Genomic DNA, 60,948 nt, shown 5'->3' with positions numbered 1-60,948 from the left:
GGTTCAGGATTGGAGAGGTCAGGTGTGGCTGTGGTCTGGGAGTGAGTGGGTGGGCATGTCTCTAGGATGATGGCAAGACTTGGGGATGTGAGGAAAGCCAGCCAGAGCCTCTGTCGGTCCTCACCATGAGCCTCAGGATGTGTAGGACTGCCTGCAGGGAGCACAGAGTGCATGGGATGGGGCGGGGGGGGGGGGTGAGCTGCCACCACTGGCCACTCTTCCTTGTCCTTTTCCTCCAGCAGTCCTCTGGGATTGATCCCTGGCTGGTGCTGGTACTTCCCTGGCAGTTGGTCCCAGGCTACCCTGGTGGGCAGTGCCAAGGCAGAGCTGAGGAGACAGGGTGTAGGAAGGGGAAGCCCCCTTGGTTTCTGTCTCACAGCCGTGACCCATAGGGAAACCCCGCAGGTCCCAAAAGGAAAGTGGCAACAGTGGGCCTCAGGGAAGACCAAGAAACCCCCATTTTCTCCCTCAAGATGGGAAATCCAGGGCGGGGCTGGGGGGGGGGGGCGCTGTGCTGGAAGGAAGATCTGTGGTTGATGCAACCCAGCCTTGACAGATGTCCACAGAGCAGAAACTATTCTGGAACCTGGCTGAGGCCTGGTCCTGACCTCACACAACCCAACCTGGCCACAGGCTGAGCCCTAACCTGCTCATCAACTGAGCTCTTATCCCAGCCCACACCGGAACCCTGACCTGAGTCACAAGCTTTCAGAACCTTGGCCACAGACCAAGCTCTGGGCCCTCTCTGGACTGAGCCCAACCCTAGTTCATCAAGTAGAACCCAGGCCATTAATAGCTCTGACCCCAAACACAGAGCCAGGATGCTGGTCCCAGACAAAGCTCTGAGTCCAACCCTAGACCATGATCTGATCCCAAGAACAGAGTGAGCTCTAATTCAAGATCTGACTCAGCTCTTGGCCCTGAATGAAACTTCTCATCCAGCCCCGACCCAGGCTATAGACTGAGCCCTGACTCTGTCCAGACTGAGACCCCTTTGCCCCACACAAAGCCCCATCCCAGATACCCAATGAGCCCCAAGTTCCCTTGGATTCCCTTCCTCAGCCATCTGGTAAACCAGAAGAGAGTAAGACCCCAAGGCCCCTCTGATGGGCAGTCTCCTTACCTGGCCATTCATCTTTTGAAGGACAGTAGGCTGGTGATGGCACTAGAACGATAATGACAGAGCAGAGAAACAGAAGGGGATTCAAGTCTCTGGGACCTACCAGCAAACAGAGCAGGTGGCTCACCTGAGAGTGGAGAAGTGAGGGAAAGACTGGACCTGGAGCTCAGCAGGGTCAGCAGCTTGGATTGACTGAACCCCAGCTTCCCGCCATCCCCCACCACACCCCCTCTGGGAAGGGAAATTACATTTCCCCATTTTAGCAAGGAGTGGTGAGGAGGGAAGAGTGAGTTAAAGCAAAGCTGAAAGTACAAGCAGCACGGAAAGTGAAACTGGGCACAGCCCCCAGTATAAGACTCCCCCGGCCCGGAGATGGCTGGCCAAAGAGGCTGGGCCCTGCCATGGGCCAGAAGGCAGGCGACCTTGGCTGGCGTGAGTTTGAGGCCAGGGCTGGGGGACAGGGGTGGGAGGCTTGGCTGAGATTGGGCAGAGGATGGGAGAGTTTGACTGGTGTGGATGGGGGTGAAGGGCTGAGGGGCTACTAGTATTTGGCAGGGACTAAGGATAGGAAGGAGGGTCCTAGCCGGCTTGGCTCAGTGGATAGAGCGTCAGCCTGCAGACTGAAGGGTCCCAGGTTTGATTCTGGCTAAGGGCACATGCCTGGGTTGCGGGCTCGATCCCCAGTTGGGGATGTGCAAGAGGCCGCTGATCAATGATTCTTTCTCATCATTGATGTTTCTATCTTTCTCTCTTTCTCCCTTCCTCTCTGAAATCAATAAAGAAATATATATATATATTAAAAAAAAAAAAAAAAGAATAGGAATGAGGCCGGCGTAAATGGAAAAGAGGAGGTGGACAGTCAGGTGGTGGTTCAGCCGGGACTGGATAGAGGGAGGAGGAGACAGTTTGGTTGGCATGGATGGAGAGTTGGACAGGCAGGTTGACCAGAACCAAGACCTGGCAGATAAATGAAGAGTTGGGTTGGAGTGAATGAGCAAAGGCCAGGCAGCTTGGCTGGGCATTGGATCCGGCTAGACTCACAGGGGTCTTCAAACTACGGCCCCCGGGCCACATGCGGCCCGCAGAGGAGTCTGATCCAGCCAGCCAGGTTTTTTGGGCAGTGAGAGCAGCCGAGGTGTTACAGTAGGAATTAGTAGTTCATATAGTCCGGCCCTCCAGCTCTCTGAGGGACCGTGATCTGGCCCCCACTTTAAAAAGTTTGAGGTACCCTGGAAGAACAGCAGGAAGAGTTGCCATGAGTCAGGGGCTGTGGCCAAGGAGTCAGCAGCCTAACTTGGTCAAGGGTCTGTAGTTCAAACCCTGGGAGGAGTCTGCAGTTGGAGACTGAAGGATCCAGAGGCTGGGACCAGAGCAGACAGCAGGGTCAGAGTAGGGACCAAGGACTAAAGGATGGGAACAGAACCTTCAAGGACCAGGACTAAAGACCCAGGACTGTCTGCCAAGGGAAGGGACTGGGGGCTCCAGAGCTCAGGCAGGAAGTGGAGGGTCAGTAAGAAATGACATAATATCCACCAGTCTGGGCACCCCTCTCCCTCAACACAGACCTGGGAAGAACCCACTCTGCCCAAAGTCTCCAGGAGATCAGAGTGGGCCCCAAGTCAGGGAGCCTGGAAATTAGAGAGCCAGGCACTGCCCATCCACTCTGGGGGAAGTGGATGTACCCAGAAACTCCCCAGGGTCTTTATGGAGAGGACATTTCGAGGAGCAAAGCCCAGGGTGAGAGATCAAGAACAGACAGGGAAGAGGCAGGGAGAGGGGGGTGAGCAGGAACAGACTTAGGGACTCTTTTGGTTTGTGTTTCGAGGAGAATTGTGTAACCCAGTGATTGCTAGGTTTCCTCTCCCTGAGGGAGAAACCGCTAAACACTACTCTCTTCCCAGAGCTCCGGCCCCATCTTGCCTCTTCCTTTTGCTCAGGAAACACAGGACAGGAAGCACTTTCAGAAATCAGCTAGTCCGACTCCCCCGTTTTACAGACGGGAGCCTGAGGCACAGAAATAAGAAGTCACTTGCTCAAGGGAAGAATCCAAATGAGAAACAGGCTCTGCCTCCCATTCCAGGCCTTCTCCCTCTCCCAGCACCCCTGTTCCTCCCTCACTGCAGAGTGACCCACTCGCCTTGGTCGCGACTGGATCAGTCTGCCCTCTGACTCCCTGAGATAGAGCCTCCAGCAGTGCCAGCCCCTCGGGGCCCGAGGTGGGGCCATCAGAGCCACCTGGCCAAGCCTGAGGAATCCTTGGCAGAACAGTGTGTGCCTGCCCCAGGGGAGGTGGTGCCTGCTCTCAGATCCCGGGGGGAGCTCACAGGGTCTGCATTTGGACAGACCCAGAGTGCAGTCCTGATTCCCTCACCTTCTGACTCTGTACCTTGGCAAGTCCCCGTCTCTGAGCCTCCCTTTCCTCGTATGCTAAATGGGAAGAATGGCTCCCAGACTGCCACACTGAGTTGTGCAGTTAGTTCACTTGGCCAAGGGAGTGAGTGGGGGCTGTGAGAGGCTGTGTCTGCCTGGGGTAGAGGGCACTTGCCTTTCAGTCACTCTGATGTGCCATATGGTGTCTTCAGTAGCTTCCATCTCACTAGTGGTTTTGAGGGGTCAGTGGGATGATGCACAGGCCCATAGCACAGGCTTAGAAAAGGCTCCTTCTCTTGAGTTCTCCCTTCGCTCAAGTTCTCCTCAAGCCCTCCCCTCATTTTGCCCACCCTCTCCCCATCTCTCCAGGGCTTGGCCTTTTGCTGCTCTCCTTGCTCCTGGCTCGAGCTGGTGTCTGGGGATTTCCAAGGCCCCCAGGGAGACTCCCCCTGAGCCTAGAGGGGGAGTTCAAGGTCAGCCTGCATCTTGCCCGGAAGCTGCTGTCCGAAGTTCAGGCCCACACCCACCGCTTTGTGAGTTTCCCTAACGCAACTGGCTCTGGGGATGGGCAGATCCTCACTCCCATCTGGCCCCCACTAACACACCTTGCCCTACAGGCTGAAGCTCACCTGCCAGGAGTGAACCTGGACCTCCTGCCCCTGGGACAGCAGCTCCCCAATGTTTCCCTGACCTTCCAGGCCTGGTGCAGCCTCTCTGTGAGTGGGGGAGGTTGTGGGAGATGGGGTGGAGGGAGTGAGCTGGCAATAAAGCTGGGCTGTGTGGGTAGAAATGAAGTCAGGGATTGAATTGAAGATAGATTTGGGGATAAATTGAAAGATAGAATCTGGATGAGGTTGAGTATGTCATTGGCTATAAAGATGAAGCTAAGTAAAGAAATGGAGTTAGCCAAAACCGGTTTGACACAGTGGATAGAACGTCAGCCTGAGGACTGAAGGGTCCAGGGTTCGATTCCAGTCAAGGGCATATACCTTGGTTGCTGGCACATCCCCAGTACGGGGTGTGCAGAAGGCAGCTGATCAATGTTTCTCTCACATCGATGTTTCTAACTCTCTACCTCTCTCCCTCTCTGTAAAAAAAATCAAAAAAAAAATTTTTTTAAAGAAATGGAGTTAAAAAGAGTGTACGAGTGAAGCTGGGCATGGAAAGAGGTGGGGTGGGAATGGAATGAGATTAGCGATAGAAATTAGTATGGAGGAGGGATGAGAATGGGGAGAGGTTGGAAGAAGGTTGGGGATGAGAAGGGGTGTGGATTACTGGTGTGGCTGGGAATGAAATGTAGTTGGAGATGGAATAGAGAGAATGAGTCTGGACATATGGTTGAGGAATCTAATTGCGAATAGGAATGGGAGTAAGGATAGGAAAGAGGTTGTAGACAGACTGAAAACAACTGAGGAGCTGGAGATAGGATGGGATGGTGAAGAAAGGAATAAAATGGGTGTATGGATAAAGCGTGATAAGATAATGGAGATGGGGTTGTTGTGAGATATGAGTTCGTGCATGCAACTAAAAGTGAGGTTGGGAAAGGAGAGAGGATAGAGGTCAAAGACAGCGGAGACTAGAATGGTGATGAGTGAAGGGAAGGGAAGGAGTGGAGGAGATGAAGTTGAGGATGAGAACAGATATTCGGGTGGAGTTTGGGTTGGGACCCAGAGAGACATGAGGTTGGGTTTGACGTGGGTCATTCTTGCCCTGTGGACCTTTTCTGACTGAAGGGTCTCTGCTTCCACAGGGATCAGAGCGACTGTTCTTCCTCTCCATGACACTTCGCCCCTTTCAAGCCCTGTTGGGAGGGCTGGGGACCCAGGGGAGCTGGGCCAGCTCAGAGAGGATACAGCTGTGGGCCATGAGGCTGGATCTCCGAGATCTGCAGAGGCATCTTCGCTTCCAGGTAGAGAACCCGCCCGCCCTCCGTGACACCCAGAGACCAAAACTGAGTGTCATTGGCTCCCTTTTAAAAATACCCCTATGCCCACAGGTGGAGTAAGATCCTCCAAGTGTGTATGTGTGAAGGATGTGTGTGTGTGTGTGTGTGTGTGTGTGTGTAGCTGCACCAGGTGCTGGCTCTACCTGAATCTCTTGGGGTCTTGGTCTTAAACGAGAAAGCAGCTCTGAAGCACCCAGCACAGCATCCCGCACCAGCAGGACCAACCATAAAGCTGGTTCCCTTCTCCCTGTCATCCTCTGACATCATCAGGTCCTGCTGTGCATTTCACAGGGAAATAAGAATTTTACCTTTATTAAAAGGAGAATCGAAAACGCAAGCAGCAGAAAGACCAGCTATATCACCTTTCTGCCCATTTCTGATCCTAAGATGCCCCTTAAGAGAGGAATTTCCAGAACCCCAAGTGCCCAGAGCAATCCTGGATGAGTGAGCCAGCTCCCTCCTTGAGCACCAGTTTGCTCTGTAACTTCCATTTTCTTGAAGCAAAAAAATCCAGACAGGATACATGAGGTGATGACATAATGGAAGATCTGAAGTAGGGGCTGTCCAGGGAAATCATGACTATGGTTTCTGACGTCATGGGGCACCACTAGGCACGGATTCACTCAGCATCTCAGCTGGACCATATCCTGACCGTGGGCCTCTCCTCACAGGTGCTGGCTGCAGGATTCAACCTCCCCAAGGAGGAGAACGAGGAGGGAAAGGGGCTGCTCCCGGGGGCCCTGAACGGCCCCTCGCAGACGTCAGCCCGGATGTCCTGGCCGCAGCTCCTCTACACCTACCGGTTGCTGCACTCCTTGGAGCTGGTCTTGTCGCGGGCCGTGCGGGACTTACTGCTGCTCTCCCAGGCCAAGAACCCAGGCCAGGCCTTGGGGTGCCCACCGCTGGCCGGCTCCCAGCCCTGATGGAGTGATTTCTCAGCCCCTTCCCTCACCGGTTAGGACTTTACGACGCGTCTGGGCCAACAGGACAGCCACCAGCTCCCTGCCTTACACAAGGCAGGACGCCACTGCCCTCTCCCCAGACCCTACCCGATAACTTAAGGCCCCTCCAGTCCTTGCTGGGTATTTATTTCATGGATATTTATTTATTGCTCAGGGAAACGATGGTTTATTTATTGTATCAGGACCTGCTGGCTGTCCTCGGCTAGGCCGCCATTCTGGGTGCCTAATAAAGCACTCTCACCCTCTCTCTGCCTCCGCTTCTTTTCAGAGAAGGGGTGTCTGATAGCCAAAGGGGGCACAGAGTGGGCTCGGCAGCCTCTGGTCACCCTGGACCCCTTTCTGCTCCTACATGTCGGGGTTCCTGGCCCACCTTTCTCCACTCTGGCTTGCTCAGCTGGTGGTTGCCACAGTAACCAGCAGAGTTTTGAGGCTGAGTTCCCATGTTGGAACTATAAGGTGGCTGGTCCGCTTACATCAAACCTTTGATTGTAAATGGAGCTCCATAGGCCCTCCCAGCCCCTTTCCTCCCCGCTGCCTTCCAGCCCAGAGGTTTGCCTGCCTCCCACAGCTCTCCACGGCCTTGGGGAGCAGCTTGGGGAGTGGGGGCAATCGGAGAGGGAAGGCTGTGGGAGACTGTCTCTGTCCCCACTCAGGCCTCCAGACAGCTGGGAGGTAGTCAGGACAGGCTGTGAGCGGTGGTCCCGTGGGGCAGGCAGTCCACCAGCTGCATTGGCGAGTCAGATTCCTTAAGTTCATGATTCTCCAAGATGTCTGGTTCAGTCTGCACCGTGGATGAAACGGCAAGAAACTGGGGCCCAGAGGGTGGACAGGGTGCATCCAAGTGGCTGAGTTCAGCCGACCCCTCCGCCTCTCGCTCAGGGCCTGGCTCCCGGGTCGCAGTGCCATCACTGGGGCTTGGGCCGGCCCAGTCTGGCCTGCAGTTCCTGCATCATGCCGGGGTGTGCAAAGCCAAACCTGGAGACAGAAGACAGGCCGGGAGCTGGTCTCCAGTGTCCGGACCTCCTGCCCAGCCCAGCCCAGCCCAGTCACTTCACCCAGCGCTTACCCTTGTCCCAGGGGCCTCCTCCTCGCTGGCACCGGGGTCCCTTCAGGCCTAGGGAGGCTTAGCTCTGGGGGTTCCGCTGGGTGGAGGGGTCTCTGCTCAGGTGCTGGCAGATCTTCCTCCGGTGGCGGCGGGGGGCTGGCAGGCTCCTGCTGCTGCTCCGGGGTGGGGATGCGCCGGAAAGAGGGCCTGGAGCGGCGCTGTGAGGAGCTGCGGGACAGGAGCACGCGGCTCCGTGGGACAGAGACATCCAGGCGAGACACGGGGAGGAGGGCCTGCAGGGAGGGAGCACTGGGTAGTACGGGGCTGGCTTCCAGACTCTGGTCCGTTTGGCTCTGGACCCTTCCTGGAGCCCTTACCTCACTCCAGCTGCCGTGCACATCCCCTCCGGCAGCCTCTTCGCATGGCCCAGGGCCCCGGTTTGCTGGCTGGTCCTCCTGGCCCTGGACGTCCTGCAGGTCTTCTGCATCCAGCTCTTTGGCCTCTGCCCTCTGGTGTCCACTCCCCTCCACGTCCTCCGTGTCACAGGGCATCTGTGCCTCTCCCTCAGGGCCCTGGTCCCCACGCTGCCCCTCGCTGCCTCGCCCCTGCCGCCTCGCCTCCCATGCCCCAGCCTCTGTTTCTGACAGCATCTGCCCTTCTGGGAACCCGTTGGCCTCCACTATGACCGGGGCCCCCTCTGCCCTCACCACCTGGGAGCCTGAGGTGAAGCCACCCACCCCACAGCTTCCTTCGGCCGCTACGGATTCCCCAGCCTCCGCCCACTCCCCCCCTGGCTCATGCTCCCCAGCCTCAAAAGCCTCCACTTGGCCACCTCTGCCAGTAACCTCCTCCTCTGAGGAGCCATGCAGGCCAAGTTCCTGCCCGCCTCTGCTCTCTCCCTCTGCAGCCTCCATCACCTCTGCACCTCTGCCAGCTTCCTCGCTTCCTTCTGAGTCCCAGCCCCTTCCAAATGCCCCATCCCACTCTTCCCCTGCCCCTCCTTCAGGCCCTTCCACAGTCCCAGCGGCCCTTCCATCCGCAGCTGCCTTCTGAGCCACAGAGCCAGCAGCCGAGGAGCAGGCCTCTGTGTCCTCACTGTCCCAGGAGCTCGGCGCTGCCTCCTCCAGCCTCCAGCCTCCCCTGGGTGCTCCCTCTGCCTCCCAGGGCCCTGCGGCCCCCACCTCCTCGTCATTGGTTTCTCTGGCTTCTGACTCTCCCAAGGACCAGCCTGTCCCTAACTCTGCCCTGTGCCTTCCGCCCAGCTCCTGGCTGTCCAGTCCATGCCCTGCTTCCTTCCACTCTCCGCCTGCCTCCAGGGCCCGTGGCAGTGCAGATTCCTGGCCTCCTGCAGCCTCCCCCTCCTCCTCTTCCATACCTACGTTTTCCTCCTGCGAATTCCCTCTCTGCACATCCCTTTTTCTCCGGCTTTCCCCGGCTTCTGCATCAGGCCTTCCAGAGCCCGCGGGCCTGGGACTGGCCTCCAGGCTCCTTCCTGCCTCCTCTTTGCTCTGGGATGGGATGCCCCAGAGCTCTTCCTCCACCTGCTGTCCTTCCCCGGGTGGTCCCTCTGGGGTGTGGGGGCCTCCTATCTGCTCAACATCCCAAACGTCAGTGACCTTGTGCTCTGGGCCACCACCCTCTACCCCAAATTCTTCTCTACCCACCTGAACTCCCTCCTCACTCCTCTCCCTCAACTCCTTTTCAGGTGTGGCCTTTGGGGTTGCCTCCCAGTCAGCATCGCCTTCAGCCTTGTTTGTGCCTTTGTCCGGGGAGAGCTCAGCCTGTGGGGCCCAGCGGCTCTCTTTCTCCTCCTCGGCCTCCTGTGCCCGCACCGCTTCCTCCGGGCCGGCTTGAGCAGCCGTGATCTCTGAGTCTTGCCTTCCCTTGGCCTCTTTCCCATCCTGATCTGCCTGACCCTCCGAGCCCTCCCCCGTCCCCCACTCCGACCCCTGGCCTTCCGCGCTCTCCTTCCCTGCTGTCTGGACCTTGGCCATTTCTCCCATTCCTTCAGCTCCCAGGGCCTGAGTCTGTTCCAGGGACAGGCTCACCTCAGCCTCTCTATTTCCACCCACCTCCTCCTCCTGGGCTCCCCTGGAGGCCTCTTCTAGGGCCCAGACTCTCCCTGTACATTCCAAGCCCCTGTCTCCTGGGGCTTCCCCATTTTCTGTCTCCCTCACTCCTGGGAAGTCAGCCACCTCCGTGTCTGAGGCTGTCCAGGCCTCCTCACCTCCTGAGGCTGTCCAGGCCTCCTCCCCTCCTGAGGCTGTCCAGGCCTCCTCACCTCCTGAGGCTGTCCAGGCCTCCTCCCCACCTGAGGCTGCCCAGGTCTCCTCCCTTCCTGAGGTTGTCCCAGCCTTCTCCTCATCTGAGGCTGTCTCAGCCTCCCCACCTGAGATTATCCAGGCCTCCTCCCCACCTGAGGCTGTCCAGGCCTCCTCCCTTCCTGAGGTTGTCCTGACCTCCTCTCTGCCCAAGGTTGCCCCATCCTCAGATGCTGCCTCTGGGTCCTGAGTCCCCTGTGCCTCTGTGCTTTGGCCATCCCGCTCCACGGCCACCACCTCTTCTTCCCTCCCGGTCTCTTTGGCCCCAGCTCCCTGAATCTCCTCTGCAACTGCCTTGACTGCCTGTTCTGACTCCCTGCCATCCCCTGCCGCCCTGTGCCCATGGGCACCAGCCTTTCCCTCAGGCTCCATACGCCCGGTCCACTCTGACTCCACCCCTCTGACCCCCCCTGGCTCTCTTGCCCTAACCTCTTCCTCCTCCTCCTCCTCCTCCTCCTGTTCCCAGGTTCTGGGTATCTCTTCTCTGTTCACTTCCTGCTCATTGCACTCCTGACTCTCCTGGGCTGGGCCAGTCTCAGACCCTGCGTCAGACTTCTTTCTGGCCTCCAAGAGGGCACTTGGCTCCTGGCACCTGGAGGCCTTGGCTGCCTCCCACGCCCCAGTATCCTGCCTATCTCCTTGAGACCCATGGGAGCTGCCTTCTCCCCAACTCCAGGTCTGTTCTGTAGCTGAGCTTCCCTCCTGGTGTCTTCTAGCCTCTCCAGGCCCTCTCGGTCCTCCGCCCCCCTTGCTTTGGCTGCCTCCCACACCCTCCAGAGCCTCCGGGGCTTCCTCCTCTACGCTTCTTCCTCGCCTTCCTGGAGCCACCTCCCCCCGTTCCTCAGCTGCCCATGCCTCCCTCCTCTCTACAGTGGGGACCTCATCTCCCAAAAGGTAGGAGACAAAGGTGCTGAAGGATTCCTAGAAGAATGGGGAGAGGGGGAGACAAGGGCATTAAGGGAAGGTCCAGCTCTCTCTTGGGGGCCCTGGGCCAGGGGAACTTAGAATAGGAGGAGGGGTTCTGGGTCTGGGAGAAGGACAACAGGATCGGCAGAAGGAATAGGAAAGGGCCTAGATGGGGGTATGTGGATAGGTTTGTGGGGGTGGGAGAATTGAAATCCAGAAAAGATTGGGTTAGAGGCTGCCTTATCGTAGGGAAGAAACCTCAAGTCTGAGAGACTCAAAGGGAGGAGGGAAGGCGAGGTCCCAGAGAGCAGGGGGTAAGTCCCTGGCATCTCTTTGCCCCTCTCACCAGTGTCCCCCTCAAGGCCTGGTGCAGCCCAGGGAGATGCAGCCGGAGGAAATCCATCCTGTCTGTCTCTGTGTGTCCAGAAAGCTGACAATGACCGTCCCCACCCACCAAGACAAGCCAGTCTTCCCCAGGACCCAAGCACTTCCTCTTCCCCCGTTTCCCCCTGACGTATCCTTACCCCAGGCCCTACCCACCTTCCACAATGCCCACAACAGCTTCCAGCCCAGGCTGGGAAATAGGTGTGCACCCCACAGGGAACTCGGGTGCATATTTGGAGCTAAAGGGCAAAGGAGGAAGCCAGAAAGGGGGAAAAATGGGAGCAGAGGACCTCAGAATTGGGGGTGGGGGAGGGTGCGTGTGGCAACTGCAGCTCAAGTGACTCAGGTCTTGTATTTACACCTCAGCCATTTCCGTCTCCCCACAAGCCACAGCCACTTTGTGAGAGGAAGCTGGGGTTTGTGGTTCCTGTTTCGCTTGGGGACAAGGAGTGGGAGTATGGGGGCTGATAAGAGCTATGCTTCTCATTTCAGGGTCATTAATGCTTCCCCAAGGGGAAGAAGGGGCTGGAATGGCCGCTTCAGTGCTGTTCCCTAATCTGTAGTCACTCTTGTGAAACAAAACTTGGCTAGGTTTTGTCCTGTGGTTGTGTCTGCCTCCCACCCTCCTGTGAGTTCCTTGAGGGCAGAGGCCGTGTAAGACACACTGACGAGTTTCTGGAGCCCTGCATGGGTACAGAAGCCCATTTTTCATTGGTTGAGTGACCTGGGAAGACCAAAAGGAGCATATTTCTAACAGCAGTCTGACAGCCTGGTTGTGAGAAAGAGCTGGCACAGGCTATTGGAAGCCCACAGGAGATACTATTGTAGCAGGGGAAGTAGGTGATGAAGGAATAGCAGAATGCTTCTTGACCACCTAAGAAAGGTGAGAGAATCCACTCCTTATGTGGGACTCTGTGGAGTGACATTGACCAACACCTCTTCCTCTAATCCGCTTCTGGAGCCCCACTTCCTCCGTTTCTAGTAGATAAAGGCGATGAGGTCACAGAGCCAGAACTCTGGGCTTTAGAACTATCTGGTCTCAGTTCCCTAGGTGCAGGCAGGAATCCGCAGCAGCCTGCTCAGCCAGCACCGGCCTCTGGTGCTCTCCTACGGTCACCTTTCTAACTTGGTATGATCATCAGGAACTTTCCTTTTGTTGTTGTTGTTGTTGTTTTCTCATCTGTAAAACCAGGGGTTGGACGTCTGTGACATTCTTTGGTTCTAGAATGATTTGGTAAAAGAACCTCCTAACGGCTTGGATACTGCCAATAATCATTCATGAAATCCTCTTAGGCGGGTGTTCCCTTTGCATTCCGCCTCTAAAGCAATGTCAGGACCGCGGAAAGAAATTAAGAAGGGCCTGAAGCTGTCCGTCTTTGCTCCCAGCCAGAAACAGTCGCGACTGGCCTGAGCAGCCAGGTGGCCATATTTGTTTTTGGCAAACGAGGGCGGCGGGCGCTGAAGCCGCTTCCCGCCATGATTAGTGTTGGCACCACGCCCGCCGCGGCTCGGGGCGCTATCAGGCTCACGTCGGGTCCCACCCACCCCAGGTTTAAGCCAGCGGTTCCGGGGTTCTCCTGGCCTCTCTGGGCGCCACGCCCCGAAGCTGGCAAGGCCTGAGGCGAAGCCAGAGAGGAAACCCGGAAGTGGGGGAGGCCCTCCGAGCACGTGATGGAGGAACCCGCTGGTGCTGTCACGTGACTAGCCGACCAGCGTCTCCTAGGTGCGGAATGTTCAGCTGCTCTTAAAGGTACAGGCTACCGAGACCCCCGCTTTCGAGGGGCGGGGGCGGGGGCAGAGTCCGGCGGGTGGGGCGTGGGGGACCGGGAGGTGGGTCCCCGGCTTCGCGGAGTGGATGGCGGGGGGCGCGAGCGCAGCCGAGAAGCGCAGCTGGGACCAGCAGTGGGGCGTCGACCCCTCCCACCTGTCACAGACACTCGTCGCCCCGTTCCATCGGAGCCCACTCCGAACGTTCGCCGACTGCGGGCCCCGGGGGAGCCGGACCCTGATGCCATGGGAGGCTCTGCGGGCTCGCTGCGACGCCTTTCCGATTCCGAGGGTGAGTAGGAGGGGCCCCCTCCCTGGAGGGGCTGCCTCTGGCCCGGGGCCACCTGGCAGGCGGCTCCGGAGCAGGCGCCATCCGGGAGGACGCCCGGGGGGGTCCCCGGACCCCTGAGAGGGCTGGGGTCAGGCCTTCTTCTCGCCCTCCCAGGAGAGTTGATCTCCCAGGAATCTCAGGAACCGCGGCCCCCTCAGGACCGGCAGGGCGCCCATTGGAAGAACGTGGTTGGCTTCTGGTGAGTGGCCTGCAGAGTGCCACAGAAGTGGAATGGGTGGAAGGAGGGAGGCCACCGGAGGGAGAGGGAAGTAAAGAGCTGGAAAAGGAGCTGAGTCCACCAATATTTACTGAACCACCTGGTTTGGCCTGAGGCGATGTGTAACTTTCCCAAATTTAATCACCTTCACGTTTTGGCCAGATCCTCATACCACCTGTGGGATTACTTACATGTTTTTATTCCAAACAATTAAGCCTTTAAATCCATAAATATACATGGGGGGAGGGGGTCTCAGCCTTATCTGGGGATGTTTTTCCCATTGGTTTATAGAGAGAGCGGAAGGGAGGGAGAAGGGAGAGAGAGAGAAAAGCATGGAGCTGAGAGAGACACACGACTTGGTTGCCTCCCGCACTCACCCCTACTGGGCCTGGGCTTCCCTCTGTGGGCCGACATCTAACCACTGAGCAAAACCGGCCAGGGCAATATATGTGTTTTTTTAAAGAAAACTTTAAATCACTACACTATAGAAGGCTAACATTTCCCTAATGCTCACTTAAATAAGTACATCAATACTTTTTAAATATATTTTTATTGATTTTGGGAGAGAGTGGAAGGGAGAGGAAGAGAGAGAGAGAGAAACATCATCAATCGACTGCCTCCTGCATGCCCCCTACTGGGGATTGAGCCTGCAACCCAGGCATGAGCCCTGACCAGGAATCAAACCTGTGACCTCTTGTTTCATGGATCAACACTCAACCACTAGGTCAGAAGGGCTGAGCACTTTTTAAAAGATCATCCATCACCCTAACCAGTTTGGCTCAGTGGATAGAGCGTCCGCCTGTGGACTCAAGGGTCCCAGGTTTGATTCTGGTCAAGGGCATGTACCTTGGTTTCGGGCACATCCCCAGTATGGAGTGTGCAGGAAGCAGCTGATCGATGTTTCTCTATCCCTCTCCCTTCCTCTCTGTAAAAAAATCAATAAAATATATATATTTTTAAGAAGATCATCCATCCACCTCCTAAAATTACTTTAAGTACTGAAGAATACTCCTAGCACCAACTTAAACATGGAGGACTTGGGTGGCAGATTGGGTTGGAAGTGGCTTCCCATGTAATCCAGTCACATGCCTCTCTGAGTCTCAGTTTCTCAGCAGTGACATGGGAAGAGCAATAGTCCCCTTTCATGGGCTTGTGAAAAGGACACATGAACTCTCTGGCGCTGTACCCCGTTCCATCCCCATCACTGAGAGCTCCTCTGGGAGGTGAACGTATGCAAACAAGATCCTTCACGGATCACAGGGGCTTTGGTATTATCTTGTTTTGGCCCTTCTGCAACTCCGCCAGGTGGAAGGGAATTGTGTACCCCCACTTGACACATGGGTAGGCTGAAACCGTTCAAATAGGAAGCAGCAAACTTGGGGCCTGTATATAGTTCTTTGGTTTCAAGCCCCACAAACTTTCTACTGACCCCCAGCGCATCCGAGACAGGCTCTGTGGGTGAGAACTGCCCCAGGAACCGGTGGGAGCTCAGAGGAACAGTCATCAAGGATGACTCTCTCCTCTTCCTAAGAGGAGTCTGGGAGATTAGATGTGAACCCAAGTCTGTGATCCCAAAGCGGATAGATGCTAGGGCTTCGGTTAGATTGCAAGTCTGAAAGGAGGTGAAGATCTATCCTAATATGTCAGTTATATCCCAGTAAATTGGGGGTGCTCGCCGAAACCGGTTTGGCTCAATGGATAGAGCGTCGGCTTGGGGACTGAAGGGACCCGGGTTCGATTCCGGTCAAGGGCATGTACCTTGGTTGCGGGCATATCCCAGTGGGGGGTGTGCAAGAGGCAGCTGATCGATGACTCTCTCTCATCGATGTTTCTAGCTCTCTATCTCTCTCCCTTCCTCTCTGTACAAAATCAATAAAATATATTTTAAAAAAAAAAAATCGGGGGTGCTCTGTCCTACTCACTCCAGGATCTTGGGCCTTTGCAACAACTTTTCTTACGTGGTGATGCTCAGCGCTGCTCATGACATCCTCAGCCACCAGAAGGAGTCTGGAAACCAAAGCCATGTAAGTGACCTTCACATGGTGGGAAGAGATGAGGGACTCACCCTGGGGCAGAAGCTCCCTGGAAACACTCATACAAGGGTAGCTCAAGGGGTGGGGCCAGGGGCTGAAGTTCCCAGCCTCCCCTATCTCAGAGCAGGAAGGGTCTTTAGGAATCAGTTGGTGCCAGGTGTACAAACTCAGGTGTTGGCCGGGTAGGACCATGGTCCATGGCAGATTCTTAACCCTCACACTGTTAACATTTGGGCTGGATCATTCTTGGTCGTAGGCCTGTCCTGTGCGTTGTGTGATCTTCAGCAGCGTCCCTGGCCTCGTTGCCAGATGCCAATAGCACCCTCTGCCCCCCAGTTGTGACAATCAGGAGTGTCTCCGGACGCTGCCAAATGCTCCCGTGGGATGTGATCACCTCTGGTTAAGGACCTCTTATCTGTGAGCATCTCGAGGGCACATGCCCAAGGGGGGAAGCTGCCAACAAGCAGGTCCAACAAGGAAGCTGGCTCAAGATCAGATTTTGTGGAAACCCACATTCTTTCATGAAAGGTTCTGAACGTGTCACCCAAATAAAGTCTGTTTACGGGGCCACCTTTGGCCAGGGGGTCCTTCTATGGAAACCTCCTCCTCCCCATTGTGCACCCAGAGAAGCTGAGGTCCAGGAGGCCAGAGCCGACTCAAGGCCATCCTTCAGGTCAGAGCAGAGCGGAGCCTAGAGCCAGGCCCTGTTTGTCTACCCTCTTGCCTCCCGGAGTGAAACACTTCCTTCTTTCCCATCAGGTAGGCCCAGGCTCCCACAATAAATCGTCTCGCTTTGACTGCAACCCTGTCTCCACAGCTGTGAGTACCCATCTGGTCCTCCCCTGACCCCCCAGCCCCACCCCCTCAGCATCCAGCTGGGACTGTCCTAATTATGACCATTAAGACTGCCATTCCCTGAGCCCTTTCTGTGTGTAGCTAATATTGGCTCGTTGCATCCACATAGCAGTACTGTGAGCTAGGGGCACTGTAACCATCCCCCATTCTCCAGATGAGCAAACTGGAGTCAGAGAAAGTGAATGCCTTGACCCCACAGCTAAGGAGTGGCAGAGCTGGGACTTGGACCCAAATCTAAATTCAGAGCCTGTCGCAGGTCTCCTTGGCCCCTTGGTTCAGAGACCTGTCCCGGGGAAGGTCTGGGTCTCACTCTGTCCTCCTGTCCCAGGCGGTGCTCCTGGCAGACATCCTCCCCACACTCGTCATCAAACTGCTGGCTCCCTTCGGCCTTCATCTGCTGCCCTACAGGTGGGGGCAGGGGACCGGAGGAGGGGCGGCTGGACCCTGTGAGGAGCTTGGAGGGCAAAGGCGGTGAGAGCGAAGCTGACCTTGCCCTTCCCGCCCCTCTCCCTCAGCCCCCGGGTTCTCTGCAGTGGGTTTTGTGCGGCTGGAAGCTTCATCCTGATCGCGTTTTCCCGCTCGGTGGCGGTCAGCCTGTGTGGTGAGCATGAGGTTTTGTATCGGGTGGGGGGCTCAGAGGAACTGCAACAGAGCATTTTTGGGAGCAGTCACCCCAACTCCGCAAAGGAAAGAGATTCTTTTCGTAACCCTCAGAAGCTGCTAGGACTGCGAAGTAGAGCACGGGAGATGAGGTCAGTTTGGAGGCGTAAGTGGTGGGGGACATGGGAGGAAATGGATGGATTAGATGGAGATGGAGATGGGCAGAGGAACCAAGGCTCCATCACAGGCGGAGGAGGCATCCAGGATGAGTTTTTACTCCTGGTTTGATAACGGTGGGTGGTAGTACCATTCATTCCCTGTGAGAGGGACTCAGAGGAGGCTATGGTTCTGCTTCAGATCCGGAGCCCCGCCCATCCGGGGATCTGTTTCTAGCCCCTCTGAGCTGATGCAGAGGAGGCCATGGTCAGACACCTCCAGGGCCTGGGGTAGGGGAACGGCTAAGTATGGCCACTGTCATGCTTGTTCTCCCTCCAGGTGTGGTCTTGGCTAGCATCTCATCAGGCCTGGGGGAGGTCACCTTCCTCGCACTCACCGCCTTCTACCCCAGGTAAGCAGGCGGGGAGCGGGGAGCGGGCAGAGGAGGTCCCCTGCTGGCTTTGGTTCTTCTTAGTGCCTCAGTTTCTCCTTCTCAGGGCTGTGATCTCCTGGTGGTCCTCAGGTACCGGGGGAGCAGGGCTACTGGGGGCATTGTCCTACCTGGGCCTCACCCAGGCTGGCCTCTCCCCCCAGCACACCCTGCTGTCCATGCTGGGCATCCCCGTCTTGCTGCTGGCCAGGTAAGCTGTGCGGGCCGGGAGAGAGAGGGGTTTGAGGAGACAAAACTCGATCGGGATCCCAATCCTCAGATCCCTTTAGCCTTATTATGAGGGATGTAGGTTCTAGACTCTGACGGGCCTGGATGTGAGTCTGGAGCCACCACATCTTAGCTGTGTGGGATGGGACAAGTTGCTTTACCTCTCTGACCTTCGGTGTTCCCCCATCTCAGTGGTCGGCAAACTGCGGCTAGCGAGCCACATGCGGCTCTTTGGGCCCTTGAGTGTGGCTCTTCCACAAAATATCACCGCCTGGGCAAGTCTACTTTGAAGAAGTGGCATTAGAAGAAGATTAAGCTTAAAAAATTTGGCTCTCAAAAGAAATTTCAATCGTCGTACTGTTGATAGTTGGCTCTGTTGACCAATGAGTTTGCCGACCACTGCCCTATCCCAAATGGTGGTCATTCTCCTTGCTTCCCTGCAAGGCGATGTGTGTGAAGCATCAAGGACAGTGTGGTTCCCAAGGTGACTTGAGGGTGGACTTGATTAATTTTATGTGTATTTGGGGAAAATTTTAACCAATAAAGCCTGTGATTTCACAGATTATTGCTTAGGACAAGGCCATGTAGAAAAGAGAATGCTTTGAAGGAAAGCATTAAGTAAAATATTATACACAGGAGGAGTGTGGATATGACAAACAGCATGGAGACAGAACAGAATTGAAGTGTGGGAGGTTCTGGCTTAGCACAGAATGAACACATGATAGGCGGTAGCTAGAGCAGGCATTAGGACAACATGTCAAGCAAACAGCTGACTGGAGGAGTGTGAGCCAGGCCCGGACGGAGCAGCGAAGAGACAAGTTTCAGCTTCAGGGAAGAAAGCGTTTTCTTCAGTTGGGGCTCTCTGGCACAGGATGGGGTGGGGAGCCCCTCCCGCTGACTGCTGACCGAGGCTCTTGGCCTTCTCTCCTCTCACCTGCTCCCAGCTATTTCTTTGTGCTCACATCGCCCGAGCCCCAGGACCCTGGAGGGGAAGAAGAGGCAGAGAGGGCAGCTCGGCAGCCCCTGATAAGCAGCGAAGACCCCGAGGCCCCCGAGCGGAAGCCAGGTTGGAGACACAGGAGGTCCTCAGATTTAGCCTTCCTCCCCACAGTGCACCGTGGGAAGGGGACGGGGATGCGTGAGAGCCGATCACAGTCGGCTAGTCAGGATATGCTCCTTGGGTACTGACTCTGAGCCAGACCCTCCAGTCATGGGGGTGGGTGGTGAGTACGATAAGGAAATGAGGCCGGCTCGTAAACAGCTGAATCAGAAATGTGCTTTTCACATATTGGGAAGTGCTGGGAGGACATAAAGCAGTGATGCGCTAGAAAATGACAACTGGGGGAAATGGAGAGTTCTGCTTAGACAAGGTGGTCCGTGAAGGACTCTCTGGGGAGGTGTCATTGGGCTAAAATTTGATTGACAAGGCATCAGCCCCGTGGACAGGCTCCAGGCGGAGGGAGCAGCAAGTGCTGTGGGAACGAGCCTGGATGTTCAAGAAGCAGAAAGAAGGGGCCAGTGTGGCTGGGGTGGAGATGGACAGCCACCCAACTGTGCAGGAGCCGGGGAGAGGGCTTGTCTCTAACCATGGTGAAACGCACATAACACAAAGTTCCCAGCTTAACCGTTGTAACTGTACAATTCCGTGCTGGCGGGTTGATTCTCCCAGCAGCACCCCTTGGCGGAGTCCGTATGCCAACCTCACGTGCCCTTCTCTCCCTGCTCCTCTGCAGACTCCAGCTCAGGCCTCTCCCTTCGTGAGAAGTGGACTGTGTTCAAGGTATGCACGGGGGCTGGGGCCTGTCCCCGCCTGTGGCCAGTGCCCGTCTCCCAGCCGACCACGTACGTTGTGTCTTCTGGCTCCTCCAGGGCCTGCAGTATTACATCCTCCCGCTGATCCTGGTTTACTTTGCTGAGTACTTCATCAACCAGGGGCTTGTGAGTGAGGGCACCGGGAGCGGGGATAGAGATCGAGGCTGAGACCCACGTGTCCCCGCTCATCTCCCCGTTCGGGTTTTTGCTGCAGTTTGAACTCCTCTTCTTCCGGAACACGTCCCTGAATCACGCTCAGCAGTACCGCTGGTGAGAGCAGCGAGGAGGGTGGCATGACGGGCTGTTTGCGGGCGGGCCTGGGGCAGGGAGGGGCTGCCATGTGAGCAGGCACCGGACGGCTTCCTCCTCCTCCCTGCCCTATCTCAGGTACCAGATGCTGTACCAGGCCGGCGTCTTTGCCTCCCGCTCCTCTCTTCGCTGCTTTCACATCCGCTTCACATGGGCCCTGGCCCTGCTGCAGGTACGAGGCCCCCGGCCCCCACTCCATCCCCCCTTCGCTCCCGCTTCCCCACGCACAGGAACAGAAGGCCAGCAGGGCTGCGTGTGCAGTGTGTCCTTGGAGCCAGGCGAAGCTGATGTAGATCCCAGCTCCTGTACTCAGCAGCTGTTTGACATAGGGCAGGTCTCCAAACCAGTTTCTAGTTTCCTCATTCTGAAATCAGGCATGGCCACCATCTACTTCTCAGGGTAGTTGTAAGAAACAGAGATGAGAAGAGGAATGAAAGAACAAGACTTTATATTGTGTCTCAATCAGGTAGAATCACTTACGTCCTGATTGTTTGCACAAGCCTCATGTAGAGCCACAGGCCTTCAAATAACATTTCCAACAAAAGAAAATGCAGTTCTTTTACTCTGCATGGTTAATTATAATAGAACTAGAAGCGTGATGCATGAAGATTGGTGCCTGAATGGGCCTTCCTTTCCCTGGCTATCGACACCACCTTCGGTCTGGCCAGAGCCACCTTTCCACCTTCCCACACTGCCTAGAGGCCCGGAGCGGTTGTGGGTGGTACAGAATGCCTAGTCGCTGCCATGGTGATGACACAAGCGTCCCAACCCACTCTCAGCCGCTTGGTGCCTGCATATGCAAATTAAACCACCGTCTTTGTTGGGTTAATTTGCATACTCCTGGTTGACTGGTGGGTGTCACGAAGGTATGGTCAATTAGCATGTTACTCTTTATTAGGTAGACTAGAGACCTGGTGCACAAAATTGTGCACTCGAGGGGTCCCTCAGTCTGGCCTGCGCCCTCGAGCAGTCCAGGAGCCCTTGGGGGATATCCACTGACGGCTTAGGTGAGGAGCAGGCCTAAACCAGCAGTTGAACATCCTTAGAACTGCCTTGGAGGCGGGAGAGGCTCCCACCACCACTGCTGCACTCACCAGCCGTGAGCCCGGCTTTTGGCTGAGCAGCACTTCCCCTGTGAGAGCGCACTGACCACCAGGGGGCAGCCCCTGCATTGAGCATCTACCCCCTGGTAGTCAGTGCGTGTCATGGTGACCAGTTGTTCCACCATTTAGTCAATTTGCATATTAGCCTTTTGTTATATAGGATCAGTGACATTGTACTCAACTGATTGTATATCTCAAGGCTGGTGAGCAAGTTCAACTACCCACGACAAAAGTAATCTACAGCTTTAAGAAAACAAACACCTTTCCCTACAATAGTCTAACAAAAATACTTTTTTTTTAAATCCTCACCCAAGGATTTGCTCAGAGAGAGGAAGGGAGAGAGAAACAAACATCAGTGTGAGAGAGAAACGCTGATTGGTTGTCTTCTGTATGTTCTTGGACCGGGGTCCAACCTGCCCCTGCAACTTTTTGGTGCACAAGATGACACTCCAACCACTGAGCCACTCTGGCCAGGCTAAGAAAAGTACTTTTGCTTAATCAGCATGTATTCTTTCTGCAGCCCTATAGGTAACTATCAAGGTAAACGTTTAATTACGATAGGAATGTCCTTTGCCCTTTTTAATGTACTTAAATCCATAACAAGATCTATAATAAATATAGATTACACTTGAACATTATGGCACCAGCATGCCAGTATCCTCTAGCTTTCTTTCTCCTTTATTTATGAAGCAGTACTGCCAGCCGAGGGCTTGGTAGCTCCAAAGGCCCAAATTGTTGTGTTAATACATGTTAACTCGGGGTTCTTCATTAGATGCTGCCGACATGGAGTTTATGATTTTAGTTATTATAATGTCAGCCAAGGCTGCTTTGTAGAAATAGGGGCGTGTAAGCATTTCATTCCATTACGGACAGCGTGTAGCCGGGCGCTGCAGATGGAAGTGTTTGCAGCATTTCACAGGTCACGCTGGTATTACCAGAGTGTGTCCTTTTCAATGCAGACTTCTGAGCCTCGCTCAGACGGGATGAATTAGGACCTCTGAGGGCGAGGCCTGTGGGTGACCCTCCTGTGCATCAAACCGTGAACCGCCGTGGTGACAGCCCTGCACTCAGGATGGGACACTGGGGTCTCCTGAGGGGCTGGGGCACCAAGGAGGGACCTACACCTTTGGGTGGGGTCAGAGAGGCTTCCTAAATGAGCTGGGAACAGCTAAGCCAGAGTGTCTCCGCCTCAGCACTGGGCCCCATCATTGTTTGTGGTGGGCTGTCCGGCCCCTCTGGCCTCCACCCGTTAGATGCCAATAGCAGCCTTCATTCCCAGTTATGACAACCAAGATCTCCAGACATTGTCAGACGTCCTGTGGGCAGCAAGCCAAGCCCCAGTGAGAACGCTGGTCTAAGGGTAGCCTCTATGGGGGCACTGCTCAGGGAGCCCCTGGGAGGAGGAAAGCGTCACAGGAGTAAGTGGCCCTGGTCCAGGCTGAGCTGTGGACAGTGGCAAAGGGACCCCACGTGAGGGGAGGTGGAGTGGCGTTCCAGGAAGTAGGGGTGCCGTGAGCAAAGGGGCCAGAGAGGAGACCCACGAGGTCTGGGTGCTGGGGGAGGGTAGAGAGAAGGGATGACCCCGATCCCACAGTCCGGTGGGCCAGCTGGATGTTGGGATTCCACCCCCGCCTGCCAGCCCTCCCTCATCAGTGTCTCCAAGAACTGGGGCCACTGGCGGGATGGCAGCCTCCCTTCTCCTGCCGCGAGTCCAGGCTCAGCCCTGCCCCCCACCTGCACCCACAGTGCTTCAACCTGGTCTTCCTGCTGCTGCACGTGTGGCTGAACTTCCTGCCCAGCATCTACCTCGTCTTCCTGATCATTCTGTACGAGGGGCTCCTGGGGGGTGCCGCCTACGTGAACACCTTCCACAACGTCGCCCTGGAGGTCAGCACCGGCCAGGCGAGGGCTGTGGGCGGCCTCTCTGGGGAGCGAGCCAGGCAGGGGTGTGGAGAACGGAAGCCTCACCCCTGCTCTCTGCCTTCCCTCCCCCAGACCAGTGACGAGCACCGGGAGTTTGCCATGACAACCACCTGTATTTCGGACACCTTGGGAATCTCCCTGTCAGGGCTCACGGCCCTACCCCTGCACGACCTCCTCTGCCACCTCCCCTGACACTGGGCTTCTGGGGACACAGGAGGCCCTGGCAGATGGGCAGGCCGACCCCGGGCCCACAGCCCAGGGCCCAGCCATGAGCTCTGCCCCTGGACTTCCCTGCACAGCGGGGTTTTAGAGAAGCTGGGTTCCGTCCCCCCCTGGTCAAGGGGCGGCCACTTTCTCCCCCTCCACGCTGATCTCTGGGACTTTCTTGGAATTATGCCCTCGGAATAAATGCCTATATTTATCCATTGATTCTGGTGCCATTTTCCTTCTTGGGAAAAAGAAATTTTTTTATTATAAAAGAAATACCAGCCCACTTTGGAGTATATACAGGAGAGTATAAAGACAACATTTCAGCAGATTTCTGCCTAGTCTTTCAGGCTTATTAATCCGCTCACTCACTATGAGGAAGTCTGTACACATTTTCCTCCAGCATGTAAATTTCAAACATGCAGGGAAGTTGGAAGAATTTGTGCAGTGAGTATTCATATGGCTACTGCCTGGTCACTTTGCTGTAGCTGCATCGGCTCTCCATCAGTCCATCTTATTCTTGTAATGCACTTCCACGTAGGAGGCTGGGAGCTGGCTTTGGCACTCTTCACGCTGGGTCTTTTACTCCTACTTGGTCAGCGGTGAAGACCTTACACCCCGTTTATATGTTGGTGGTTAACATCAGCACAGCCTAGGGGATGTAGCACATTCTGAGGACCATCTTGGGGCCTAGAGACACCATGAAGATGCATGTTTCTGGAGCTAGAGACATCAAGCTTACTAAAGATGGCAAGTGCTGCTTCATGAAATGCAAATTCAGTACCCAACAGTCTCCTTGATAGCCAAAGTAGAAACAGCCCATGCGATGGTACCACTTCCAGGGTCCTAATCACTGGAGAACGACTAAAACAGGGGCGTCTCTACATGTCTGAAGGTCTCATCCCAGAATCATAACATGGATTGGAAGCTGCAAAGGAAAAGGTACTTCAGGTTTTAGAACAAGTCAGAGTAAGCAAAGAGATTCTTGTTCCCGTTCTCATTCTCTCTCTCTCTGACTCCATTTTGACCATTAAAAAAAAACCAAGATGAACCTATTGACCTCTTAATGGTTGAGATCTTGGATACAAGCTTCATCAGAGGTCTTGTTTTGGTCAGTGGGCATGGAATCCTGGCATGAGAATGAGAGTGGTAGATGCAAACATCCTCAAATGCAATGTGTCAACAGAATATGAAAAATAAGTAAATTCTGGCTTTTTTTTTTTTTTTTACAAGAGTGCAGAAGAGAGAAACCAGTAAAATCTGAAGGAAAATTCATTGAAGATAGAGTTTAAAAATAGTAGAACCGAAAAGGAAATCCTATGGAAACTCAGATAAAGGATTTGTTGTTATTCATCAAAAGGGAATTGACAAAAAAAAAAAAAAAAAAGGGGGGGTGGGGGAATTGACCCATTCTCTTTAGATGCTCTTGCAAAAGAGGGCATAGTAGCTGCACAGAACTAGAAGGAGAAGTATGGAAAGGCTGACTCTTAAGTGGAAAAGCACACTCTTTTTTTTTTTTTTTTTTTTTAAATCAATCTTTATTGTTCATATTATTACAAAGGTTCCTCATTTCTTCCCCCCTCCACCAGGTTCCCACCCCACCCTCTGCCCCCTCCCCATCCCCCATTGTCCTCATCCATAGGTGCACAGTTTATGTTCAGTCTCTTCCTCCCTCCCTTTCCCCGATAGTAAATCCCTTTTCAGATAGTAAATCTGTTACTTAGCATTTTCTCATATCAATAATACCTCCACATGCCCAATGATACACTTCACACAAAAGACATTTTCAAATAGGTCAACCAGCCTCATCCAGGCCCCACCCAAGGCACTCACAGATCAACACCCCAGCGCTATACTAACTCAACACATCCAGATCTAAGCCTTCATCACTTGATTCAGCAGACCCTCAAGTTCCCGCAAAAGTTTCCAGCCATGTCTGAGAGGCAGCCGTGGGCAGGTACAGGCGAGGAGCGAGCTGTTTCCGGCCTGGCTGCTTCGGGCCTGGCCTCTGTTGCTCTGGTTCGTTCCACAACCAGCTGCTCTGGGTCTGGTCACTGCCGCTCCCGACCTAGTTGCTCTGGACTTGGCTGTTGCTGCTACAGGCCTGGCCGCACCCGACCCGGCTGCTCTGGGCCCGGTTGCTCCGGTCCCGGCCGCTCCGGGCCTGGCCGCTCCCAGCCTGTCAGCCGCTGCTCCGGGCCTGGCCGCACCAGACCCGGCTGCTCCAGGCCTGGCCGCTCCCAGCCCGGCAGCTGCTGCTCCGCGCCTGGCCGCTCCCAGCCTGGCAGTCACTGCTCCGGGCCTGGCCGCACCAGACCCGGCTGCTCCGGGCCTGGCCGCTCCCAGCCTGGCAGTCACTGCTCCGGGCCTGGCCGCACCAGACCCGGCTGCTCCGGGCCTGGCCGCTCCCAGCCTGGCAGCTGCTGCTCCGGGCCTGGCCGCTCCCAGCCTGGCATCCGCTGCTCCGGGCCTGGCCGCTCCCAGCCTGGCAGCCGCTGCTCCGGGCCTGGCCGCTCCCAGCCTGGCAGCCGCTGCTCCGGGCCTGGCCGCACCAGACCCGGCTGCTCCGGGCCTGGCCGCTCCCAGCCTGGCAGCTGCTGCTCCGGGCCTGGCCGCTCCCAGCCTGGCAGCCGCTGCTCCTAGCCTGGCCGCACCAGACCCGGATGCTCCGGGCCTGGCCGCTCCCAGCCTGGCAGCTGCTGCTCCGGGCCTGGCCGCTCCTAGCCTGGCAGCCGCTGCTCCAGGCCTGGCCACACCAGACCCAGCTGCTCCGGGCCTGGCCGCTCCCAGCCTGGCAGCCGCTGCTCCGGGCCTGGCCGCACCCGACCCGGCGGCTCTGAGCCTGGCCGCTCCCAGCCTGGATGCTCCGTGCTTGGCTACTGCTGTTCTGGGCCTGGCTGCTCCCAACCCGGCTGCTCTGGGCCCGGCTTCTCCGGGCCCGGCCACTCCGTGTCTGGGTGTTCCTAGACTGGCCACCCTGGGCTTGGCCGCCTCTGCCTCAGGCCTGGCTGCCACTGCCCCAGGTCTGGCTGCTCCAGTGCTGGCCGTTGATGCTCTTGTTCTGGCTGCTGCTGCTCTGGGGCCTGGCCACTGCTGCTCCAGACCCAGCTGCCACTGCCTTGTGCCTGGCCACTCTAGGCCTGGTCGCCGCTGTTCCAACATTCTGTCCCTTTGGAAAAGCACACTCTTAAGTGGAAGATCCCCACCAGGGATCAAGCCTGCAACCCAAGCATGTGCCCTGACCAGAAATTGAACTGTAACCTCCTGGTTCATAGGTCGATGCTCAACCACTGAGGCTCACTGGTCAGGTTGTACAGTCCTTTTTTAGGTACAATTTATATACAGTAAAATGCACAGATTGTTATATTTTAAGTAACTGAAGTGGGCTTAGCAATGTTTTCCATATTTCACTGTTACTATCTCTATCATATTTGCTATATCTATGTATACAAGTACTTTTACTTAGTATTTTTTATAAAGTGACTAACTTTTTAAATATATATCCTCTCTAATAAAAGAGAAACAGGCAAATTGACCATACCTTTGCTACACCCACAAGCCACACCTACCAGCCAATCAGGACAAGTATGCAAATTAACCCAACCAAGATGGCGGTTGATTTGCATATCCAGGCCAGAGCAAAGACTGAAGACAGCATAGAAAGAAGCCAAGTTGCAGAGAAGCAAGCAAGCAAGCAAGCGGGTCGCTGGAGATGGCAGGGAAGCAGGCGGGGCAGGGAGAAGGGAGAGAAGCCAGCGGGGCAACTGAGACCGCAGCAGGAAGCCCTATTGCAGGAATCTTCCTGCAAGGGGCATCTGATAGATAGATAGATAGATAGATAGATAGATAGATAGATAGATAGATTTGAGAGAGAGAGAGAGAGAGAGAGAGAGAGAGAAACATCACTAAGCACAGAGAGAGAGAGAGAGAAACATCACTAAGCACAGAGAGAGAGAGAGAGAAACATCACTAAGCACAGAGAGAGAGAGAGAGAGAGAGAGAGAGAGAGAGAGAGAGACATCACTAGACACACCCCTGCAGGGGATTGAACCTTAAACCCAGGCATGTTCCCTGACCAGGAATCCAACTATTGAACTCTAGGTGCACAGGACGATGCTCAGCCACCTGCACCACACCAGCCAGGCTAGGTCTCCTTTATTTTCTTCCAATAATGCTGTGTAGTTTTCAGAGTATATATTTTACCTTTATTTGCTAAAAATTTTTAAAATATGTGTTTTTATTGATTTTTTTAAATATTTTTATTGATTTTTAAAGAAAGGAAGGGAGCGGGAGAGAGATATAGCAACATCAATGATGTGGCTCAGTGGTTGAGTGTCAACCTATGAACCAGGAGATCACGGTTGGATTCCCAGTCAGGGCACATGCCCAGTGTGAGTTGTGCAGGAGGTAGCCGATCAATGATTCTCTCTCATCATTGATGTCTCTCTCTCTCTCTCTCTCTCTCTCTCTCTCTCTCTCTCTCTCTCCCTTTCCCTTTCTCTCTGAAAGCAATAAAAATATTTTTAAATAAACCTTTGTCACAGACAACAGTATGGTGAAGGCGTGAGGAGGGGGCGGGAGCAGGATGGAGAGGGTCAATGGGGGCAAAGGGGAGGGGACATCTGTAATACTTTCAACGATAAAGATAAATTTTAAAAATAATAAAAAATAAACCTTTGTGGCCGGGACCGGTTTGGCTCAATGGATAGAGCGTCGGCTTGGGGACTGAAGAGTCCCGGGTTCGATTCTGGTCAAGGGCATGTACCTTGGTTGCGGGCATATCCCCAGTAGGGGGTGTGCAAGAGGCAGCTGATCGATGACTCTCTCTCATCGATGTTTCTAACTCTCTATCTTTCTCCCTTCCTCTCTGTACAAAATCAATAAAATATATTTTAAAAAAATAAATAAAATAAAAAAATAAACCTTTGTGCATTATAAATTTTTCTCATATGAGTATTTGTTTAGAATAGATTCTCAGAACTGAAATTTGTAGGGATGAGCATTTTTTTAGGTTGTTGATGCTGTTTTAGGCTTTCTACCATGTTTTTGAAAGGTTTTTTTGTTTGCTAATCCCGTTTATATGCATCGTTGCTTATCACATACTCTCTTTGGTACTTGGGACAATCATTTTTAAATCTTTGCTAAGTGAGTAAAAATATACTTAATCTTGATTATTTTAAAAATTACCTTTAACGGCATTATTGAGACATTAGAGGCCCGGTGCACAAAATTTGTGCAAGGGGCTCAGCCCTCGCAGCCATGGCAGCTTGCCTCAGCCCTTGAAGCTCCCAGCTTCATCTGGAAGGTCGTCCAGAAGGTCATTCAGCTGTCCGGTCTAATTAGCATATTATGTTTTTATTATTATAGATACTTCACCTACAATAAAATTGGTTTTCAGCATAATTCAAGATATGTGTGACCATCACCAGTCAAAATTAGAACAACTTTATCACAAAGTAAAATACTATAATCTTTACCTACCACCCCTTCCCTACCTTTCCCCCACAGCCCTAAGAAACCACCAGTCTACTTTCTGTCTACAGATTTTCCTATTCTGGGCATTTCCTATAAATGGGATCATAATGTGTGGTCTTCTGTGACTGGCATCTTTCACTTAGCATAATATTTTCAAGATTCATCCATGTTGGAAATCACCTTATTCATTCTTATGGTTGATTCTTTTTTTAACTTAAGGTGTGTGTGTGTGTTTTAATATATTTTATTGACTTTTTACAGAGAGAAAGGCAAAAGGAAAGGGATAGAGAATTAGAAACATCGATGAGAGAGAAACATTGTCTCAGCTGCCTCCTGCACACTCCCTACTGGGGATGTGCCCACAACCAAGGTACATGCCCTTGTCTGGAATCGAACCTGGGGACCCTCCAGTCCCCAGGCCAATACTCTATCCACTGAGCCAAACTGGTCAGAGCTTGTGGTTGAGTTTTATTGCACTGAGTAGATATACATTTTGTTTATCTATTCATCAGTTGTCAGGCACTTGGGTTGTTTCCATTTATTGGCTGTTATGAACAAGCTGCTATAAACATTTGTCAATTTTTTGTTTTCATTTCTCTTGGGTAATACCTAGGAGTAGATTTGCTGGCACTTGGTAATTCTGTTTGATCCTTTGAGGGAGGGACCTGCAGACTGTTTTCCAGCATGGCTATGCCATTTTGCATTCCACCAGCATATATGAGGGCTCTACTATTCCACATCCTCAGCAGTAGTTGCTGTTTCTCTTTTTGTTTGTTTGTTTGTTTGTTTTGTTTTGTTTTAATTGTTATTATAACCCTCTACTGGGTGTGCAGTAGTGTCTCATTGTGGCTTTGATCCGCAGTTCCCTGAGGACTAATGATTTTGAGCATCTTTTCGTGTGCTTGTTGGCCATTCATACATCTTCTTTGGAGAAAAATGTCTATTCAAATCCTTTGCCCCTGTTTAAATTGGATTCTTTGCCTTTTTGTTTTCTTTTTAAAAATATTTTATTTTAGAGAGAGAGGAAGGGAGAGGGATAGAGAGGTAGAAACATCCGATTGTCTGCCTCTTGCACACCTCCATGGGAATCAGGCCCAAAACCTGAGCATGTGCCTGACCAGGAATTGCACTGGCGATCTCTTCAAGATTCATGGTTCATGAATCGACACTCAACTACTGAGCCACACCAGCCAAGCTACCTTTTTATTTTCAAGTTGTAAGAGTTTCTTATATCTTTAGATAAAGTGTCTTATCAGATATGTGATTTTGACTATTTTCTCCCACTTTACTTTCTTAATGATGTCATTTGCTGCACAAATATTTTTAATTTTGATGCAGTCCAATTTATGTATTTTTTTCCTTTGGTTGCTTGTGCTTTTGAAGACATATCTAAGTCCAAGGTCATAAGAATTACCTCTATGTTTTCTTCTAAGAGTTGCATAGTGTTAGCTCTTACAGTTAGGTCTTTGGTTCACTTTGAGTTTTTTTGGTGTTTTTTGTTTTGTTTTGTTTTGTCTGTGTGTGTGTGTGTGTGTGTGTGTTTTGTGGGGTTTTTTGGTGTTTGGTTGTGTGTGGTTTTTTTTCCACAGATGGTGTGAGGTAGGGGTCTGTACATAAGAGTTAACATAATGGGCTCAAACAGCTAACCTTGTAAAAGCCTACTTGTAAAAAATGGCCCTTGGCTGGAGTTTGGAAACAGATTGCAGGCTGTTTCCCACCTTTAACTGATAAGAGGGGCTTACTGTGCCTAAATTGTTTATTCAAACAGGTTTATGCTGAACACCTGCTTTCCTTCTGAAGGCCTGGAATTTTGGTACTTGCTAGGCAGAGTGCCCGGGTGACCAGCCCCAATAAGAACCCTGACACTGAATCTCTAGTGAGCTTCCCTAGTTGGCAACATTTCACACATGTTGTTCCAACTCCTTGCTGGAGGAATTAAGCATACCCTCCTGGCCTCGCTGGGAGAGGACCCCTGCAAGCTCGCGTCTGGTTCCCCATGGACTTCATTCACACCGGGAGCCTTCTTTTGCCCTTTCTCATTTTGCTTTGCTTTCTTTCACTCTAGTAAATCACAGCCACAAGTATGACTCTGCTGAACGATGTGAGTCTTCCTGCACATTCATTGAAATGGGGTGTGGTCTTGGGGCCCCCCAACACAGGGTCCAACTTCATCCTTTCGCATGTGGATATCGAGTTGTCCCAGAACCATTTGTTGAAAAGATTTTTCCCTACTACTTTGTTTTGGTATCTTGTTGAAAAAAAAAAAAAATCAATTGACCGTAAATGGAGGGGCTCATTTCTAGACTCTCAGTTTGATTCTGTGCCGGTAAAACACTGTCTTGATTACTGTAGTTTTGTAGTGAGCTTTTGAAATTGGGAAGTGAATCCTCCAACCTTGTTCTTCTTTTTCAATATTGTTTTATGAATTTTAAGATGAGCTTGTCAATTGCTGGGAAGAAGCCAGCTGTGATTTTGATAGGGATTGCATTGAATCTGTAGATCCATTTACAGAGTATTGCCATCTTAACAATATTAACTCCTCTAATCCATGAATATGGAATGTCTTTCCACTTATTTAGGTCTTAGCTGTGTGTGTGTGTTTAATGGTAGCCACTATGCACATGTGGCTATTAAACACATGAAATGTGGCTGGTCTGAATTAAGATGTACTTTTTTAAGTGTTTTTATTGATTTTTAGAGGGGGGAGGGAGAGACAGATAGAAATATCAATGATGAGCTGGCTGGTTGCTCAGTAGTGAGAGCATCAGCCCATGGATGGAAGGGGCTTGGGTTTGAATCACCATTAAGAGAGATACTGCGGTTGCAGGTTCAATCCCTGGCTTCAGTCTGGCATGTGTGGGGAGGCAACTAATTGATGTGTCTCTCATTTCGATGTTTTTCTCTCTCTCTCTCTCTCTCTCTCTCTCTCTCTCTCTCTCTCTCTCTCTCTCTCTCTCTCTCTCTCCCCCGCTCACCCTTCTCCCTTCCATTCTATCTGAAAATCAATAGAAAAAAAAATCCTCAAGTGAGGATTTAAAAAAAGACAAACAGATGATGAGAGAAACATCAATCGACTGCCTCCTGCATGTCCCCTACTGAGGAATCAAGCCCCAAATCCAGGTATGTGCCCTGACCGTAAATCAAACCAGTGATCTCTTGGTGCATGGATGGACTCTCAACCACAGGACCATGCCGGCTGGGCTAGGTCTCCTTTATTTTCTTTCAACAGTGCTTTGTAGTTTTCAGAATACACATTTTACCCTTATTTGTTAAATTTATTTCTGAACATGTTATTCTTTTTTCATGCTTTTATAAATGGAATTGTTTTCTTCTTTAATATTTTTTTTTACTTTTCAGTTACAATTGACATACAATATTATAATAGTTTCAGGTGTACAACGTAGTGATTAGACATTTATAAAACTTATGAAGTGACCACCTGATAAATCTAGTACCCATCTGTCACCGTATAGTTATTACAATATTATTGGACTTTGCTATACTTTACAACCCTATGACTATTTTGTAATTACCAATTTGTACTTCTTAATCCATTCCCCAATTTCACCTAAGCCCCAAGCCTTCTCCCATCTGGCAACCATCAAAATGCTCTCTGCAGCCCTTGCTGGTTTTGCTCAGTGGAGAGAGCCTCAGCCTGTGGACTGAAGGGTCCCAGGTTTGATTCAGATCAAGGGCACATGCTTGAGTTGTGGGCTCAATTCCCAGGAGTGGGTATTCAGAAGGCAGCCAATCGATGACTCTCTCTTATCATTGATGTTTCAATCTTCCTCTCCCTTCCTCTCTGAAATCAATTAAAAATATAGTTTTAATGTTCTCTGCATCTATGAGTTTATTTTGTTTGTTCAGTGATTTTGTTTTTAGATTCCACATAAAAGTGAAATCATATGGTATCTGTTTTTCTCTGTCTGATTTATTTTACTTGTGTTGTTGCAGTTCCCTTTTATGGCGGAGTAATATTCCATTGTGTATATGTACCACTCTTCTCTATCCCTTCACCTATTGATGGACACTTAATTCGCTTCCATATGTTGGCTATCTATCTATCTATCTATCTATCTATCTATCTATCTATCTATACCTATGACGTGCACTGACCACCAGGGGGCAGATGCTCAACGCAGGAGCTGCCTTCTGGTGGTCAGTGCTCTCCCACACCAGGAACCAGACGCCAGGCTCATGACTGGTGAGCCTACTAGCGTGGCAGTGGCTGTAGGCAGGCACAGTGGAGCCAGGATGAGCGCCAGGCCCAGGCTCTGTCTCCTCCCCGGCGGCTTGCCACAGCCTGATCTCTGCAGGCCATGCGGAGGGACCCCACCAATGCACAAATCCATGTACTGGGCCTCTAACTGTATATAATGTTGCAATGAACATATGGATGCATATTTCTTTTTGAATTAGTGTTTTGGGTTTCTTCGGATAAATACCCAGAATTGGAGTTGCTGGGTCCTTCTTGATTTCTTTAAAGTCTATTTTTTTCTTCATTTTTGCTTGTTTGTTTGCATTTTCACAAAATATCTTTTTTCATCTCTTTATTTTCAGTTTGTGTGTCTTTTTAAAAATATATTGTTATTGATTTCAGAGAGGAAGAAAGAGGGAGAGAGGGATAGAAACATGAACAATGAGAGAGAATCCTTCATCAGCTGCCTCCTGCACACCCCTGCATTCCCCACTGGGGATTGAGCCCACAACCCAGGCATGTGCCCTACCCAGGAATCAAACCTTGACCTCCTGTTTTCATAGATTGACACTCAACCACTGAACCATACTGTCCGGGCAGTTTGTATGTCTTTCCATTGGAAGTGAGTCTCTTGTGGCAGTATATGTATAGATCTTGTTTTCTTATACATTCAGCCAACCTATGTCTTTTGATTGGAGTATTTAGTGAATTCAAAGTAATTATTAGTTATTGACATTTTTATATTCATAGTTTTTTCTTCTTCTTAAAGAAGACTATTTAACATTTTTTGTAATACTGGTTTGGTGGTGATAAACTTCTTTAGCTTTTGCTTGTCTGGGAAGCTCTTTATCTGTCCTCGTCTAATTCTAAATGATATCTGTTCTGGGTAGAGTAATCTTGGTTATAGGTCCTTGTTTTTCATCACTTTGAATATTTCATGCCACTCTCTTCTGGCCTGGCAATTGTTTTTTAAATTTCATTTTCGTATTGTTCATTACACGTGTATAAAAATACACTTGATTTTTATCTGCTGATATTTTACCTTCCAATTTTGCTTAACTTGTTATTAGTTCAAATAGGCTTTTATAGAATCCTTAGGATTTTCTATATGCACGAATATCTCCTTGAAAACCTCTCTAATCTGGATGCCTTTTATTTCTCTTTATTGCCTAATTGCCCTGACTAGAACTTACAACACAACATTGAATAGAAGTGGCAAGAGTGGATATTCTTGTCTTGTTGTCTTAGGGGAAAAGCTTTCCATCTTTCATCGTTAAGTATGATGTTAGCTGTGGGGTTTTGTAGATGCCCTTTGTCCTAGAGAGGAAGTTCCCTTTGAATCCAGGCTGGTTATGTGTTTTTATCATGAAGGGGTTTTGGATGCTGTCAGTTTTGTTGGGGTTTTTTGTTTGTTTTTGTTTTGTTTTGTTTGCAACTATTGAGATGATCGTGTGGTTTTTGTTCTTTATTCTATTGATATGATGTATTACATTAATTCATTTTCAGATTTAAACCTGCTTTGCATTCCTAATAAACCCCGCTTGGTCATAGTCTATGTATTAGATTTTCTAGTGTTTTGTTGAGGAGACTTTTGTGTCTATATTCGTAAGAGATGTCCGTCTGTGCTTTCCTTGTGTCGTTTTTTTGTCTGGTTTGGTATCAGGGTAAATAAGGCCTTTATAGAACACGATGGGGACTATGCCCGTCCCTATTTTTTGGAAGAGTTGGTGAAAAACTGGTGTAAATTCTTCTATAACTGGTTGTAGACTTAACCAGTAAAACCGTCTGGATCAGGCCTTTTCTCTGTGGAGACTTTTGCTACGTGTGGTTTTTGAGCAGTTGAAATAACTGAGAAATTGAACTTTTTATTTTATTTAATATTATAAGCCACAGGTGGCTATTATTTACTGTACTGAACAAAGGGGTCTAAAGAGTGGTTCTCCATGGGTTGGCACTGCCCCGCTATAGTCATTTTGGATGAGGGCATTTGAATCTCACTGTAAGGGCCAACCCATCCTGCCAAGTGCATTGTCCTATAGAGAGAATAATTGTCCTACTCCTGAGTGGCTTTTCAGTACCCTCCCCCTTCAGACATTTAACAACACAAACCAAGAATTTAACTTCATTTTAGAAAAAGTATATCTTGCTTGGTATTCAACTATGATGTACACTGAAGGACAACTGTGTTTGATTTGTTGGGATTTTTTTTTATTGTTTGGATTATTTACAAATAGTGGTACATATGTCTCCTTTTTCCCCCCCCATTGACCTCCCCCCGGCCTCCCCAACCCCAGTACATGCTTTCACCTACCCCCCCCCCCCAGTGTCTTGCATCCATTGGTTATGCCCATATGCATGCGTACAAGTCCTTCAGTTGATCTCCTATAGCCCCCGCTCCAACCTCCCCTGCCCTCCCTCTGAAGTTTGGCAGTCTGTTCAATGCTTCTTTGCCCCTGTATCTATTTCCCCCCTCCCCCCCTCGCCATTTCTTTCCTTTAAAAAATCTTGCCTCTGCAGACTAGAAATAAACATATAATAACAAAAAATGTTTGAATCCCAATTTCAATGTCCTGATTTGTTGGGATTTAACCAAGAGCTGTTCACTCTCCATGGAAAAGCCCCTCACTGAAGGCAGCACCCAGCAAACCTCATTGTTTTCTAGCCGCATTGTAGCTGCCTCGTTCTTTGTAATTCTGAGTGACCAGTTGTCCCCCTGATCCAAAGGGGATGCATACCTATGATACATTTAACTTATAAATTCGGCCCAGGTGGGGGAAGAGTTAATAATGAAATAAGCCCTAGCCAGTTTGGCTCAGTGGATAGAGCATTGGCTTACAGACTGAAAGGTCCTGGGTTTGATTCCGGTCAAGGGCACATACCTGTGTTGCGGGCTTGATCCCCAGTAGGGGGTGTGCAGTAGGCAGCCAACCAATGATTCTCCCTCATCATTGATGTTTCTATCTCTCCCTCGCCCTTCCTCTCTGAAATCAATAAAAAAAAATATTTTTTTAAAAAAAATAATGAAATAAAACATTATAATAATACTAGAGGCCCAGTGCATGAAATTCATGCACGGAGGGGGGGTGTCCCTCAGCCCAACCTGCACCCTCTCCAATCTGGACCCCTCAGGGGATGTCCGATTGCCCTATGGGATCGGACCTAAACAGGCATTCAGACATCCCTTTCACAATCCAGGACTGCTGGCTCCCAACTTCTCACCTGCCTGCTTGATTGCCCCTAACCACTCCTCTGCCAGCCTGATTGACACCTAACTGTTCCCCTGCTGGCCTGATAGTCCCCAACTGCCCTCCCCTGACAGCCCGGTCACCCCCAAATGCCCTCCCCTGCATAATCCCTTTTTATTAGATAGGGATTTTTCTTTGACATATTGGACAGTGTACCTGCCGTGGCCTTGACAAACCAGTAAAAACGTAAACCCAAACTAAAAGTGTCATAAAATAAACTCGTTAAACAGGAATTTCATGAGACCTTGGAAAGGTGATATCATGTGGTTGTTTCTTCCTTTTTTCCTTCTCTTTCTTTTTCTTTTCTCCCTTTGTTCCTTTTCTGTCTCTAATCACTCTGCTGGGGGCAAGGGAAATTCCAAGGCTATAGGTGTGGGGGGGGATCACTCCGTGGGGCGCAGGCCCTTCGGAGGCTGACACCCTACGCTGTCCCAGGGAAGGGATAGCTCTTGGGGACTCAGCTGCCTCCCAGGCCCACACCCCCTGGCTGTGGATGGGAGCTGATCCCTGGGAGGGGGTGAGGGGCGGGGATAGGAGGTTGCGGGCGCCTCCCAGGCCCACAGCCCAGGCCACGGCTAGGGTCACCGCTGGGAGCGGATCATGAAGAGGTGTGCACCGCACTGCCTCCCAGGCCTACGGCCCAGATCTCATGGGGGACGGGGGAGTGGGGGGGGGGGGGTCAGGTCACAGCTGGGAGCTGATTGTGCCGGGGGAACAAAGGCACCTCCCAGGCCAACAGCCAGGGCCTCATGCTGTCTACCCTCAGCAGCAGCCCTTCCTGGGCCTGAGAGGCCTGGGCACCACCATCTAGTGTCTATGGGCGCCGCCGTTTTTGCTGCGGAGTGATGGTTAATTTGCATTAGATTTATTAGATAGGATATTGTAATAGGAGTTATGTGAATATGGTCTCTCTCAAAATATCTTATGATACTATACTTACCTTTTCACTCAGAGGAAGCACTTGATGGCTTCTCTGTGGCATATCAGAGTTGCCAGCATCACTACTCTTGCACCTCGGGGCCATGGTGAATTAAAATAGCGGTCGTGAGCATAAGGACTGTGGCACTGCGACAGTCAATCTGATAAACAGGACAGTGGCTCATGGGCAGTAGCACATGCAGCATGGAGACGCTGCGTAAAGGCAGGGCTCAAGTCCCCACGGAATGGAGATTTCACCATGACGCCCAGAAATGATGTGCAATTTGAAACCTATGAATTGTTTATTTCTAGAATCTTCTATTTAACATTCGTGGAGCAGGTTTGACCATGAGGAACTAAAATTACAGAAACTGAAACCATGGAGAAGAGGACACCTCTGGCCCTAACCAGTTTGGCTCAGTGGATAGACCATCCACCTGCGGACTGAAGGGTCCAGGTTCGATTCCGGTCAAGGGCATGTACCTTGGTTGCAGGCATATCCCCAGTGGGGGGTGTGCAGGAGGAAGCTGATTGATGTTTCTAACTCTCTATCCCTCTCTCTTCCTCTCTGTAAAAATTCAATAAAATGTATTTTTTTAAAAAGAGGAGACTACTGCCAAAACCGGTTTGGCTCAGTGGTAGAGCATTGGTCTGCGGACTGAAAGGTCCCAGGTTCAATTCCGGTCAAGGGCATGTACATCAGTTGTGGGCACATTCCCAGTAGGGGGTGTGCAGGAGCCAGCTGGTCGATGTTTCTCTCTCATCGACTTTTCTAGCTCTTTATCCTTCTCCCTTTCTTTCTGTGAAAAATCAATAATATATATATATATATATATATATATATATTAGACTACTGTATATAAAGCTGCTAAGTATATATACAGCATGTGGCAAAAGCAGGTTTACAGTTGCGAGTACATGAAACAGTTTAGTCTTGTAAATATTATTATTGAATTCTTTTCCATTTAGACAACTGTAAGCCTATTTTTGCCTCACCCTATTTATACATACCTATTTCAACGTCCTATCTAATAAAGAGGGGATATGCTAATTGACCCTCATGCCATCGCAAAGATGGCAGCACCCACAGCCACAAAATGGCGGGGCCCAGTCCCCTCAGCCCCAACAGGGCAGCAGGCATGTGGCAATGCCACCCCCACCGCAGGCCTACCTCTAGAACCCCCCAGTCCCCTCAGTTCCCCAGCCATCCAGGGCGGACCCAAGGTGCAGGCAAGCCCCGACCTGTGCTGTCAGCAGTGGCAGTGGCAGAGGTGTGATGGGGGCATTGCATTTCCCTGATCACTGGGTTGCCTCCCACCCATGAGGGCTCCTGGACTGTGAGAGGGGGCAGGCCGGGCTGAGCGACCCCCTCCAGTGCATGAATTTTCATGCACCAGGCCTCTGGTGTGAAATATAAAGAAAAAAGTCTAACTTTTTTTCATATTATAATTATCTTTTTTTTTTAATATATTTTTATTTATTTTTTACAGAGAGGGAGAGAGGGATAAAGAGTTAGAAACATCAATGAGAGAAATACCGATCAGCTGCCTCTTGCACACCCCCTACTGGGGAAGTGCCCACAAAAAGCCCTTGACCAGAATCGAACCTGGGACCTTTCAGTCCACAGGCTGACGCTCTATCCACTGAGCCAAACCGGTTTTGGCACATTATAATTATCTTGTCATAAATCTAAACTATGTCATTTCAAGTAGATGCAAAACTCTAAGTTCTCCATATCTTCTAGGGCAGTGGACGGCAAACATGCAGCTCTTTGGCCCCTTGAGTTTTTAGCAAAGGCCAGCTTAGGAGTACCCTAATTAAGTTAATAACAAAGTACCTACCTATATAGTTTAAGTTTAAAAAATTGGGCTCTAGCCGAAACCGGTTTGGCTCAGTGGTAGAGCGTTGGTCTGCGGACTGAAAGATCCCAGGTTCGATTCCAGCCAAGGGCATGTACATTGGTTGCGGGCACATCCCGGGTAGGGGGTGTGCAAGAGGCAGCTGGTCCATGTTTCTCTGTCATCGATGTTTCTAGCTCTCTCTCTCCCTCCCTTCCTCTCTGTAAGAAAATCAATAAAATATATTTTTTTAAAAATTGGGCTCTCAAAAGAAATTTCAATCACTGTACTGTTGATATTTGGCTCTGTTGACTAATGAGTTTGCCAACCATTGTTCTAGGGAAATCCTGCCTCAACATTTACATAGTTAAGTAGATATTTTTATTTTTTAAATTCCTTTCTCTCCTTTATAAATATACTTAGAGCATGGCAGTAGTTATTGAAGCTTAATATACACTTACCCTATGACCCCCCAATCCTACCCAAGAGGATAAGTATTCATGTCCACAAAAAACATAAAAAATGTTGATAAAAACTTTATTCAGAATAGCCCCAGACCAAAAGCAAGCCAAGTCAAAAAGAGAATTAATACACTGCGGCACAGTCACACAATTGAAGACTATTCAGCCATCAAAAAGAAGCAACCACAAGTAAATGTAACATCATACATGAATCTCATAGGCTCCTGAAACAAGCCAGTCACAAAAAATAGACACCCATTTAACACACCCACGCCTTATAATTCGGTTTATATGAATCTCAAGAACAGGCAAAACAACCCTGGCCAGTGTGACTCAGTTGGTTGGATGTTGTCCCGTACACCAAAAAGGTCACTGGTTCCATTCCATCAGAGCATATGTCCAGGTTGCTCAATCCCTGATAGGAGGCGTACAGGGGGCACCTGATTAATATTTCTTTCCCTCTCTCTCTCTTTAAAAAAATCAATTAAAAATATAAGTTTTAGCCCCAGCTTGGGTCACTGGATAGAGTGTCAGCCTGCAGACTGAAGAGTCCCAGGTTCGATTCTGGCCAAGGGCACATGCCTGGGTTGCGGGCTTGATCCCCAGTAGGGGATGTGCAGGAGGCAGCCAATCAGTGATTCTCTCTCATCATTGGTGTTTCTATCTCTCTCTCCCTCTCCCTTCCTCTCTGAAATCAATAGAGAAATATAAATTTTTTTAAATATATGTATATATAATTTTTAAAACAACAGTTGGGCCCTAGCCAGTTTGGATAGAGCATCGACCTGTGGACTAAAGGGTCTCAGGTTCAATTCCAGCCAAGGGCATATGCCCAGGTTGAGGGCTCAATCTCCCCCAGTAGGGGGCGTGCAGGAGACAGCCAATCAATGGTTCTCTCTCATCATTGTTTCTATCTCTCTCCCTTCCTCTCTAACATCAATAAAAAATATATTAAAAAAACAATGACAACAGTTGGTATACTTAGCTGTATGTATGTTGTCTTTCAATAATAAGAACACGTTATTGAAAACATACTATGTGAAATGCATTGAGGGGGATTCTGAGATGTATAAGAAGATACTATCCCTGTCTGGAGCTTGGGGCAATTTGGGGAAATAAAACACACACAAAATAACATAGTATGAGTCAGAAGTTAAATTATCTATGCCTTTCATAAAGTGTTTCAAGATATTTGCTGTTTTTTAAAAAAGATATTTGTTTTTAAAATGAGGCATTGGGTCTTCCAAAGCTGAGACCTCAGTAGCTAGAGATAAGTGAATACTTAGGACTTAACTCCCAGAGAGGAGCCCTAATTCTACCCCTTCTTAACCCCCCACCCCATGCTCCATTCTCTGCCTCCTCTCAATCCACTCTCAATCCACTACCGTGATGAGTGCTGCTGTGGTCAACATTAGAAAACAAAACAACTCTTTTGTGGCCTCCAAATTAGAGGGCTTACTTTCAGGGCCGCACTCTGACACTAGCCCAGCCATCACCTGCCCTTTCAGAGTCTTGGTTTGCTCATCTGTAAAATGAGGTTAGTAATAGCTGCTCTTTCTGCCTACCTGAAGTTTGTCATGAGTTTCAAATGCCTTTATGCATTTGAAATTGCTATTTAAACACCATAATGACCATCAGTGTGCTGCTTGTCGGTTGCATTATTACAGGCCCTGGCAGAGAAGCAACCTGCTAAGGGAAATGTGACGCCCACAGGAACCAGACTGATCAAAGCGCCTCCAGGGTGTACTTCCTGCTCTGGACCGTTGAGGACCCCATTAAAATCCAGGCCTTAACTAAATTCACCCATTTAGCACGCCCATGCGCTGTCCCTCCAGAGTGGCTCAGTGGTTGAATGTGAACACATAAACTAGGAGGTCACAGTTCCCAATCAGGGCACGTGCCCGGGTTGCAGGCTCGATCCCGAGTAGGAGGCATGAAGGAGGCAGCCGATATCAACGATTCTCTCTCATCATTAATGTTTCTATCTCTCTCTCTTTCCCTCTCTCTGAAATCAATAAAAAACACATTTTAGAAATCAATAAAAACACCCATGATCTGAAAACACACAGCCGGCGCCAAGCCCTGGGCATCTCTCAGAGTAGGGGTGTCGAACTCAATCAGAGAAGGGGCCAAAATCTAAAATCCAGCCTAAATCGCGGGCCGAATGGTTTACTGAACAGTCATAAACTGACAATGTCATAAACTGACAGCGGAGTGCAGTGATGACAGCGCGGTGCGGGCCACATTGCAAGGCCTGGCGGGCTGGATTTGGCCCGCGGGCCTTGTGTTTGACACATGTGTCTCAGAGCAAGAGAAAGACCCACCACAAGAAGCAAGAATGTGAGCTGGGACACCTTGCTGCCAGCGCTGAGATTGCCCCGGGACACACACAGTCTGCGTGCAGGAGGAACAAGAAGTGCCGCGCCTTGAGGCTGGACGCGGACAACTTCTTCAACACAGGGATTATTGATGTGTCTACCACGCATCCAACCGCGAACTGGTGCACACCCAACCACAGCGGGAGAGTGCCACTGGGCACTGACCCTGGGCTGCAGGGTGGGGGCCACGCCAACCCCTGAGGAGGAAGAGATTTTAAACAGAAAATGATCAAAGAAAATTCAGGAAAAGTCTGATGGGAGCAGAAAGAATGCCAAGTCAGCCGTCTTCTGGAGGAGCAGCGTGCTTCTCTGGAGAACAGGCCAGTGTGGCCCAGCAGATGGCTCTCTGCTGGCAGGCAAGGAACTGGAGCTGGAGCTGAGGGAAACCAGGCCCTGAAAGGCAAATCAATCCCCTCCCCCATCTTACCCATGTAATGAAGGTGCTCATTGTCCTAAAAACACACAGAAGAAAAACACCCATGTTCTGCTTGGCTCCAGTTATGCAGCCTAGTTTTCTTTCTCAGGTTTTCTTTACTCTGCTGCTCTCATTCCCATCCGTCCTACTCACAAGACCAAATTGTGGCAACTCCAAAATCGTTAGGGTATAGCTCTAAAAGAGCAAAGCTCTCAATGACTGCCATGGCTGGAAGATCATGTTCGGGTTGGAACACAGGCTAGCAATGTAAACGTGAGCAAGTCACTTGACCTCTTAGTATTTCAACATGCTTTTCTTTAAAGTTGGGACAATAATACCTGCATCACAGGATTGTTGTAAAGATTTTTTTTAAATTAATTTCAGAGGGAGGGAGGCAGGGAGAGAGAGAGAAAGAGAGAGAGAGAGAGAGTGAGAGAGAGAGAGAAATTTTGTTGTTTCATCTATTAATGCGTTCATTGGTTGATTCCTGTATGTGCCCTGACCAGCACTGGTTACACAGGTGTGCTAGCTTTGTTATTATTCATCAAGCTGTGTACTTAGGATCTGTCACTTAACTATGTTACATTTTAATAAAAGGTTTACTAAAAAAGCCTCCTTTCTGTTAAATTGGAGTTTTTCATAATGAGTTAAGAAAGAAGTGGTCAAAAAGAGTTTGATATGATTTTTCCTTTGCGCGTTGATCAGGGTCCTGAGAGTAACGGGAAACCACTCTAAAATCAGTAGCTTTACTTTGGTATGCATTTGCATTTCTTCATGTTTCGTGATGGGGATCTTTGTCTCACTCATCCTGCTTTACCCTTTACTTCTGGCCCCCTTGGCAATTTCAGTGATTTCAGAGAGGAAGGGGAAGGGAGAGAGAAACCTCAATGATGAAAAAGAATCATTGATCCATGCCTCCTGCACGCCCCCTACTGTGTGCCCTGACCAGGAATCCAACAGCCATCTCCCGGTTCCTAGGCTGAACCACTGAGCCACGCCGGCCGGGACTGTGCACGCTTTTAAAAAGTAAACTCCTGGCCCTGAGACTCTGATTCCACAGGTGAGGAGTGAGGCTCAAAACCTGTGATTAATAAAGGATGCCAACGCGCCGCCCGATCTGGGAACGTAGAGGTACCGAACTTCCTTCCCAGGGCGCATCCGGCCTATCCCCGCCCCCTGTGTGGCGCGAAGGCCATTGGGAGTTGTAGTTTCCTGGTTTGGTTTTGCCGGCGCTCCGGAAGTGACGTTGATGCCGCCTTCTTTCCTCTCCGCGTTTCCGCTGTTTCGCGGTGTGACTCGCAGGCTCAGCCGGTAGGTATGTCTTGGTCCGCGTGTCTCTAGAAGGGGGGCCTGGGTCGGGGTTCGCGGAGGGACGGCGTTGGGTGGCGGCCGGGAGGCGGCGGCTCGGGCCCCTTCTCGCGGCGCTTCACTCCGGCTCTCCCGCAGGTCCGGCCGCGCCCGCCGCAGCCCCCAGCGCCGCCGCCGCCATGTCGCGGTTTTTTACCACCGGTTCGGACAGCGAGTCCGAGTCGTCCCTGTCCGGGGAGGAGCTCGTCACCAAACCTGTCGGGGGCAACTACGGCAAACAGTGAGTCGGAGGGCCTGCGTCGTGGTGCCCACTCGGGGGGTGCGGGTTCGCGGGCGTGGGGAGGCCGTGCGTGCGCGGGATGGGGGAGGAAGGAGGTGGGAGCGGGCAGGCGGCGAAAGCGGGTTCTGAGGATGTTGAAAGTTTAAGGGACCGGAACAGTGTTGGAGGAACAGCCTTCACGTTTAGGGTGCTGTGAACTGGGAACGCATCGGATACCATGGATGTCCGAGAGGTTTCCCGCTGGCCCGGCCTGTTGCCTCAGCTTCCTAACCGGCCTCCTTGTCCACGGCCTTTGTACAACCCCAACCTCCCCTCCTTACTTCGGCATCGGACGCCAAGTCATAATTATTCCTGCCACCAAAAAAGCACCTTACTGTGGCTCTGAAGCCCAGCCACTGGGCGCTGCGGGCAGGGACTTAAAACATCTGTTATATTCCTGGTGTTTACCTCCGTTTAAACGTCCTTCCCCACCCTGCAAATTAATAATTCTTTTCACCCTTTGAAACAGTGGAATGTTGTTTCTCAACTTTCTGTCATACACATGGCACCATCATCTTTGCCACATTCCTGTCTTCTGTTTAAAAATATACATTGGAAGGCTCTGGTGGGATCGCTCGGTTGGTTAGAGCCTCCTCCTGATACACCAAGGTTGTGGATTTGATCCCAGGTCAGGTGAATCAATGAATGCATAAATAAGTGGAACAACAAATCGATATTTCTCTCAAGTCAATAAACAAGAAAAATAGGTAAATAAATAGATAGCAGCGTTTGGCACAAGGATGATGTGGTGGTGGTGAGGGTATTTGGGGGAAATTAGTAAGATAGAAGAGAGATATTGATAGCTGAATGTTGTCTGTGGTCTGTTTTCTCATCAATAAAGAAAAATGTGGATTGTCCAGCCTGTGTGGTCTGGCGGTTGAGCATCGACCTATTAACCATGAGATCACAGTTCGATTACCAGTTAGGACACATGCCTGGGTTGGGGCTCGATCCCTAGTGGGAGCCATGCAGGAGGCAGCTGATTAATGATTCTCTCTCATCAGTGTTTCTATCTCCCTCTCCCTTCCTCTCTGAAATCAATTTTTAAAATTAAGGGAAAAAAAATACTGGCAGTGGAGGAGTTAAAGCCACTGAGACTTTCTTTGTCCTTGGCCTCTCACACTCTGGAACACATTGTTTTCTAGGACCTAGTTCAGGTACCACCTTCCTGATCACTTGCCCATTCATTCTAGCTAGACTACCCTTTCTCAGCTTCTCTCAGTGCTTCTAAGTGGCTGTCTCCACTTAGAAGTGAAGTTTTGTGGCATAGTACACAGGCACGTTTGTTTACTTTTGAGAGGATAGAGATCTTTGTGTGCTCCACAACATTTCACAAAAGGCCTTACTTGAAGAAGGCTTAAAGCAGGGGTCTTCAAACTACGGCCCGCGGGCCACATGCGGCCCGCAGAGGAGTCTGATCCGGCCCGCCAGGTTTTTTGGGCAGTGAGCGCAGCCGAGGTGTTACAGTAGGAATTAGTAGTTCATATAGTCCGGCCCTCCAGCTCTCTGAGGGACTGTGATCTGGCCCCCACTTTAAAAAGTTTGAGGACCCCTGGCTTAAAGATTGAGTTGTATATGAGGAGGCTATAAAGAGGAAGGATCAAGTGGGGTGAGTGTGGTACCAATGGCCTAAGTCAGTGGTTGGCAAACCGCGGCTTGCGAGCCACATGCGGCTCTGTGGCCCCTTGAGTGTGGCTCTTCCACAAAATACCACGTGTGGGTGCCCACATACAGTGCAATTGAAACTTCATGGCCCATGCGCAGAAGTATCGTACTGTTGATATTTGGCTCTGTTGACTAATGAGTTTGCCGACCACTGGCCTAAGTTACTCAGTTCTATCTTCCCCATCTGAGAAAAGATATGGAGATCACTTGGAAAGACCGGAAATAGAAAGGGAAATTAATGATCTCTGTTCCTTCAGGCCGTTGTTGCTGAGTGAAGATGAAGAAGATACCAAGAGAGTGGTTCGAAGTGCCAAGGACAAGAGGTGAGGCCATGGGGAGCCTCTGAGGCAGTGGCAAATGGGGTGGTTGGTGATGGTGAATGTATCCAATATTCAATTGGTCTCTCAACCCAGGTTTGAGGAGTTGACCAACCTTATCCGGACCATCCGTAATGCCATGAAAATTCGGGATGTCACCAAGTGCCTGGAAGAATTTGAGCTCCTGGGAAAGGCATATGGGAAGGCTAAAAGCATTGTGGACAAGGAAGGTGTCCCCCGGTTCTATATCCGCATCCTGGCTGATCTGGAGGACTATCTTAATGAGGTGTGCCTCCTGTGGGGAAGGGCATCCAAAAGGGAGATGGGCCTGGGGCCTGCTCTAACCTACTTCCGGGATCCTATCTCCTCACATTGTTTCCCAGAACACAGGAATAGGGGGGTAAAGTAAGGAGAAGGACCTTTTTTAGCCAAGAATTTTAATTGTATTTATTTTTACACTCTCTTGGTTATAGTTTTGTACTTTTAGTGGTGATATGTAAAGGGTCTTTTGTTTTTTTAATTGATTCTCCACAGAGAGGAAGGGAGAGGGGTAGAGAGCTAGAAACATAGATGAGAGAGAAACATCGACCAGCTGCCTCCTGCACACCCCCTACTGAGGATGTGCCCGCTACCAATGTACATGCCCTTTGACTGGAATCGCACCTGGGACCTTTCAGTTTGCAGTCTGACGCTCTATCCACTGAGCCAAACCGGTTTCGGCTGTAAAGGGTCTTTTAAAAATAACATGAATAAGGAGTATGGGTGGTGTGCAGATAGACTAAAAAATAGTGGTAAAGCCTGAAATTCAGGAAATACTATTTAGTCTCAGATTCCTTTCTTCTCTCTAATCTCCTTTAGCTATGGGAAGATAAAGAAGGAAAGAAGAAGATGAACAAGAACAACGCCAAGGCCTTAAGCACTCTGCGCCAGAAGATCCGAAAATATAACCGAGATTTTGAATCCCATATTACAAATTACAAGCAGGTGGGGGTGCTAGACACAGACTCTGAACTTTGAGACAGTGACCTCATGACTGAGACAAAACATTTGCAAGTGGAAGCTGTGATTGGAGAAGGAGTCATGACAAGACTAGGGTGGAGGGGTGATATGGTGTGGTGGTTGGTAGGCATCCTTAATTACTTTCTCACTTATTTCCCTCTTTAAAGAACCCTGAGCAGTCTGCAGATGAAGATGCTGAGAAGAATGAGGAGGATTCAGAAGGTGAGAGGGAAGACCCTTACTGCAAATGGTTAGGAAGTCTACAGTCAGTGGTTCCTTTGGCCTGGTTTCTTGGTTCCCTTCAGCCTTGCTCTTCCCACCAGGCTCTTCAGATGAGGATGAGGATGGAGTCAGTGCTGCAGCTTTCTTGAAGAAGAAATCAGAAGCTCCTTCTGGGGAGAGTCGCAAGTTCCTCAAAAAGATGGAGGTCAGAGCCAGGGTTATAATGGGTGATTTGCCTCCCACGGGCCATTCTTAGGAGAAGAAAAGATTCATAGAACCCTAGGATTAGGAGGGGTTGGTTAGTGGAACAGACTTCCTCTTGGATTAGAGCACTGAGTACACTGGAATATGGAAAACTAGATATAAAAACCAGGGGCAAGTCACTGCTCCCTGGTCCTGGTGGTCCAATCTAGCTCTCAATACCCTGATTCCATGAAGAACCACTTGTTCTGATCCTGTAAGCCTCTGAACCGTGTGTTATGGGAGCAGAGAGACTCGTCAATCTCTCCATCTTCTCCCTGCTGATCCTTTTTCCCTCTAAGGATGAAGATGAGGACTCCGAAGACTCAGAAGAGGATGAAGAGTGGGACACAGGCTCAACATCTTCTGACTCGGACTCAGAGGAGGAAGAAGGGAAACAGACCGTGCTGGCCTCAAGATTCCTTAAAAAGTAAGACAAGTCGCACCTCGCCACAGTGGGACGAGTAGGACACCTTTATTTATTTATTTTTTAAATATATTTTATTGATTTTTTTTACAGAGAGGAGGAGAGAGGGATAGATAGGTAGAAACATCGATCAGCTGCCTCCTGCACACCCCCTACTAGGGTTGTGCCCGCAACCAAGGTACATGGCCTTGACCAGAATTGAACCTGGGACCTGACGCTCTATCCACTGAGCCAAACCGGTATCGGCAATAGGACACCTTTAATCTTGAAGGTGGTTGCTTCTTCCATGGAGTCCTTTCAGGTTGTAGATGCCAGCTGCTCCCTTTTCACAAAGGGATCTCAAGTACACTGGAGTCACGTACACTAGTTGCTAAGCTCACAGAACTAATGTGCCCTGAGGATTGGGTTAGAAGGCTCCAGAGTCCAAATACTTAACGATGGCATTATTCACTGCATGTGGACTGAGTGTAAATCTCAGTTGGGCACCGATTAGTTGAGCAATGCTGGACAAGCTATATAACATTTTCAGTCTCTAGTTTCCTCATCTGTAAAAAGGGATGGTACTTAACCCCGTCTCAAGGATAGCTGCAATAGAGAGGTGATACAGAGAAATGGGAGCTCTTAGTGATGGTAGCTATTATTACCTTTATTTCAGAGATCTTCTTAGTGTATACCATAGAACTTGGTATATAGCTAGCCTTCCCGAATTTTACTGGGACAGTCATAGAATGGGAGAGGATTCTGATTTGGATTCTGGTATCAGCCGTTAGTCTTTTATTTAGTAGCTGTACAACTTGGGGTAGTTACTTAAGCTCAGGTTTGTTTGCTCCTTTGAAGTCAGAGTCGTACCTGCCCCTTTGTACTACAGATGAATCAAATACCAAGCTCTAGTAAACACTGCTCAGTTATTTATTTTTCATTGATTTTAGAGAAAGGAAGGGAGAGGGAGAGAAAGATAGAAACACTCATCCACTCATCGATCAGCTGCTTCCTGCACTTCCTCTACTGGGGATAGAGCTCCCAACCGTGGCATGTGCCCTGACTGGGAGTCAAGCCATGACCTCAGGGCTCAACACTGAGCAACACTGACTGGGCAACACTGTTCCTGTAGCAGGCAGAACTATTGCTGCTTTTTGTGTTGCTCTTCTGCTTTTAAAAGTTGGTATTAATGCTGCTTCAGTGAGTAGGGAGTTCCCTGACACTAGAGGGGCCTAGATACAGGCATTTTGTTGAGAAGCTTTTTTTTATTCTTTATTGTTGAAAGTATTACATATCTCTCTTTTTCCCCCCCATTGACCTCTCCCTAGCCGTTCCCACAACCTATTGTCTATGTCTGTGGGGGCTTCAGGGAACACTGGTCAAGTCTGGGAAGCATTGCATATCTGATCTCTTTTTACTCAGAACACTTCTAACACCATATGTGTGGGGGTTTGTCTCACACCAACCAGTTCTCCAGCTCTCTGGACACCAACTAGGTGTGTTCAGCATTTCAGTTCAGCTCTGACACTAACTACCCAGAATTAGTGTAGACCTCACAAGTTAAGGGCTCAGTCCCACAAGACTGCCCACCTCAGACACCAGTTGCAAGTCCCAAGTTTGGCACCTGTACTTCTGGCCAACCAGCTATAAATTCAAAGTTCCCACAATCCCTTCCTCAGGTTCAGAAATAGAATGACTCATAAAACTTAGGAAAGCCTTTTTACTAGCCACCAACTAATCAGCTTAAGATTTGTTCCCAGGTCAGTGTGGACAGAGCAGTTAGAGTCAGAGAACAACTATATTTCTTATGGATTCTCTGGGAAACTTTAGTGATCAGCTGTGGAGCAGTATGACAGGTTATTTCTGTGTGTGCAGGGGCCTGGTGCCTCTGCCTTATTAGACCAGGCCATATTGTTCCCTTCATAAGAGTTTCCTGGTGCAAAATGGTGCCGTGCCTTGGAAAGTTGTCCAGCAGATTCAGTGCTTAGTGGTCCTTGTGGTTGTGGTTAACTTCAGGTCATTCTTGTAGAGTGTAGCTTGGATGCAGGACTCTGCAGAGGAAAGGAGCTTCGTGGGAGGAGGGGACTGGTCTTTCATTTCCTGCGTCTCCCGACAGAGCCCCGGCCACAGAGGAGGACAAGAAGGCTGCTGAGAAGAAACGGGAGGACAAAGCCAAGAAGAAGCACGATAGGAAGTCTAAGCGCTTGGATGAGGAGGAGGAGGACAATGAAGGCGGGGAGTGGGAGAAGGTCCGAGGTGGAGTGCCCCTCGTGAAGGTGAGAATTTCCGAATTAAAATGAATTGGGAAACAGTTTGGAAGAGCAGACAGGCCCAGTCTGGTTGGGTTGGGAGAAAAGTTAAGGCAAAAGTAGATTCCTGTTGGCTTGCACATGACATGATCTTTGTTGCCTAGGAGAAACCAAAAATGTTTGCCAAGGGGACTGAGATCACCCATGCTGTTGTCATCAAGAAACTGAATGAGATCCTGCAGGCACGAGGCAAGAAAGGAACTGATCGGTGAGATTCGTGTATCTGGGTTGTGGGACTACAGGGTGAAGGCTCTCTTCTCTTAAGACACAGGGTGGATGTTGATGTATAAATAGTGCTGTTTTGGGAAGGTGTGTGTGTGGCTCCATAGAAGGAATGGTCTTCGAGAACCATCCAGCCTATTGTTCTGCTGCTTACTTTCCCTTTGACCTTAAGCTAATCACTTGTCCTTCTAGGACCATTTTCCCCATGTATAAAACGGGAATAATGTTCACCTTCTAATGGTGCCTAAAGAGAATGATAGCTTGTTAGCATCAGTGCTGTTTCTGTTTGAAATTTATGAAGGAGAAGCAGGTGTACAGGAGGTGAGGATGGGGTGTTAGGAATGAAGCTGCCTCACTTATCCAAAGGAAGCACGCTGTATGGCAGGATGAGATTTCTGACTTGTCTTTGATGCCTCACCCTGTTCTGGACCCTCTAGTGCATCCCAGATTGAGCTGCTACAACTGCTGGTTCAGATTGCTTCTGAAAACAACCTTGGGGAGGGTGTCGCCATTAAGATCAAGTTCAATATCATCGCCTCTCTCTACGACTACAATCCCAACCTGGCTACATACATGAAGGTGAGGGCAATAAAGAGGAGCGTTCCAGGGCTGAGCTGGTGGATTAGCGGAAGGTGCCAGAGTCTTAAAACTCAAGGGCTGTGGCTCTAGCTGGTTTGGCTCAGTGGATAGAGTGTCAGCCTGTGGACTGAAAGGTCCCGGATTCGATTCCAGTTAAGGGCACCTGCCTGGGTTTCAGGCTCCATCTCCGATGGGGAGCGTGCAGGAGGCAGCCGATCAATGATTCTCATATTTGATGTTTCTCTCTCTCCCTCTCACTTCCTCTCTGAAATCAATAAAAATATATTTAAGAAATAAAAACTCAAGGGCTGTGGAAACAGCCTTAGAGTTGAAGGCTCTGTGCGTTCTGGTGAAGGGGCTTTTGGGAGGCACCTGCTCATTCCCCTTGCACACCTCTGACTGCCATCTGATCTCTTGGCAGCCCGAGATGTGGCAGAAGTGCCTGGATTGCATCAATGAGCTGATGGACATCCTGTTTGCAAATCCCAACATCTTTGTTGGAGAGAACATTCTGGAAGAGAGTGAGAACCTGCATAATGCTGACCAGGTAAAGAGGAATTGGCAGGCTAACTGGAGATGTGAATGTTGTCTGCTTTGAGAAAGCTTGGAGGAAATAACAATTGAAGTATGGGCTGGTTGTTTACTACTACTTTGCCTTTTCAGCCACTGCGTGTCCGTGGCTGTATCCTAACTCTGGTGGAACGGATGGATGAAGAATTTACCAAAATAATGCAGAATACTGACCCTCACTCCCAAGGTGAGCCTGAGCAAGCATGGGTGTCAGTGAGATGTGAAGAACTAAAACTAAGGATATACTAAATGAGCATTTGGAAAGCATTCTCTCTAGAGGAGGACTCTGGCAGGCTTGAGACACTGGGTTCCTCTCTCATAAGTTCTGCTTCAGTAGGGCTGAGTGAGGCCTCAAATTTGCTTTTCCAACATGTTTCTAGGTGGTGCTGTTGGTCTGTGAATTACACTTTCAGAATAATTGGGTTTTGGCCTCTGCCCTTTTGACTTGTTTAGCTTGGATCAGGGACATTGGGGTGGGGAAAATACAGGACATTTCCAGAGTAAAATGTGAATGCCCACATGTGCCCACTGAGTCAGGGGTGTTCGAGCTCAACGCCTTCATGCTCACGGAGTTTATTTAACATTCGGTGCTGGGGGCAGCAGTAGACCTATGGTCTTTCCAAATAAACAAAGGAGATAATTTTAGGTGATGTAAACTGAATGAGAAATTCAAATTGGGGCCTGAGGTAAGCCTGGAAGAGTCGCAGTTGTAGATAACGGTTGAACAGAGCATCCTTAGGTAGAGGCATGTGAGGTGAGACCGGAATGAGGAGGAGGGGCGTTAGTCGGGGGAGGAATTAGCAGAAGAGAAGGCCTAACAGGAGGAACAGAAAGTGAGCTTGACGGCATCTGATGGGTGCGGAAAACGTACATAGGCGACTGGATTGGTCAGGGCCAGACGGCTGAGAAAGCCTGGGTGCCTGGCTGAGCTGAGGGTGGTGCTCTCCCTGCCAGAGTATGTGGAGCACCTGAAGGATGAGGCGAAGGTGTGTGCCATCATTGAGCGTGTGCAGCACTACCTGGAGGAGAAGGGGACTACTGAGGAGATCTGCCGGGTCTACCTGAGGCGCATTCTCCACACCTACTACAAGTTTGATTACAAGGCCCATCAACGGCAGCTCACCCTCCCTGAGGGCTCCTCAAAGGTGAGTGCCTGGCCAAGGGGCAGAGGGACACGTCTGTCTGTCCTACATGTGTGTCAGGTGTTGATGGCAAACCTTCCATTCCCTGTTAACTTCCTGAAGTGGAGCAGGAGGGAAAATGGGAACGGCGAGGCTGGGTGGAGTCTCATTTGGTGGTTAATGCCCAAATCGTTAGACCCATCGTCCTTGTCTGTCCCTCCTCTTCCCCTCACCAAACATTAACATCACCCCGCTCCCCTGCCCCCCAGTCTGACCAAGATCAGGCAGAAAATGAGGGCGAGGACTCGGCTCTGCTGATGGAGAGACTTTGCAAGTACATCTATGCCAAAGACCGCACAGACCGAATTCGCACGTGCGCCATCCTCTGCCATATCTACCATCATGCCCTGCACTCCCGCTGGTACCAGGCCCGGGACCTCATGCTTATGAGCCACCTACAAGACAACATTCAGCACGCAGACCCTCCAGTACAGGTAGGATGAGCAGACGCTCTGGCTTTAGTGGCAAAGGGAAGACCAGGCCAGGTCCCGATTGGGGCAGAATGGCTCAATCAAATTAGTCACTTTAGCTAACTCAGATATAAGTAAACCTTTGATCTTTCCCAGTTGCCAGCATTCTTTGATCCTCCTGCATATTAACATTTTATTGTACTGGTCCAACAGCATTAGAGTCCTCTGGGATAGAGATTTGGGTTCAGCTAACACTTATTATTCCTACAATGTGTCTACTTTGGAACATTAGGTGATCATCTTGTTTAAAAAGGTGAAAAGAACTATTTAAGAAGTAGTCAAACCAATTGGAAGACAGGGATCCAAATGTAGTGTGATATGTTGGCACACAACAGTGGAGCAACTAATTTTGTGTGTGTGGCTGTTTTGTGAGGGCATTTAAAGCTGTGTCTTTAAATGTGTGCTTAAAATAATTAGTATTCGGGGACCCTTTTCCCCCTCCCTAAGTGGGAGTCATTTCTGTGGGACTCTTTCCCTCTCCCCACGTAGGCATCTATAAATCTCCACCTTTACTATAAAAAAATAATAATAATTAATATTCATGTGGTGAACATTTGGTAAACCTTTTTGGTGGCGGTTTTTAAAAAGCACTTTCATTTGTTCTTTTTTACTTCATTGTATGAACTTTTTCTTTTCAATTATAATTTACTTTTATATTAGTTTCAGGTGTACAAAGTGTTTCCCCCTGATAATACTGGTGCCACTTGGCACCATACATCGTTGATTATTTGTCCTCCGCTGGTTGGTTGATTTGTTATATTGTTCTTCACTTATAAGTGAAATCACATGGTATTTGTCTTTCTCTGACTGATTTTACTTCTCTTAATAACTTTCTAGGCCTATCCATACTGTCACAAATGATAAAATTTTCTTTTTTGTGTCAGAGTAATATTTCATTGTATAAATGTACCACAGCTTTTTTATCTGCTTGTCTATTGATGGACACTTGGGCTGCTCTCATAGCTTGGCTTTTGTAAATAATGCTGCAATGAATATAGGGGTGCATATATTCTTTTGAAGTAGTGTTTTGGGTTTCTTCTGATATATTCTCGGAAGTGGAGTCACTGGATCATAAGGCAGTTCCATTTTAAATTTTGGGGGGAACCTCCATACTGCTTTCCACAGTGGCTGCACCAGTCTGCATTCCCAACAAGTTTCCCTTTTTCCAGATCCTCTCCAACACTCGTTGAGTTATTGATGGCAGCCATTCTGACAGTTATGAGGTGATATCTCACTGTGGTTTTAATTTGCATTTCTCTGATGATTAGTAATGTTGAGCATCTTTTTATGTCTTTTGGCCATCTGTATGTCCACTTTGGAGAAGTGTCTATTCGGGTCCTTTGCCCATTTTTAAATTGGACTGTTTGGTGTTTTTGGTGTTGAGTTATATGAGTTCTTATAAATTTTGGGTATTAATCCCTTATTAGATGTATCACTGGTGAATATGCTCTCGTTCAGTGGGTTGACTTCATTTTATTGATGCTTTGCTGTGCAAAAACTTTAGTTTGATGTGATGTAGTCCCGTTTGTTTATTTAGTCTTTTGTTTCCCTTTCCCAAGAAGCTATATCAGAAAAAATATTTACTAAGAGAAATGTCCAAGATTTTGTTGCCTTTGTTTTCTTCTAGGATTGTTATAGTTGCAGGTCTTACGTGTAAGTCTTTTAATTAATTTTTAGTTTATTCTTGTGTATAGTGTAAGAATGTGGGGGCAGTTTCAATTTTTTGCACGTATCTGTCCAACTCTTTAGTTTATTGAATAGACTCTTTAGCCCCATTGTATATTCTTGCCTCTTTTGTTGAATATTAATTGGCTACAAATGTGTGGGTTTATTTCTGAACTCTCTATTCCATTGATCTATATCTGTTTTTATGCCAGAACCATACTGTTTTAATTACAAGTTCTTAATCTATTTTTGTTTTTGATAGATTGCTGGTGTATTTCCAGTTTTTAAATGAAGCTGCTGTGAACAATAATGTATGAGTCTTTGTGTGGATATGTTTTCTCTTGGGTAATACTTAAGAGTAGAATTGCTGCCGAAACCGGTTTGGCTCAGTGGATAGAGCGTCGGCCTGTGGACTGAAAGGTCCCAGGTTCGATTCCTTCCAGTCAAGGGCATGTACCTTAGTTGCGGGCACATCCCCAGGAGGGGGTGTGCAAGAGGCAGCTGATCGGTGTTTCTCTCTCATCAATGTTTCTACCTCTCTATCCCTCTCTCTTCCTCTCTGTAAAAAATAAAAAAAATATATTAAAAAAAAAAAGAGTAGAATTGCTGTAGTTGTATGTTTGGATTTATTAGAAACTGAGGTGGTTGGTTCCTTGTCATTTTATATTCCTACGAGTAATGTGTGAGTGTTCCTTGTTAATGTTTTATATTGTAGGTCTTTTTTAATTTTAGCCATATTGGTGGTTGTGTAATGGAATCCCATGGTGTTCTTAAAACTCTTAAAATTGATTTTTTTTGTTGTTGATTTGTCCTTTATATGTCTTCTTTCATAAAATGTCTGATCAACTTTTGCTTATTGTTTTTGTTCGTTTGTTAATTCTCACCGGAGGATATTGATTTTTAGAAAGAGTTGAAGGGAAGGAGAGAGAAAGAGAAACATTGATGCCAGACAAATCAATGGGTTGTCTCCTCTCTCCCCACATGCCCTCCTGGCCAAGTATCCGAGCCTGCATTGGAGGTATGTGCCCTTGACAGGAATTGAACCCTTCAATCCACAAGCTGATGATGCTGTGACTACTGAGCCACACTGGCTAGGGCAACTTCTGCCTACTGCTTTTAAAGATTGGATTGTTCGTCTTTTTATTATTGAGTTGTAGGAATTCTTTATATATCCTGGATGCCAGCCTTTTGTCAGGTCAAAGTTTTCCAAATAATCTTCCATTTTGTGCTTTGCTTATTCATTTTCTTAACCATTCCTTTTGGTGTAGTCTGGCTTATCGGTTTTTTTGTTTATGGTTATTTTCTGGGTCCTAGTGACAGAAACCTTTGCCTACTTGCAATTCATGAAGATATTCTTTTCCTTTTTTCTTTTTCTTTTTTTTTTTTAAGTTCTTAATGGTTTTACCTTTCACATTTAAATCTGATTTTTGCATATGGTGTGAAGTCAGGGTCAGTGACTGTCTATCCCTATTGTATTGCTTTGGTGCTTTTGTGAAATACTGCTTGACCCTTAAAGTGTGCATGTGTTTCTGGGCTCTATTCTGTTCCATTCATTCATGTTTTTGTCTGCCATTCTAATACTGTCTTGATTGCTGTGCCTTTAGAGTAACTCTCAAAGTCAACTTCTGTTTTGGAATGATTTGGATATTTTTTATCTTTGCATTTCCACATAAATTTTAGAGTCAGCTTGTCAGTTTCTACAAAAAACACCTGCTGGGATTTTATCAAATCTATAAAACAATGTTAGGGAAATTCACATGTTAATAAGTAAACATTGAATCTTTCAGTCTTACATGTTATCTCTTCATTTATTTTCTTCAGTTTCTCTCTGCAAAGTTGGAAGTATTAGACATCTTTTTAAAAATTTTTCCCAAATATCATGTGATACTTGACGCTTTTGTAAATATAATTTTTTTTTCAATTGCATTTTTCAATTGTTAATTACCAGTGTATCCTACCATTTTGCTAAGTTCACTTAGCTCTAATACAGTCATGCACTGCTTAATGAGAGGAATACATTCTAAGAAATGCGTTGTTAGCTCTAGTATTTTGGTCAATATCCTTTTTCAGATTGATCCAAGTTCAATGAGAATTTATGTTAAAACAGATAGTGAATTTTGTCAAAAGCTTTTTCTGCATCTATTGAAATGATATACAGTTAATTTCTCCTTTGTTCTGTTTATTTGGTGAATAACCATGATTTTAGATTTTTATATAAGCCTTTCATTCCTGAAATATATCCTACTTAGTCAAGATTTATTATCTCTTTTAAATGTTGCTAGATTCTGTTTACTAATAATTTTAAAGGCTTTTTGTATCTGTTTATGTCTGATAATGACCTCTGTGTGTTTGCTATTATTAATACTTAGTCTTTCTCCCCCTTAAAAAAGTCTGTGTTGCTTACAATCTAACCTTCTTAATTAGTGGCAAGTCCATTTTTCAGTTGCGGAAGTCAGAAATTTTGGCATCCTCCATGATTCTTGTTTTCCTCTCACATACTACACCTGCTTCCCTCTGGTCTAAGCCACCATCATCTTGGTGTCTCTCTGCTTCTGACCTTCAGGCTCTTCTTTAAAAAAAAAACTATTGTGTTGCGGTTTTTTTTACATATGTCCCTTCCCCCCTCCATCCCCACATTGACTGCGTCTAGCCCACCATCCCCCGGAAGGCTATTTTTATTTTTATTTTTTTTTAATATACAGGTCGGTTTTTTTAAATATATTTTATTCATTTTTTTACAGAGAGGAAGGGAGAGGTATAGAGAGTTAGAAACATTGATGAGAGAGAAACATCGATCAGCCGCCTCCTGCACACCCCCTACTGGGGATGTGCCTGCAACCAAGGTATATGCCCTTGACCGGAATCGAACCTGGGACCCTTCAGTCCACAGGCTGATGCTCTATCCACTGAGCCAAATCGGCCAGGGCCCAAAGGCTATTCTTTTTTTTTCTTTTTTTCCTTTTTTCCAAAGGCTATTCTTAATACAGTGGCCAAAGTAGCCATATTAAATTAAGTCAGATTATATCACTTATTTGCTCAAAACCTTCCCACGGTTTTCCATCTTAAAACTCTTAACCTGGCTTACATGGCTGTGTGTTTGCTCAGCCTCTGGTTTATGATCGCATCTTTTTATCAGCTGTGGCCATTTCACATTCCTGTTTCTCAAGTACACCTGGCACAACTCTTGCACATGGCCTTTGCCTTTGCTTTTCCTTTTTCCTACAATGCTCTTCTCCAAGTTATCTGTAGGACTTGCTCCCTCTTTTTCTATTAGGTATTTATTTAAACATTCCCATCAAGATGTGGCCTTCCCTAGTTATCCCTTATAAAATTATGAGCTCCCACCACTACCACCATCACATAAACTCCCTTAATTTCCTCCTCTGCTTTATTTTTCTTCTAGCACGAGTCCCACATGTATACTGTGGCTTTGTGGTTCTTTCTCTTCCACACCCTTTCCCTAGAATGGGAACTCTGTGGTGGAGCAGGGGCTTGTCTGTTTTGTTCTCAGTCCCATCCTGTTGCCTAGTGCTTACCACATCAGTGTATCATTCGTTGAGTATTTGTATGTTTGTTGAATGAACAACTGGAAATGACTTGCCCTGTCACTGTCACCTCTGAGTGCATCATCCTTTGCTCCCAGATCCTGTACAACCGCACCATGGTGCAGCTGGGCATCTGTGCCTTCCGCCAAGGCCTGACCAAGGACGCCCACAACGCCCTGCTGGACATCCAGTCCAGCGGCCGCGCCAAGGAGCTCCTGGGCCAGGGCCTGCTGCTGCGCAGCCTCCAGGAGCGCAACCAGGAGCAGGAGAAGGTGGAGCGGCGCCGGCAGGTGCCCTTCCACCTGCACATCAACCTGGAGCTGCTGGAGTGTGTTTACCTGGTGTCTGCCATGCTCCTGGAGATCCCCTACATGGCCGCCCACGAAAGTGATGCCCGCCGACGCATGATCAGCAAGCAGTTCCATCACCAGCTGCGGGTGGGCGAGCGGCAGCCCCTGCTGGGTGAGTGAGGCTCCGTAGTGGAACAAACTTCCCTTCTTTGTTCCTTGATTACTTTTTTTTTTTTTAAGTGTTTTTATTTATTTCAGAGAGAGAAAGGGAGAGGGAGAGATGGAAACATCAGTGATGAGGGAGAATTAATTGGTTGGCTGCCTTCTGCACACTCCCTACTGGGGATCAAGCCCACAGCCTGGGCATGTGCCCTGACCAGGTATTGTAGCGTGACCTGCAGATCAGCCAGGCTGATTTATCGATTACTTTTAATAAAAGGATTAAGAGAAGCTAAAGAGAATAATTTGATTCCATTTGATTTAATGACATCTTCATAAAGAACCTTAAGCCATCGTTTTTACTTAATAGTTTCTGTAATGTCTCACCATAGGATACATTGTTCTGTTTTACAAATTAAGCTCCCTGCTTTCTGTTATTCTCCATTTCAGTCTGCTTGTCAGCCTTATCTTTCTATAGAATTTATAATGCCATACACCCCACACCTTATCATTGCCTACAGAATAAAGCTCGCTCTCCTTAGTCATTAAGGCAAACTCATGACCTGTTTCCAGTGGTATTTCTTATTTAATATAAATTTACATAGTGCTTTTTTTCTGTCTGGTACTGTAAAAATAATTTATATATTCTTTATTACTAATAACTCTGTAATGTAGATACTATTATTACCCCCTTTTTCTTTATTAAGAAATTGAGTCATGGAAGTTAAGTGACTTGCCTAACTAACATAGCTAATGTGTGGCTCTCTAACCTTTTTTCCTTTTTCCCCTTCGCATTATTTTTAGCCAACCAGTTAGACCCGTGGCATTCAAGAATCTAACATTGGCCTCTCTAATCACTTCTGAAAAGTCTGATCCATAAATCCAGCAGTTGAGTGAGTTGTGATTTCACTGGGAAAGGAATTTGAATTGTGTCCTTCCAGTGGGGTTAAAAGATTTGGCGAGTGAGCCAGGCTTACTGTTCGCAGCTGCATCCCTTTATAGATCTGTCCTCTGCTGGTTGTGTGTGTGGTCCTGTTGAAATGCCCCTGAGGCAGGTTTTGTTTGGCTTCTGTCGTGATACTTGCTTTAATTGGACATTTCCAGCGAAAGCCTGTGTTTCCAGCATCTCTTGGGGCTCTGGTTCACCACAGTTCCTGCCGTTGCGCGTCAGTGCCTGCAGTGGAGCCAGAAGCCAGTTTCTGTTTTAGCTCTATGCTACTGATTTGTAGAGAAGTATCCTTCAAACCTCTAACCTTGCCTAATTTTCAGAAGTGATCAAATGGAAGCTAACACAAAAGGGTTGTGTGTCTTTCCTTATACTTAGCCCTATCCATACATTTCTACTGGCCTCAACCGTGAACATGCTTAAGCTTGTTGTCCCTGTTTTAGGTTGGGCCCTGCTCATGGTTCCCTTCATCTGCCATCCATTTCCAGTCGTGGCGCTTTTATACTTTATTGTCTGTTGTGAGTTCCAGCTACTCTTGTTGGCCATGTCTATCTTCCTGGCTTGTTTCTCACAACTATACTTTGGGGGCCCAAATCCATCAGCATATCAAACCCATGATTTATTAAAATCTAAAGTGAAGCTAAATTTTTTTTAAGAAAAGGAGTGAGCCACTTTAAAGAAAAATAATCTCATAACAGTGTGATATATAGTAGATATGGCAAAAATCATGAAGGTGGTATTAAGAAGGAAGGAAGTTGGATAACTACCATTCCAGTTGAGATGTTAATTTTTTTAGGTCAAGGATCCTTATAAGAATCTGATGAAAACTATGGACCCTTTTTCTAGGATAATACTCATAAGGACACACAAAGCAATTTGTCAACATTTTCAAAGAGGTCACTAGTTCCCTAAGCACATCATGGGCTGATTTAGTCTAAATCTAAATCAACTTATTCTGGTGGTACAGGACTTACACAGTCACGTGATATTTAGTGGAGAGAGAGAGAGGAAGGTCTCCAGGCCTGTGTTCCTCCTGGAACAGTGCTTGCTCATGGGGGCCAGAACCTGGTGCCCGGTTTCCTAGCCCCTGCCTCATTCCCAACCTTTCAGGACCCCCCGAATCAATGAGGGAACATGTAGTCGCTGCCTCAAAGGCTATGAAGATGGGTGACTGGAAGACTTGCCACAGTTTTATTATCAATGAGAAAATGAATGGCAAAGTGTGGGACCTTTTCCCTGAAGCTGACAAAGTCCGAACCATGCTGGTGAGGTGAGCCGAGAGGGGAAACGTGGTGGGTGGCGAATAAGACTGGTTGGTCTCCTTCCCTGAAGATCTCTTCTGTATCCCATAGGAAGATCCAGGAGGAGTCACTGCGGACCTACCTCTTCACCTACAGCAGCGTCTATGACTCCATCAGGTAGGATTAGCCCTGAGGAAGCAGAGCGGCCCCAGCTTTGTGGTCGCAGATCTTAGTTGCTCCCCATCTTCTTTCTCCCCAGCATGGAGACACTGTCTGACATGTTTGAGCTGGACCTCCCCACTGTGCACTCCATCATTAGCAAGATGATCATTAATGAGGAGTT

The 60,948-nt window shown here is 49.1% G+C and overlaps 4 protein-coding genes across 7 annotated transcripts in view; 3 read left to right on the top strand and 1 right to left on the bottom strand.

The window, feature by feature from the left end:
* Positions 1–1,436: 1,436 nt before the first annotated feature.
* On the top strand, positions 1,437–6,358 carry IL27 (interleukin 27; the record flags this gene model as incomplete). Of its 2 annotated transcripts, XM_084882982.1 has the most annotated exons (5): positions 1,437–1,552; positions 3,860–4,023; positions 4,108–4,206; positions 5,241–5,399; positions 6,107–6,358. In XM_084882982.1, the coding sequence occupies exons 1-5, from the start codon at positions 1,522–1,524 to the stop codon at positions 6,356–6,358; spliced, it is 705 nt and encodes a 234-aa protein (XP_084739108.1). In that variant the 5' UTR covers positions 1,437–1,521. The 2 variants fall into 2 exon arrangements, with proteins under 2 accessions (XP_084739108.1, XP_084739109.1); XM_084882983.1 differs by lacking the exon at positions 3,860–4,023.
* On the bottom strand, positions 5,723–11,206 carry APOBR (apolipoprotein B receptor). Its single transcript, XM_084882895.1, has 4 exons — positions 11,016–11,206; positions 7,820–10,684; positions 7,464–7,735; positions 5,723–7,372 (listed from the first exon to the last, which is right to left on the bottom strand). The coding sequence occupies exons 1-4, from the start codon at positions 11,070–11,072 to the stop codon at positions 7,303–7,305; spliced, it is 3,264 nt and encodes a 1,087-aa protein (XP_084739021.1). The 5' UTR covers positions 11,073–11,206; the 3' UTR covers positions 5,723–7,302.
* Positions 11,207–12,605: 1,399 nt separating this feature from the next.
* CLN3 (CLN3 lysosomal/endosomal transmembrane protein, battenin) lies at positions 12,606–23,246 on the top strand. Of its 2 annotated transcripts, XM_084882958.1 has the most exons (16): positions 12,606–12,803; positions 12,987–13,112; positions 13,266–13,350; positions 15,296–15,392; positions 16,161–16,220; positions 16,585–16,664; positions 16,772–16,857; positions 17,352–17,424; positions 17,510–17,653; positions 18,615–18,736; positions 19,404–19,450; positions 19,540–19,608; positions 19,697–19,752; positions 19,870–19,963; positions 22,641–22,781; positions 22,890–23,246. In XM_084882958.1, exons 2-16 carry the CDS (start codon positions 13,067–13,069, stop codon positions 23,007–23,009), a joined length of 1,320 nt encoding a protein of 439 aa, XP_084739084.1. In that variant the 5' UTR covers positions 12,606–12,803; positions 12,987–13,066; the 3' UTR covers positions 23,010–23,246. The 2 variants fall into 2 exon arrangements, with proteins under 2 accessions (XP_084739084.1, XP_084739083.1); XM_084882957.1 differs by lacking the exon at positions 12,606–12,803 and having other exon boundaries at positions 12,847–13,112.
* Positions 23,247–43,186: 19,940 nt separating this feature from the next.
* The window catches only part of LOC311622123 (eukaryotic translation initiation factor 3 subunit C), an 18,288-nt gene continuing 526 nt past the window's right edge, over positions 43,187–60,948 (top strand). The window contains exons 1-19 of one of the 2 annotated variants that reach the window (XM_084882920.1): positions 43,187–43,263; positions 43,399–43,540; positions 45,502–45,567; positions 45,658–45,847; positions 46,420–46,545; positions 46,728–46,782; positions 46,884–46,987; positions 47,325–47,452; positions 49,545–49,704; positions 49,842–49,945; positions 50,397–50,538; positions 50,960–51,085; positions 51,202–51,295; positions 52,063–52,253; positions 52,499–52,723; positions 58,068–58,431; positions 60,475–60,634; positions 60,717–60,782; positions 60,865–60,948. The exon at positions 60,865–60,948 is cut by the window's right edge and continues 4 nt beyond it. In XM_084882920.1, coding sequence (XP_084739046.1) covers positions 43,440–43,540; positions 45,502–45,567; positions 45,658–45,847; positions 46,420–46,545; positions 46,728–46,782; positions 46,884–46,987; positions 47,325–47,452; positions 49,545–49,704; positions 49,842–49,945; positions 50,397–50,538; positions 50,960–51,085; positions 51,202–51,295; positions 52,063–52,253; positions 52,499–52,723; positions 58,068–58,431; positions 60,475–60,634; positions 60,717–60,782; positions 60,865–60,948 — 2,486 coding nt within the window. In that variant the 5' untranslated portion in view covers positions 43,187–43,263; positions 43,399–43,439. Of the gene's footprint in view, positions 43,268–43,398; positions 43,541–45,501; positions 45,568–45,657; positions 45,848–46,419; positions 46,546–46,727; positions 46,783–46,883; positions 46,988–47,324; positions 47,453–49,544; positions 49,705–49,841; positions 49,946–50,396; positions 50,539–50,959; positions 51,086–51,201; positions 51,296–52,062; positions 52,254–52,498; positions 52,724–58,067; positions 58,432–60,474; positions 60,635–60,716; positions 60,783–60,864 lie in introns of both variants that reach the window. The other variant, XM_084882919.1, reaches the window with a different exon arrangement.

Source organism: Pipistrellus hanaki (assembly GCF_964339955.1).
Source record: "Pipistrellus hanaki genome assembly, chromosome: 4".
NCBI lineage: Eukaryota > Metazoa > Chordata > Mammalia > Chiroptera > Vespertilionidae > Pipistrellus > Pipistrellus hanaki.
The sequence above is the reverse complement of the archived record's forward strand: the minus strand, read 5'-3'. Positions and strand labels throughout refer to the sequence as shown.

Coding starts and splice junctions, on each gene's coding strand:
- APOBR (XM_084882895.1), bottom strand. CDS start 11,072: ATGGATTTCCTCCGGCTGCATCTCCCTGGGCTGCACCAGGCCTTGAGG. Junction 7,736..7,819: donor TGCACGGCAGCTGGAGTGAG/GTAAGGGCTCCA, acceptor CCCTCCCTGCAG/GCCCTCCTCCCCGTGTCTCG. Junction 7,373..7,463: donor AGGAGGCCCCTGGGACAAGG/GTAAGCGCTGGG, acceptor TTCTGTCTCCAG/GTTTGGCTTTGCACACCCCG.
- CLN3 (XM_084882958.1), top strand. CDS start 13,067: ATGGGAGGCTCTGCGGGCTCGCTGCGACGCCTTTCCGATTCCGAGG. Junction 13,351..15,295: donor AAGAACGTGGTTGGCTTCTG/GTGAGTGGCCTG, acceptor TACTCACTCCAG/GATCTTGGGCCTTTGCAACA. Junction 19,964..22,640: donor GGGCCCTGGCCCTGCTGCAG/GTACGAGGCCCC, acceptor CTGCACCCACAG/TGCTTCAACCTGGTCTTCCT.